Here is a 72,089-nt window from a genome sequence, read left to right on the forward strand (position 1 = left end):
TGTACTTCCATCCCATTCAATTTGGTCTTCGTGGTTGATTGTCGAACAAACGTCCAATTCTTAATACTGAATACGATCTAGAGTTGAGCTGAGTTGAATAATTCCAAAATTTATCATTGAGCCAAACTTGAGAAGACGAACACGAATTCAAGTAATATCTATGTCGTTCAGGTACTGACATATTATTAAGGTTGATCGGCTCACTTAAGTTATGTTCCATAACTTTTAAAGGTAGTCCAATACCTATGCTTATTTGGATTCCTTAATTAATCCAAGGCATTTACTTAATATAGGCCAAAGGGTATTTTGGTAATTTTGGTGTTCAGTTTTATTCAATTCCTTTCAGAGCTCGAGGATATCCAATCATTCTTGAGCTTGGTGATATTCTTGAGTTATTTCCATTACAGTGGTATTTTGGTCATTTTACAGATCTACGGTATTTCAATCTTTTCCTTCCATCCGATCTTATTATTTAATTCAATCTTATCATTTACTTCAGTCCTTTCGAACAATTCTGACAACAGAATACCCCCGATAAATTACTCTTCAAGTATTTACTCATTATTCGAATATTTTAGGTCAAGTGTCTTCTCAGACTTTACAAACGGAATATCATAAATTTTCTTGTACTAAGTCGGGATCTTAACAATTAAATCCGTACTTAATCGAGTTAAGTACGAATCCTCTAAGTATTTTCTCATTCAGAGTCAACTCAGACTATTCTACCTCTTAAGGGCATTCCCGTAATTTCTTAACCAGAAAATTTCGATATTAGCTCTTAACGAAAATAAGTATAATTTAGAGATCCTATGATTAATTGATTTCTTGAATACTCTCTGATCTTGAAATGATTCCCTTAACAGACTTCTAGTATCCTTCACAAACCCTCATAAGACTAAAAACCGGTTATCCGCATTTCCTAATCAAAACTAGCATTTCTTATGCACATCAATAGTTTTTACCAGATCAATATATCTTTTCAGAGTTATTAACCAACTTCCAGGGACAATTCTTATCATCTTACAACATAAGGGTATTTTCGTAATTTTACCCTACCAGATTATTCTCACAATTTCTCATCCAAGTACTTTTAACATTTAACCTTTGATGAAATAAATTATAAGTTGCAGATACAGGGCTGATTTCTTTATCACTAATCACAAACTTATAATTTAATCTAACAATTCCTCAATCTCTTATATTAGTCATTCGATCCGTATTCAGTTACAGAATTTCTACCACATTCATATCGAGTGAATAAATTATTCAACTCCACAAAAGTGACCAACATTATCTTATTCATGCATTTACCAATATCAACATGTTCCATAAAGCATAAAGAGGTAGTAAAGTATTACCTCGATTTCCGTGCAATACTGATCGACCATAAAAATTCCATTCGAACGCCTTTGATCTTCAATTCAACTTCCAATAATTCCTCAGATACATATCAACATAAATTATATCAGAAACAGAGCTTAATTACGATAAACGGATCGAATCGGGTGATAAATTAGTGAAAGACGGCTTACCGGGTTCGAATTTGGTGAAACGGACTTTGGATTCGGATTCAGGACGTCGAAAGCATAAAATATGACTTTTCAGAAATTTGGAATTTTCGGTCAAAATCAAAGTCAATGGGTTTGACTGACAATTTCGAGGCCTTCGGGTTCGAGTTTCGAAAAACGGACAGCGGAATCGGATTTGGAACGTCGAAAAATGTCAGGATAGGTATACTCGGTCGAATTCAAAGGTCGTTTAATGCCCGATCAAAGCCGGTCAAAGTTTTGGTCAACAGTGGTCAACTCCGGTCAACGGGTCAACGGGTCAACGGTCAACGGGTCGGGTCAACGGGTCGGGTAGGGTAAACGGGTCGGGTAAACGGGTCGGGTAAACGGGTTGTGACCGGTCAAACCGGTCAAAACAGTTCCAAAACCGGTCAAACCGGTCACTTTTCCCTTCCCCACGCGCAGTGGCGGCGCGTGGGGGCGCGTGAACAGTGATAAAATTCCGGAAAATTTCTAAAAATTATTTTGAGCGATTTCGAGATACTTACAAAGCTCGGTTCACAATTTTGAATGGCGGAGAGCTCGATTTCAACAAATCGGGAAGTTTGACCGGTTCACCTCTCAACGCGCCGCCGCCGCCGGAGAAAAAGGAGAACACCGGTGGACTCGGAACGGCACAAGGAACACGATGGTTCGGGAGGTGTCATAAACGGATGACCCGATCGTCGTGAATCGATGAAAAACCAACTAAAACCGAGTTATTACCGACGATACTTCCGACTGAAATTCACGACGAACGGCGATGATTCACGACGAAAGGTTTGAGGGGTTTTGTTCCTCGGTTGACAACGAATACGATGGTTGTTTCGGCTTGTCGTTTGGAAGTCGGACGGCGAGTAGATCGGAGTTGGAAGTAGGGAGAACGGGAGAGGAAAACTGGAAAATTTTCCAGAAACATACGGGAGTCTGGGTTTATAACATCTCATAATTAAAAATGGCTAAACCAAGAGTTTAGCCACTGAACTTCCTGCACTTCTTAAAACGGTATGTCAACTTTGAAATCTTACAATTTAATCCCTTATTTCTTTCAAAATACCAAATTAAATCCACCAATTTATATTTTCTTAAATTTAACCCCTAAATTGGGGTGTTACAAAAACGACCTCGGTTAGTATTCTCAACTGTTAGTTGGAGTGGGAAAATTCATAAATGTTATTCTTTTCAGTGATTTGAACGCCTGGCAAGATGTATGTGTTCTGATTTAAGTATCACTGTTTGGTTTTTACCTAAAAACCTCTTTGAAACATTACCACATAACATACGCCCACCACACTTCTAATCATCATTCCTTTTCCTCTATTATTCAAGCATCAATGTTAGCCTTCATTGTTATATTTCAAAAGGGAACCTTGGCCTAGATTTTGAAGGAGCAGCGTGCTAAGACAAATCCTGAAGATTTTGAAATAGACTATGGTATTGTCTCCAACACCCATATTATTATTATGCTAATTTTTAGTCTGCTGTTTCAAAAAAATTGAACTTGGACAGAGGATCTAGTCGATGTAGAAGAAACTGCTGACATTACTCCATTTGAAGAAGTGGATCCAAATGCATATGACTGATGCTACACAAACTGATAACATTGTTGATGTTGATGACGATCTAGAAGAAGAAACAATTAATACTAATCTTGGGGGTGGTTGGGGAAGGATGAAGGATCGTCTTCCCTCTTGTTCGAAGATGCGGGCAGGTTCACATGAATATTTGTTGATCAACCAATCCAGATGCCTCAAAAGGTTCATTTGATCGTCAGGTTATCACACAAACTAAGAATCCAACTTTGCACCTTCAAGCTCGAAAATCTTTCTGGGGTGACTTGTGGCCCTCAGGAAGGTATGTAACAAGTAACAACCAAGGCTTAATGATATATTACTGCTGGAACATTTTATATGAACTGGATCAATCTTTGCTTGTGAGCTGCCTCTTCTACCAACAACTTCACTTCAGACATGAAAGTAATGGCTGTCTTATCACAAGTTTCAAGCTTGGTTCATGCACCTAGCTCATTCCTTTCAAGGTTATATTGCCACTTTGATGTAAGTGAACAACAGCATTTGTCTTAGCTTAATTAAGATTGTCTCGTCTTAATTTGTAGTAAGACATAAAGAAAACTAGCTAGCTATAGTTGGCACATAAACTAGAAATGTCCATCGATCGGCAACCAATTTCACTGGTTCAATTTGGCTATTGCAGGATGAAATCTGGTAGTAGTTTTTGGGAGACTAGAACTCATCAGCGTTACGAAGACACTTCCTTTTGTCTCTCACCAGCAAAAGAGGAAAAAAGAGAAGTAAAATCTTCCCCAACCCCTAAGTCATTAGGGACGAGATGAGGAGGTTGTGTGATCATTCTTGAGAACAAGGTGATGTATAGGTTATATTTGTTCTATTTATTTTGGTTGGATTATCTTCGCTTCAAGTCATGGTAGTTAGATTAACATTGGCCATGGACCACCTCTACTTGTTATGGAATATTGCAGTACTCTGAAGCTTATAAACATTAATATCTACTAGTTCTGAGGACATATTTGATCAAACTTTAAACGCTGGCTTGGTTATATAACCTGATGTATAGAAAAGTATGAGTAGAGCAGGGTAATTTAAGGCAAAAGTAAAAATTTTGATGGCTTCGTTCATTATTGGTGCTTCTCGGATCTTGAAATTCTTGATTGTTGAGCATTGTAAGGTACTGTACTAGAAAGTAGAATTTCATGTGCAAGCAGTCTGGCGCAGAGCACCACTTTACAGTGAAGCTAAAGGGAGTTAAGGAAAATTGACATGATAGTGACTCTAAGTTAACTGGTGCCCCCCCAAGTTGAAATTATAACAATCCTTTTTTATCTATGCTAACTCCGCCCCGAAAAAGGAAACCAGTATTAATTTCAATCTAAAATCACTCCTTGAGAAGGAAGAAATTAGATTGAAACTAGAAGGGGTTTTGAAAATGAAAAGGCCTGGTGGTCCATCAGTTAGTTAGGGACAAGCGTGGGCTTCTTACAGGCTACAACGATATAGTGGAAACCAGGCCCTCCCTCGAGCCGACCAAACCAACCATGTGGTCTTCACTTTTTGACAACCCCCACCGCCTTTGCATTTTGTTTAAAATTACACACCCAACGTCTGTTAGGGGTTTTTCTCTTCCCCAGAGTCCACAATTATTGTTCCCTCTTTACACTTTAATTTAATAAAGTGGACTAAAAGAATATAATTTATTGAATGAGATATTTTTTTTTAGAGGATCGAGTTAGAGCAATTATATTTATAGAATATGTATATATTATTAATAAATTAAAAAGATTATACATAGATATAACTTTATAATAGCTCTATATTCTTATCTAATGTTAAAATCTCATATGAGCATATCGAATCAACGGTTAATATCCACAAAATATTTCTATATATTTCCTTCCCATTGACATACAACTAAGAACAAATATTTTAGTGGATAATCCATTGTATCCCAATCAAACGGCTCCAATAATCTACAGAGTTTGTCGTTGATTTTGAAACTTTGTATCACCAATTTTGACTAATATCCAATGATGTACACTTCAACTATGTAAATTATGGGGCAGAAAAAAAAACAGTGTAGCCATTGTATTTGTAATTGTATGACAAACAAACTTGAGTGTATAGTATTAACAGTTGCTGAATTGATTTTCTTCGTTTTTATTGATGACACGGGAAGCACTAGGTGAGGTCACATGCTGTCCACGTCTAAAGATGGGTCACTCACGTGACATGATGAGAATGGATGAATCACACGGCTGCGATTGGATTCCATGTGTGGCTTGATTTGGCTCTGCTGGGTAAGTTATAGTGATGGGAGAATGCGCGTGGGGAATGGGGTCCACCCACCAGCCTCCGCCTGCCTAACCCTTTTTGTTTTCCATCACATTCCAAACGCAGCTTGTGGACTTTTTATATTCGGGTTTCAAAATTCAAAATCAAATGGGTGGGAGAGGCGTTGCGCTGCGTTGGGTGGTCATATTCATGTTGTTTGCGTTGCGTATCATACCCCACAGTCTGACTGATTTAATTCACCGCCATACACTACCACTATTACTCTAGTGTATTGTAGTGTACAATACACACAGTACCACAAAATAGGTACTCTATATTTAATGTATTAATTAAACGAGCCCCTTAATTTGCAATGGTCCTCCATCTCTTTATGAATATTTAAATATTAATTTTAAATATATTTTAATTCCAAACATTACTCCTATTGTATAAAACAAATTATATACTTTTATTGACCTAACTGAAAAAAAATTAATAACTATTAATTAACCACTTAAAATTATAGTAGGCATAAATGTAAATTTTGTCTTGTTTAATTCCTTTTATGAAATTGGTCCTTCTTCTTTCTTTTGAATTAAATTGATCTCAACCTTTCAAAAGATAATTAAATTTACTTTTTAATAAAAATATTAATTGAAACATTTATTTTAAACGATATTTAAAGTAGTAACCACATAATAATTGTATGTATTTTGTACAAACGTATAACTATTTTGTATCATATATTGCATCAATAAACAATTTTTTTAATAAATTTAAGGTGAATACAATATAGTATATGTTTAAAGACATTCAATCATTTAATAATAAACATATGTATTCTTGACATACATAATACTCAAACCCAAAACCTCAACAGATAAACAACAAATCCTTTAGCCATAATCCAATTCATGCACATTAATAAATAATTTTAAAACTATAATGAATTTCAAAGAATATATTAAAAAAACTTGGTTCATGTATAAAGAATATTTAATTAAATCTTTAGGTAAAGTATACAAATAATCCTCGATTATAGATGTTATTTTGTTGAATTTTCTTATTATTAAAAGTTATAAAATGATCTCTTGTTTGTGAAACATTGTTTTATTGAGTTCTTTGACTATTAAAAGTGACAAAATTGTCACTTAACTATTCATATGTTTCAAACTCGTTTTTTCCGTTAAAAATTGACAATTGTTTGAGTTGGACTTTAAGTTGATGACTATAATATAATAAAATCATTTTTCAATGGTGTCTATTGGCACCGCAGTTGCTTTCAAGTATTGACTCGATGGTATAATGCTTCAAGAAAATCGTCTCATAGTCAAAAAACTATTTTAAAACTTATAATAGTTATGAGACTCAACAAAATAGTCCATATAATCAAGGATTATTTGTGTATTTATACTAAATATTTTGATGTTAAAAATAATAAAAATTACACTTAATTAATTACCATTTCTCTCTCTCTCTCGCGACAGAATCTCAAATCTCAGTATCTTCACTTGTAAACAACGTTAAGATAAATGTAATGAAGCCAGTGGATGTTAACCACGTGTACATGCAAGAATCAAAGCCCCAATTGAAGAAACTAAATAACTCACACAAAGGAATTGGGTTATAATTAGGTATGTAATCATGAGCACTGTTCAAGCAAAGAAAGCCTCGTTGCCAAACAACCCTCGATGGATGGAGGTCCCACGTTTAACCCAAAGGAATCGAGCTCAATCATGTCCCTCAAAGATTTCACCATTACTCTTAAATAACTAGTGAAATCATAAACACGCGTGTATCTAATGTGTTAAGGCAGCGTTTGGATTTCATTTTATTTTTATTGGAAATGTCAAACAGAGAGATTTGATTATGGTTAAAACTAAGTTAGTATTAGAAATCAGAATTCGTTGCATAATATCCAAAATCGTCTTGGATAAAAAAATAGAAACACAATCATATATTTTTTAATAGAGCTTATGTCTAAATAAAGATTAAAGATGAGCTAATAACTCATCTCATCAATACAATTACTACTAAGATTAGTAAATGTGGTTCGTGACTCAGTTTTACGTAGGCCTGTAAATGAACTGAACGTTCAGTGAACCGTTCGTGAACCGTGCGGCGGGAAGTTCGTTTATGTGCGTTTATTTATTAAATGAACGAACATGAACAAGATTTTGTGTTCGTTTAATTAAATGAACGAACATGAACATAGGTCTCGTTCGTTCATTTACGTTCATGAACGTTCAGTTATGTTCGTTCAGTTATGTTCGTTTATGTTTGTTCGGTTATGTTCGTTTATGTTCATTCATTTATGTTTAAGCCAATCTTCTTAAATCAGTTTTGGTGACTAATTTGTAAGTATCTTAAAAATATTAATTAATCTGATATTATGATGACCAACTCCATAATTAATCCAATTTTATTTGGAAAACCCAACAATATTAACATAGTTTAGTTCTTTTTGAACGATCCATAAGCTGCATACCCAGCAACGTCAACATCCACTGCGCCGGAACCCTATTTGACTGCGCCACCAATTGGTTATCCGATGAGCAAAGAGGAGTCCCAGAATCCGGTTGCTTTCGAAACCAAGTCCAAAGGTGATGGATTCCGGAAGGGATGTTAAGTATTCAGTACCGTTTCTTCTACTCAAATAATCTTCTTTTTTTTCATATATAATGGAGTATTCGAATTTACAAGTAAATAGTGATCATCCAGTAACTCAAGTCAGCTTACTTTGAACTCAAGAATCCAATAATCGAGCTCTTAATTTTTTTTTGAGTTCGAGCCTTTTCGAGTTCGAGTCGAGTTTCAATATTATATTTCGAGTTCGAGTCGAGCTTGATAATTTTAAGCTCGCGAGTTTTCGAGTCGAGTCAAGCTGACTTTGAAAGTTTTCGAGTTCGAGTCGAGCTCAGCAATACTCGAGCTCGACTCGACTCGTTTACACCCCTAGGTAGGGTCTCCAATGTTTATGTTCGTTTATGTTCGTGTTCATTTATGTTTGTGTTCGTTTATGTTTTTGTTCGTTTATGTTCGTTTATTTATTAAATGAACGAACATGAACAAGTTATATTCCTTAATAACGAACATGAACAAAAAACATTTTGTTCATTTATGTTCGTGTTCGTTTATGTTCGTTTATTTATTAAATGAACAAACATGAACATACCTCCGTTCGTGTACGTTCGGTTCGTTTACAGGCCTAGTTTTACGTGCATGCTATGAAAGGAACCCTTTATGTACATATTTAAGCTTAAAGTGTATGCGTTTGGTACACTTTCTCAACCAAAGTGGAGTCATAATTCGACATGCTTCCATGGACCAATGTCACCACCATCATTTTGTTTCTATGATATAAATTGTTGCCTCTTCCTTCACTCAAATCATTTCATTAATAGTAAGAGATATGAGAATTTGTAGTTGTAGGTGCTTTAACCTCAGTCTGTAATGAATTTATCAATTTTTTTTATTTCTCATTTTCCTTTCCCTACAATAATTTTTTTTTTATAAATATGGTGTATATAAGATAATATCTATTCAAAGACTATCAGTCATTTGAGAATAGACGTTTATACTCCTAATATATGCAATTTTTAAACTCGATATGTAAAGTTTTTAATCACTTAGATCACTTGATTCGTAATGTTCAATTATACTAATAAATACATGTTTTATTTAAATATAAAATTACCAGAAAAATCGAATGAATATTTTAGTACAAGGAAATGTAACACATAAAACCAACCACAATGTTTTATTTACAAACTATATATTACATACTTATAAGTATTGTATTTGAAGAAGCAAATATTCCCACTTGGTTCTTATTTATAAATAGTATTATATAAAACGTCCCATTTCTCTCTAGGAGTGTAAACGAGCCGAGTCGAGCTTAAGTATTGTTGAGCTCGACTCGAACTCAAAAACTTTAAACGTAGGCTCGACTCGACTCGAAAGCTCGCAAGCTAAAAATTATGAAACTCGAAATATATTATTGAAACTCGACTTAAACTCGAAAAGGATCGAACTCAAAAAAAATTCAGGAGCTCGATTGAAGCTCGAGACTCAAGCTCGAACTCAAACTCGAATTTGAACCTACAAAAATCTTATATTACATTTAAAATATATAAATAATTTTCCCTTTAATCAACCATCACCAATACATTATAATATGAATGTATGAACTATAAAAAATCTAAAAAATAAAAATACAATTACAAGAAATTTAGGATAATTAATATAAGCTTTAAAGGTTTTAAAACTTCAAATGTATTGAAAGTTTACAAAATATGACAACACATCTAAATTTATAAAAAGATGACAAATATGACAACATATCCAAATTTATACAAGGCGACACTATTTTCCTTACAAAAGATAACAATATCATGATAGCTGCATGTTTACTTAAAAATAATACAAAAAATGATATCAACCAATTAAGCTTACTTACAAAAGATGGCAACAACATGTCAAGTTTACTTATAAAAGATTGCAACATGTCAAATTAAGTTCTCACTCACAGTAGTATGTACCTAGTGCTCTGATTATAGCTTTACTCACATGTTTTCTTATTATCACAAATTGTTTAGACTTAAAAATCTCAAAAGGGAAAAAATGAAAACAATTATGTTTCTTACTTCAAAAGATACTTGAAATCATGCTTTCGTAGAACACGCAAATCATCACAAAGAGCTTTGACCTGTCAAGACACTAGCAAAGTAAGTAACGACAAGTTTCAAGGTAGGTAAGACTAGAAATAGTGAAAAGATAATCACCTCTTCTGAGGTAGAACTGTGACCCTTAATAGAAAATGAAATTGGATCCTCAAAGGTTATGGTAGTAACCGAACCAAGGATTTCAAGAGGAGAATCAGACCAAATGAAGTTAGCAGCAGTATACACCTTCTTCGAGATTGTCTCCCCATCTTAATACCTGTGGTCGGCATGTAGTTAGAAACAAAGTAAACACTTGAAAATATTTACAAAAATATGAACAAAGTAGTTGCAATGTTGTATGATAAAGGGAAAACTTACCCATCACGATGTCTCTTTTGTTTACTTACCCTAAGTAAATCAATCACCTACATCAAGCATGTGCAGAAAGAAAAAAAAGATGAGAATAGACACAATCAATGGGGTAAAGGAGAGAGTTCGAAACATAAAATGAAATAAAAACCTTCTTTTATGGTTATATTAATCCCTAAAATAGATGCTTGAAGTCAAGAAGACGTGGATCAATCTTTGCAGGGGCTTTATACCTTAGCCCCAAAACATAAATCTCAGCTGATGTTGAACAACTAGCAGTAGGTTTATCAACTTCAACCTTCTCAAACAACTGCAAACAAAAAATGTGTCAAATTAAAAACATAACTTTACAGGGAGTCTATATGGTTATGTTTACTGTTTATCACATGTTTGAGACAATAGAGAACGGAACTGTAATCTTGAGACCCAAATATGAATCAAGTTCAGACTTCACACGTGGTATAGATGTTTCTCCACTAAAAATGTCTTGCAAAAGCTCATACAAACCACTAGATGTAACATCACCTCCATGAACATCCATAGATAAAATACTTGTTTTTGTTCTCCGATGATGCAAGGGGATGGGAAAAGCAGGAAGATAAAAGCAACCAAGAAACAATAATCGATCATCAGCTATCATCGAGAGAAAAACCAGAAAACACACATCAAAGGAAACGAAAGACACAAAACTAAAAAAAAACAGTGACCAACCAGGAAAAACTAGAAACTAAGAACCATCAGGAACAACCAAGCAACAAGGTCAAAAACAAGAAAAATCAACAGGAATAATCCATCAACAACCAAAGAACCCACCATTGAGCAAAACAAAAAACTTACTTTTCTAACCCATAACCTATCATCGCCTTCGCTAGGAACCACGATCTCATCAAGGGGAAGGTAAACTTTTCATCTTTTACGGTTTTCCAGTCGTGCATGTGGGATTCAAACTGTGGGTTCTAGGGATTTGAGGGGTTTTCTAGGTTAGTTGTTGGGGTTTGTGGGGAGAGGAGAGGTTCAGTAAGTTTGGGTTTCTTCCCTAGGCCAGTGAGGAAAGAGTGGTATGTGCGTTAAGACTCTTCATCGGAGCCCGTTGGGACGACGAAGGTCGCGGTGGTCGTGGTTTGGCAGGACTACGGGGTGGTGAAGCTGGGTGTTTACGAGGGTATTATGGGTTTAAGTTTAAGGATTTGGGGATGTTTTTTATGAAGGTTGTCATCGGAATCTGTTTAGGTGAAGTTTAAGCTCCACATCAGAGCACTAGGCGGCTGAAGCCACGGAGGTTGTGAGTCTCTGTTAGGGTTGAGCAAGGAAAAATGATAGAAGGTAGGGAGATGAGAGAGTGGCGGGTTGTGTCTTGTTGAGGAGATATGAGGATGATTTAGGTTAAGTTTCACCCTCATCTTCCTATATATTCCAGCGACCAAAATGACGTAGCTTTAAGTAGTACCAAAACAGCAGCGCTTCGAGGACTAGGGGGTAGCCCGTGTTTTAGAAATGCAGTATTAGCATTTTAGGACCTGTTATATTTGTAATCTTCTGATTTCGTCATTAATCAAGGTTTACGTTTTTATATTCGGGTTATTAATTTATTTTTATTTTATGTTTTGATCACCATTTGTTTTGATAATGGACCTATTAATTGATTTGACCAAGTGTGATTTATTAGTTTATTTACATATAATTTGTAATCTTTTGATTTCGTCATTAATCAAGGTTTACGTTTTTATATTCGGGTTATTAATTTATTTTTATTTTATGTTTTGATCACCATTTGTTTTGATAATGGACCTATTGATTGATTTGACCAAGTGTGATTTATTAGTTTATTTACATATAAACCCTTGTTAATTTCATTAATTTCATTTTGCATAATTTGTATGTTACCTTCATGTGCATAACTTAACCCCTATCACATAATCTGATTAAGGGTTTATGGTTTAGGGCTTAGGGTTTAAGATTTAGTGTTTAAGTTTAGGGTTTAGGGTCTAGGGTTTAGGGTGTAATCTAACATGTGCTTAATTAAATGGTCTTTTATTTTTCTTTTAGTAATATACAATGGTATTTTATTTTTCTTTTAGTAATATACAATGTAACAATTGGACTTGGGTTGATTAATTAAAAAATTAAAATTTGAGGGTAGTTGTATTATAGAATTTTTAATATATTTTTAAAATTTTATAATTATTAATAATGTATTTTTAATAAATTTTTTATAATGTAATATTAAAAATCTAAAATTATAATATAATATTTTTTCGAGTTGCTCACGAGCTTTTCGAGTCGAATATCGAGTAGCTCGTTTCGGCTCGTTACGAACTCGAGTCGAGCTCGAGTCGAGTCGAGTCGAGTCTATTTGATCCGAGTATTTATCGAGCCTTGTTCAAGTCGATCTCGAGTAGCTCGCGATCTGTCTCGTCTCATTTAGAATCCTATTTCTCTCTCTTACACAACTAAGGCATGGTGATGCATTATACATATACATAGAACGAACTCCGAAGGCAGCAAACATTTCATTTTCCCTGCTTGTCAAACCCAGTTTCAAGACGAAAAAGATTGATTCTTTCTTTCTTTCTTTCTTTCTTTCTTATATTGAAGATATATAGTACTAGTGATTTTTCTTCTCTTGAGTTTCGTCTATGGGTACTGCTCAATGGCACCAGGTAGAGAGATCTATCACCTCTTCTTCTCTTTATCAAACTTTTTTTTAGCTTTTTTCAAAGAAATACTTTTAGAGTCAATTGTATGTTTATTGGGTGCTTTTCTTTTGCAAAAGATGACAGTACTCTTAATTGTGCAAAAGAAAAGAAAAAGATGTTTTTTATCGTGTTTTTCATTGTTTTTGTAGGAGATTGTGGTGAAACCAATACAAGAAATGAACATATGTCCAAAACCAGGAGGTTTAGAGAGGAAAATACGGCCTCAAAAGGAACAAGCTTTCAACTGTCCAAGGTGCAACTCAACCAACACCAAATTCTGCTATTACAACAACTACAGTCTCACTCAACCTAGGTACTTTTGCAAGACTTGTAGAAGGTACTGGACTGAAGGTGGTTCCCTCAGAAACATTCCCGTTGGTGGTGGTTCAAGAAAGAACAAAAGATCTTCTTCTTCTCCTTTATCATTATGCGAAAAGCTTCCTGCTCTGCTAGCACCACCAAGTTTGTCTCAGTGCTCTACTCAAAACCCTAAGATCCATGATGGGCAATATCTCAACCTAGCTTTCGCAGCAGCAGCAGCTAGTCAAGGTTATAGGAGTAACTCTGAATTGGTTCCAAATAGCTTAGAAAACAATAATAAGAACCAGATTCCTACTTCTTCTTCTTCTTCCTCCCCTACTACATCTACATCGCAACTCTCGGCTTTGGAGTTGCTAACTGGAGTCTCTTCCAGGGGATTGAATTCTTTCATTCCCATGCCGGTTCCAGATCCGAATTCAGTTTATGCATCTGGTTTTCCCATGCAAGACTTTAAACCTACGCTAAATTTCTCCCTGGATGGGCTTGAAAGTGGCTATGGGGGTCTCTACGGGGTTGAAGAGACAACCGGAAGGCTTTTGTTTCCATTCGAAGATCTAAAGCAAGTCTCGAGCACTACTGATATCGAGCAACATAAAGAGCAAGGTGATTCAGCTGGTTATTGGGCTGGAATGTTAAGTGGAGGATCATGGTAAAGAAGATAAAAAATAATATGGGTCTTTTCTTTTCTTTCATTTTCTTGGGTTTTCTTTTTTTATAACTTTTTTGTTGATTTCTTAAAGTGGGTGACTTGTTTGGATTTCTTCATTACTAACAGAAGATATACATGGGTTTCCTTGATCTCTCTCTCTCTCTCTCTCTATATATATGATGATGATCCTCCTTTTTCTTAATTATTTATCTTGTTTACTATTCAATTATGGTGGGAATTTGAAGCTTTTTTTAGGTTGGCTTCACTAAAGGTGACACAAGGGCATACTATGTTAAGGTAGAAGAAGATATCTATGAAGCTAAGCCAAGTTGTTTTTAAGGTAAAAGTGTAGGAGAGAAGAGGCATTCATCCTCTTAGCCATTTTTATCCTGTATCAAAACCCAGCAGAAGGGCAACCCCTATTGCAAGTACAAATAACAATAAATAATTTTATAATTTTCAAGTTTGTAAGGGATTCGTGGTTGGAAAAGAAGAAAAAGACTATGATTTGTTCATAAAGTCTTCAGTTTCGATTTTAGTAAACTAATAGTTGCTTGGTGTTAATAATGTTGCTGCAATGGGATTTTAAATTCTCTCTCCCATCCCTTGTTTTCTACATACATTCGTATTCGAATATGAATTCATTCCAGAAAAACAAGTGTTTTCCAGGTAAGAAATCTGATACTTCCACATGCCATTGTAAATTTGCATTAAAGAATCCTTCACCTAAATAAAGCTACGAACTCAATGTTTTCTTGTGTTATATATATTCTGGAAAGCTATATATACGGACATGTGTGTATATATTTTAGACATATTTCCATGAGAGTGATGATTGTTTCAATGTCACAACCAGCAACTCTCTTTTTCTTTTCTCTTTTCTTCTGCAATTGAAAGATCTGGCAAAGATTCCTTTGTTTGGGTGTTGAAAAAGGACCCACAAACATTCCCGTCGATAAGTGTGATGAAGAATAATACACCGCCAGTCCCGCTAAGGTTTTGCAGGATCAATCCAGATCTCTACACTTGCCCTTTTTATTATTATTATTATTATTATAGTGTATGTTATATCGATTTTTTTGTTTGCTGTAATCCACTTTGAAGTGTGTATAATATCTGACAAATGGACGACTCTTCTGAGTAGTGTCTCTCATTCATGCCCAAATTAAACCACATCTTCTCTCTCTCTCTCTCTCTCTCTCTCTCTCTCTCATGTTAAATAGCCTCTTTATCAGTTTATCATTCATTTGTTGCGTTTAAACTTAACTACATTTTATACGATACAAAAACTAATACCTTTGTTAAATCTAAAAGTGGCTTCTGTTTTTCATTATTCTATATCATATGTTTGAGTTTTCAATGTTATAGCATTACATAATCTAAACTACATGAGTTAGCAGTTGTTTATGCTTCTAGCAAAGTCTCTTTCTAAGACATGTATAAATTTGCAGCTATATTTTCTTATTTCATCACCACATCATCTGTATGAAAAACTTTTTTCACCCTTTTTAATGTTTCAATCTTACTCACATTATCATCTAACAACATATAAAATATCCTATTTTTCTTCATGTCATACATCACAAACAATTTCAACTATTTTATCATATATCTTCATTTTAATGATTTTAATAACAAAAATTTTGGAGGCATGATAATTACAATTGCACAAATATCCTCTTAAGATAGATTTATAGTAGTGAAATCATTCTTTTCTTGAGGTCATATAATTTGCAGCTCTCGAGTTATTAAGATATACCTTTAAAAATATCTTTTTGCGTCCATCACTATAGATGTTTCAGCACAGAGATCAACTTAAATTCTATTAATTGGTTATTAAATTAGATTTTATTATAATTTTAGCGATAAAAGATCATTTGATGAATGAGTTTATTTAAGTAAGAATTCGTGTGGACTAAGGATACTTAATGATCATATTTGTTTTATTTATAAATATAAGGTGGGTCCTTAACCTTTTATATTAAAATGATATGAGAGAATCATTTTGATAATATTTTTTATGATTTTTGCCTGAGATTTATATTGTAAAAATAAATTTTGTGTGATGTTGAAAGAGGGTTTGCAACACAATGAATTATGAAATATATATATATATATCAGACTGTTAGAAACAAGAAATTACATATATTTATGTTCTCTTTTATGATGTCAACATTTATAATAATTTTTTTCCCTTATCTATAAAATTAAATAAAATCAAACAATAGTAAACTTCAATGGGAACCAAAACGATGAAGATGTAGAAGTATGCATAGAAGGACACGTTCTCCCATCAAAGGATTGTTTCAAGTACCTAGGGTCTATGATACATAAAGATGGGAGTGTAGATGACGACGTTACACACCGTATAAAGGCGGGATGGCTAAAGTGGAGGGCCGCTACTGGAGTTTTGTGTGACAAGAAGGTGCCTCTAAAACTTAAGGGAAAATTTTATAGAATGGCAATAAGACCAGCGCTGTTGTATGGATCAGAATGTTGGGCAACCAAGAAGGATCACGTAAGGAGGATAGAGGCCGCAGAAATGAGAATGCTTCGATGGACATGTGGTAGGACTCTGTGGGATATGACGACAAACTCTGCTATTAGGATGTCCTTGGGGGTGGTGTCTGTTTCCAAAAAATTGAGGGAGGGAAGACTACGGTGGTTTGGGCATGTCCTTAGGCGACTACCGTCGGATGCGGTCAGAAGGGTAGAGTCGATTACAGTCGACGGTGCCAGAAGGAAAGGACGACCAAGGAGGAAGTGGGAAGACTGCTTGAGATCTGATTTGATGGAGTTAGCCCTTACCGAAGACATGACCTCTCATAGGAAAATATGGAGGCTAAACTAGGGTAGTCGAGTAGTGTGGGTCACATCTATAGGGTGTATCATCTCTGTCTTCTTTTAATGCCTTTGTAGTAATTTCCATGACTTCTACTTTTTATACGTTTCTGTTATTGGTATTTATGAAGGATTGGAACTGGGCTTGATATCGTTGACGTTTGTTTATCATTCTCTTCATGTTTCCTCTTTTAAATTTAGCTGGGTCTTATGTTTCTGTCTATATGCAGAGATTCTTTCGCAGGGATTATTTTACAGGGATTAATTCCCATTACAAACGCACATATGATTTTAATGACTGCATATGAATACTGTTTAGCTATGTATTTATTTATACATGCATTGCATTTTATCTATACTTTTAATTTTCTGACTGTCGGAGGTCTTTCACGGAAGCTACTCCCAACCTGGCGTTGGGGGCAGCCTACTACCCTACCTCCCCCTTACCCCATACATATGGGAATTGGGTTTTGTTGTTGTTGTATCTCTAATGCGAATTTTATTCTATTTCACCTTTAATTATCTTTCCACTTTCTAAATTATACAAAAAGGATGAACCATGAAAGGTAAAAAGCATCAAAGATACAAGTAGTCCAAAGTACCAGGTACATTAGCCATTCTGTATTCTTGTTCAGGTTTATCGTTGGCACCGCTCTTACGTATATCTTTCTACAACTTTTACTTTTTGTTTTTGTTTCTTTTTCTTCCCTTTATCCCTACAAGAAAACATCTACTGTTCTTTTCCCTTAATCAACAAACGGACGGTGATTAAGGATTTATTATTACAACTCCTTATTACAACTCTGGGTTAGAGTTGATTCAAGGACGATATGATGATATTATCTTTACTGGCGGCGGGTTTGAGTTTCACCTATTTGAAGTTCCCTCGATCAGAGATTTCCTCTCCTTGTATGTAAATAAAACAGGCAAGGTTTACGAAGATTCCACAGCAGCCATTTTGCAAGGAAAATTAATGTAACGAGTTTCCATTTTATAGGGCAAAGAAACATTATAAATGTACACTCGTTCATTGAAATGAAAGCACTGCCACTCGATGAATGCAACTCTTATTGGTTTTGAAGAAAATGCGATGCGGTTATTGACAAAATGAGATAATTCCCGACCACCGGCGAGGGAGCACGGTGTGTCGGACGATGCCGGTGGGTAATCGATAGTTAGCATTTGAACTTGAAACAAATTTTCTAAGAATAAAAGATATGTCACATGTTGGTTCATCTAAACTCAGACAACTAGGAACAAATGAGTCTTTATCAAAGGCTAATGGTGGTGTTGCCAGCTCTATCCAAGCCTTCCATCAATCTTCTCTTTGCTGACTTGGTTCTGTAGCACCATATCTCGAATGCCTCACTCAAGTCGGGGTACTTAATCTGTTCAGTTTCCATCCAATCCGATAGAATATTGATTTGATCGTTAGATGGCAATGCTAGTGGTAATGAAAAGATTGCCCCCTCGATACTCTGGCACAAGTCTTCATCCATCTTGTAAGGGAAATTTGTATCCTTGTCTCCCTCAGCAGCTAGGAGAGGTTTAATCTTCCTTATGTAGCGTATCCATGTCTTCAGCAATTGGACCCAACACGGTGCAGGAAGAATCATGTTTCCGTAACCAACGGCTTCGAGCACTTTCCCAGTCACTTCTATAAGCTTCAGCTTCAAACCCCACATGGCATTGTCAAGTTTATTGTCTTCAATAATCCCCAAAACCTTACCAGACATCTCACCCCAACGACAAACAAAGTCCTTCATTAAATCCATCTTGGGGAGTATGTTACACATCCACTCGAGATCTTACAGGCTCTGCAAAATTCTATTCTCAACGGTCTCAGACGTGATATCCAAAACAACGTGCAACGAAGACATTTCATTTTCAAATGACGAACAAACTCAGGTAAGACCCGATTTTATCACCGATTTTACTTCATCATCAGCTGTAACTAACAAGGTTTCTTCATCTCCTCCAAGCATGAAATCCACTTGTTCTTGCACAGATGTCTTAAGCTCATCTCCAAAAGGTGGACAAGATCCACCGATTTATGTGGCAAAGCGAACTGCTGAAATAAACACATTTTTGGTGGCACTTAAATCTACTGGTTGGATCCTTGCAAGTATGGGCATGGCTACAGTTTTGAAACCTCTTTTATAACTTGTTCCTCTTCCTTATTGTCCCAAGGAACAGCCTCCAAGTACTGGAGGCAGCAGTTTGTAACGGCTTCACAACGAAATGCGACTGCCAAGTGTAGAATACCAAGAACAGATTGCACCGAGTCCAGGGAGTCCAAAAGTGAATCAGTGGGGAGATGAAATGATTTCAAAAGGTTAACATGATGAACATAAGTAGTATCCAAGCACTGAATCTCAATGCAGGAGCGAAAGTCGGTATTAGAGAGCTGATCCACAAAGAAACTGCTTTTACTTGGGAGAACCGATGAGTGGGAATAAAAACACTCAGGTCTTCCTTCATCATTTACCATAAAATAACATCACTTGTACTCTTGTCGCCAAAACTGCAACGCTTGGCTGCTGCAGTTAGGTCCATGTGCAGAGAGAGTGAATTTGATATTCAAGCTTTACAGAACACAGACCTGAAAGTAATCTTCAAACGAAAATTAAGGCAGAATCGATATGATTTCCGAAAGTATGAAAATAGATCGATCATTCCTCTGTCAAAATATGCTTTCTTGCACCAAACAATACACACTACTAGTATACAAAAGTGCACAAGCAACAATAATTAAAGAAAATTATGAAAAAAGCTGCATTTTTTCGTTCAACGAGACTTTGAAGCAAGAATTAACCAGAGCTTAGAATGTCTCCAGTGTTAGAGTATAATAATGCAGCTGTCCTCAGCTGATGAGCAGTAACCGTTTCTGGTTAGTTAAGTTGTTATAACTGAACTCTGTTAGTTGGGCCAATTAGTTAAGCCCTGTGTTATATATAGTGGGCCTGTCCACTATACATGACCTAAGTATGAAGTACTCTTTCTGTAGCTTATGAACTTAGTATTCATTTTCATATATTCAGTAAAACTTCAGTTTACATCATTTTCTTTCTACAGCTTTAATTTTCCTCTTTTCTCTTCCAGTTTATCATAACAATTGTCTCATCTCTTTTCTATCATGGTATCATTCGCCTAAATTCCTGTGGCCTTTTTTGTCTTCCGATCTGCGTAATTTCTTTTTCCTTGCTTCCGCGTCGAGTTCTCTTCGGTTGCGTGTTGTCTGGATTCTTGAGTCGTTGCATCCTCTTCGGTTCTACCTTCTGATTCTGGTGAGATTGTTCTACTTATGCTCTCATTTGCATTCGGTTCTTGATTCGCCTAATTTTCTTCGACACTCGTTACTTCCGTTCTGCTGCAGTTGTGTTGTTGTGCCCTAGCTGGCTCTAATTTCACGGTCTGATGCAAATTGATTCAATTGTTCAGGTCTTTTGACAATTTGTTTTTCGTATGTGCTTGCTCTTCGGATTGATTTGTTGCATTTTCTCTAGTCTGGCTATTCTTCAGTTTCTGCTTATTTCGATGTGTTGTCTGTGTTCTTCGAAGGATCTTTGATACTGGTGAGATCGTTCTTACTCCTTAATTGTTAGCGTTCTGCGTTCAGCTCTTTGCTGTTTTTCTGGTTGCAAACCTGTTATTTGTCTTCTGTTTGTCTTCTGCTCTTCATGACAAATTCTGTTGATGAAACTGTTGTAAATGTCACTGCTAGTTCTACCTCTTCTGCTAGGTTGTTCTCTACTAAGAAGATCAATGTTACTTTAGATGACCACAATTATTTGATTTGGCATCAACAAGTTTTTCTCACTATTAAAACACATAGGCTTCAGAAATATATAGACTCAAATGTTTCCTGGCCTACACAGTATATTACTTCAGATGGTGTAGTTAGCTTGAATCCTGAATATGAACTGTATGAGGAACAAGATGGAGCTCTTGCCTCATGGTTGCTCTCTACTGTTAGTGAGGAAGTGTTGCCTCATCTCATAGGTCTTAATACTGCAGCTGAAATCTGGAGTACACTGCATAGGTTATATAGTGGCAAGACTACCTCTAGGTTAATGTCTTATAGGAGAATGCTTCATTCTCAGAGGAAGGGGGAGTTGAGTATGAGAGATTACTTGATGAAAATCAAGTCTGTTTGTGACAATCTAGCTAGTTGTGGTGAGATAATTTCAGAACATGAACATATCACTGCTATTTTAAATGGACTGCCACCTGAGTTTGAGTCTGTTATTACTGTGATAACTGCTACTTCTACCCCTCCTGACTTAAGGTCTGTTAGCACTATTTTACTGGATGCTGACACTAGACAGACACATTCCTTCAACCATGTCACTGCCTGTGCTCATGTTGCTACTCAAGCTGCAAATGATCTAGTGATCCCTAATAATTTGTCACAATCTGAATGTCTAAATAAGAGTGAATTTGTTGAGAATGCTGGTCAAAACTTTGATAATAATAGCAACAGTAATAGAGGTAGAGGCCGAGGACGGTTTTCATCCTCGAGGCCACAGTGTCAGTTGTGTGGCAGAATGGGGCACCTTGTTGAAAGGTGTTATTATAGGTTTGACATGAGTTACAAAAATGAATCATCTCGCCCCTCACAGAATAGTAATAACAGAGGCTATTCCACTGCTCAGGCCAATGTCAGTTCTTATAGTTCGAACAGTGGCACCTTCATCCCTTATAGTTCTATGTACTATGCCCCTTCACCTTTTATAACAGCCCCACAAGGTTCTGTTTTTCCAGCCCCACAAGGTGCAGTTTTTCCAGCCCCACAGTCATTTCCTTTTGCTGTTCATCAGCAGGCCTGCCCAAATCCTTACAATATGTCCTCTTTTCCCTCTGCAAATACACCTCAGTCCACAGCCCCTATTCAGTCTCATACTGCATCTCAAGCTTACATAGCTACACCAGAAATTGTGGATGATAATGCATGGTATCCTGATTCTGGAGCAACACACCATATCACTAAAGATTTTAACAACCTACAGGTTAAAGATACTCATTCTGGAACAGGTAGTGTGATTGTTGGTAATGGTAATTCTCTGCCAATACAGTACACTAGTAACTCATTTTTCTGTGCCAGGTCTAATAAGTTTCATTTAAATAGACTACTGTATGTGCCCAATATCACTAAAAATTTGTTATCTGTGTCTAAATTCACTCAGGACAATCAGGTTCTGCTTGAGTTTTATCCTGATTTTTGTCAAGTTCGTGACCTGCACACTCGGAAAATTCTGTTAAAAGGAAGTGAAGATGGAGGACTATACAAATTCAATATTGACATAAATAAACCTGTTGGTAGTGACTCTGGTGATAATAACAGTTGTCTGCCTACTAGTGATAGGCTTCATATTAATAATTCTGCTCATAATTCTGTGTCTTCAATAAGCTGCCATATTGTAAATACTAGAGTGTCTATGGATGTATGGCACAAAAGGCTAGGTCATCCTTCTAAAGAAGTTTTGTTTTTTGCATTAAAACACTACAATGTAATTCCTTTTGATATAAATAAAGATCAAATGTTGTGCAAAGCATGTCAGCTTGCTAAGTCACATAAACTGCCCTTTTATGAATCACTTACTGTTTACTCACAACCTTTAGAGCTTGTAGTTTCTTATGTATGGGGTCCTGCTCCTGTGTACTCTAATGGATTCAGATATTATGTTGCCTTCACTGATGCACATAGTAGGTATACTTGGATCTATTTTTTAAAACAAAAATCTGAAGTCAAAAACTGTTTTTCTTCAGTTTCATAAACAGGTAGAAAGGCAGTTTGGTGTCAAACTCAAGGTGTTTCAGTCAGATGGAGGGGGCGAGTTTGGTGTTCTTCAAGCCTATATGAAAGAGCAAGGCATTGTGCACAGGATGTCTTGTCCTCACACTTCAGAACAAAATGGCCTAGTAGAAAGGAAGCATCGACCAATAGTTGAGGTAGGTCTCTCTATGCTAGCTCAAGCCACAATGCCATTAAGTTTCTGGAATGATGCTTTTTCTAGTGCAGTGTTTCTTATTAATCGGTTACCTACTCGAGCATTGTCTGGCGTTTCACCATATGAAAAACTTTTTCACAAAACACCTGATTATAGTTTTTTAAGAGTTTTTGGTTGTGTGTGTTACCCGTTTCTAAGACCTTATAATCAACATAAATTTCAGTTTCGGTCCTCTGCTTGTGTCTTCTTGGGTTACTCTCCTACTCATAAGGGATACAAATGCTTAGATTCTAGTGGTCGAGTCTATGTGTCAAGACATGTTCGCTTTGAAGAAAATGAGTTTCCTTATCAACAACTTCAAAATCCTTCTAGTACCTCCACTCCATCTATGATATACAATCCTATTAAAACTGAACAAAAGTGTTCAAGTATCAAAAATATTAGCTCCCAAGGCAGTATGTTTTATCCTTTTTTTTCTTTCTTCCACTAACACACACATTCACAAGTTAGTCTTACCATCTTCCTCTTTACCACAACAAATGTCAGAGTTATCATCACCAATATCAACACCTCATCCTTTAAATCTACCACCTATCACACCTTCAACATCATCACATTCATTCACCTCATCACCATCCAATGCACCTTCATCACAACCATCCACATCATCTTCGTCTCATCCATTCACAACTACTACATCACTACCACCATCTCAATCATCTACATCACTACCATCATCTTCATCTCCATCACCATCACCACTTCTACCATCTCCATCTCCATCACCATCACCACCACTGTCACGGCAAGTTCAGAATACACATTCCATGGTTACTCGAGGGAAGGCTGGAATTTTCAAACCCAAAATATTGCTTGCTGAGACAAGTCCTCAAGAGCCAACTAGTGTCTATGAAGCACTGCAACATCCTCATTGGTGTGAAGCAGTTCACAGTGAGTATAATGCTCTTATGAAGAATGGTACGTGGGAGTTGAAACCTCTGCCACCTACACGCAAAGCAGTGGGCTGCAAGTGGCTTTTTAAAGTTAAAAAGAAGCCTGATGGGTCAGTTGACAGGTTTAAGGCTCGTCTGGTTGCCAAGGGCTATTCACAAGTGGTAGGGAGAGACTTCTCTGAGACATTTAGTCCAGTTGTTCGAGCAAGCACAATCAGGACCGTGTTGGCTGTTGGTGTCATGAAGAACTGGCCACTTAGACAAATTGATATTAACAATGCATTCCTCAATGGGAAGTTAACTGAGGAAATTTACATGAGTCAGCCTCCGGGGTTTGAGCAGAAGAGTAAAGATGGACAGGAACTGGTGTGTTGTTTAAAAAAGGCACTTTATGGGCTTAGACAAGCTCCTAGAGCATGGTTTGAGACCTTGAGGAAATTTTTGGTTAAAAGCCTTGGTTTCACTGTTTCAAAAGCTGATTCCTCCTTGTTTATCAGAAGTTCAGCATGCTCTCAAGTGATTTTAATGGTGTATGTTGATGATATAGTCATCACTGGAAGCCAGGAAATGGAAGTGGATGCCATAGTGCAAGCAATCAGTGAGGAGTTCTCTCTTAAAGACTTGGGTCAGTTAGAGCTCTTTCTTGGAATGCAAGTTGAGCATACTACAGAAGGTTTAATTTTAAATCAGAAGAAGTACATTTCTGATTTATTGAGAAGATCAAATCTAGATGAGTCAACACCTACACCTACTCCTATGGTCCTTACTCCCAAGCTTAAGGCAAATGATGGACAGTTGTTTGGAGATGTTCATCTTTATCGTAGCATTGTGGGAGGATTGCAATATGTGTGTTTAACAAGACCTGACATAGCGTTTGCTGTTAACAAAGTTAGTCAGTACATGAATAGCCCATGTGATACTCATTGGAGGGCAGTAAAGCGCATACTAAGGTATCTCAGTGGTACACTTGAGCATGGGTTGTTTTTCACTCAATCTGGAAATTTTAGTCTGGTCTGCTACACTGATGCAGACTGGGCAGCCTCAGTGGAAGATAGACGATCCACGACAGGCTACTGTGTTTATCTTGGAGGAAATCCAGTTGCATGGTGTTCTAAGAAGCAAAGTGTTGTATCTCGGTCAACATCAGAAGCAGAATATAGAAGCCTTGCTAATTCTGTTTCTGAATTGATTTGGATTGAACAACTACTTGACGAAATTGGGGTTAGTGTAGTTGGAAAACCAGTTGTGTGGTGTGATAACACTTCTGCAATCTCTATGGCAGCAAATCCAACACATCATGCTCGTATAAAACATGTAGAGATTGACATTCACTTTGTAAGGGAGAGAGTTCTAGCTGAACAACTCAGTGTCAACTTTGTTCCTTCTGCAGAACAAGTGGCTGATATACTCACTAAGCCTTTACCACCTGCAGTATTCAGTGATATGCGCTTTCGACTTGGTGTAAAGTCTTGGGCAGAAATTAGTGGGACCAGTCGTGAAAAGCAGGTCTGAAGAAGCCAAGAAAATGTTGAAATAGTAATTTAGATCATTAGAAAACCCGGAGAATGTTAGAGTATAATAATGCAGCTGTCCTCAGCTGATGAGCAGTAACCGTTTCTGGTTAGTTAAGTTGTTATAACTGAACTCTGTTAGTTGGGCCAATTAGTTAAGCCCTGTGCTATATATAGTGGGCCTGTCCACTATACATGACCTAAGTATGAAGTACTCTTTCTGTAGCTTATGAACTTAGTATTCATTTTCATATATTCAGTAAAACTTCAGTTTACATCATTTTCTTTCTACAGCTTTAATTTTCCTCTTTTCTCTTCCAGTTTATCATAACAATTGTCTCATCTCTTTTCTATCATCCAGCATTAAGAGAACACACACTCACACAGTTAGAAACCAAAGAATCATAGTTTCTTAATAACCTTTTTTATTTCAAAGTTACAACTTACAACTATAGCAACAATTTCAATCAAAATTAATCATTATTAGCACAAAACTGAATAACTGATTCAGGGTCCGAACCCGAAACCTAAAATTACTCCTTTGCCATTAAACCAATGTCACATTAGCAGCAGATAAAAATGATTGTAGATTTTTCATCAGGAACCATGGATTACTTTTTTTTTTATCCCCAACTCAATAGAACACATAACTATGACCTACACTACTTTGTTGAACAAGATCCAAAGACACAAACTTTTATAAGTTCCTAACATTACAAGATGAGTTAGCACCACCATAAATGCTACATTTTTAATTAAGCAAACTAAAAATAATTAATATTTCATTAATAGGGGAAAAGAAAAACTTCAGCAACGATAAATCTAAATTAAGGAATAGTAAAAAAAAAGACTGACCTTTTGAAAGATCCAGATTGCATTAAGATTTGAGATAAATATGTCCCGCATTTAAAATAACAAATCTGCTGAAGCGAAGAACACCGAACAGCGAGTTCCCTTTGGTTCTGGGAAACTAGTTTCGTTTCCAGTTTAGTGGAATGAAAACACAGACAAAGCCCAAAGGTCCTTTTTAAGGCAAGCATCCGAAATGACACTACTAGCCTTGATGCTTTGTTTGTATGTTAGAACTGGACATTGATGGGATACTGTGTAACGGGACAAGATGAAATTTTTGTCTGTTCGATTTTAATTTGATATGGTAAAAATATAATTCGATTTTTAATTTAATATATATTAATGTGTGTTAAACTTGATTTTTAAAATAAATAAAATGTTTAATTTAATTTGATAAAAAAATTTAATAAAAATAAATTACTATAAAATTTAACTTTTAAAAGATGAAATTTAATTAAATGTAATCAATCAAAATTCAACAGTTTTGTTTTCAAAGGAAGGCCTTAGCTATATAGACAGTGCCCTAGGAGTACCTCTTTCAATGGATTCAATTACTGCTTCCAAATCTAGGTTAGAATATGCTAAGGTTTGTATCGAGATAGGGACTAAAGACGAACTGCCTGAAACTGTTGAAGTAATGCTAACTAATGGTACTACAACTACTATCTTTGTTGATATTCCTTGGTTTCCTAGTAGATGTAGGAGATGCAATACGTTTGGTCACTCAGATAAAGGATGTTTAGCCAAAACATCCTCTGCCCCTACTACTACTAAAATCTGGAGGATAAAAAATAATCACAATGAAAACTTTGATCTTAATCCTCAAGAAAAATCATCCATGCCTATTCCTTTGCCTGATCCTTCCCTGCAAAATTCACTGCCAGATGCTATCCCTTTAAAAGATCATACTGTTTCAAATGGTAAAGAACAAGTTAATGAACCTGGAAATAACAATCCTATTCAAAAGGTTCAACTTTCTAAAAGTGACTTTCTTATTCCCATAGATTTGTCAATTGAGGATAATAAATAACAGTCTTTTGAACCTCCTTTTTCTAAAGTCTCAAAATAACCTGATCAGCCTCCATATTCTGCTCCCATAACAAATAACTCTATAATTAAGCCTAAAAGAGGTAGAGGTAGACCCCTTAAAAACACATCAAAATTTACTATAAGAGGTTCAACAAATAGATTTGAAATCCTCTCCACAGTAGATGAATCTTCTTCTTCTGAGATTCAACCCAGGAAAGCAAGAACTGCTACTGTTGGGGTTGCAAAACTCATCAAAGAACTCAAGTCTAAAAAGAAAGACCATATTAATGAGATCAAAAGTACCCCTGGAATAATTGTAGAAGGCTCTTCATCCTCTATTTCTCAATGATCTTTTCTTTCTGGAACATAAGAGGATTCAATAATCCTCAAAAACAGATTAAATTCCTGAATAGAGCTAATCTCTATAATGTTGATGTTCTATGTTTGTTTGAAACTCGGATCAAACCTGAAAATTCTGATAAAATCTTTCATAATATTTTAGGGAACTGGAATATCATTAATAACTATGATTCTGCTGTCAATGGTAGAATTTGGCTTCTCTGGAAAATAGGCATTGATCTCACTCATTGCTACTCCATTGATCAAAGTATCACTGTTAAATGCCTTAGTAATAACACTTATTTCATTATCACTGCCATTTATGGCAGTAATAGTGGTTCTCAAAGAAGATCTCTTTGGCAGCATCTCAAATTTCTTGATTCCATGTATGGTTCTCAACCTTGGATTCTGGGAGGTGATTTCAACACCTACCTCCATCATAAAGAAAGCTCTGACTCTCTCCTTCTTGGCCCCTACTCTACAACTGATATGATTGACTTTCAAGAAATAGTTCAAGACCTATCTCTCCAAGATCACCCCTTCTTTGGCCCCACCTTTTCTTGGAGCAACAAACAAAAAGAAACTTATCTTGCTAGAAAACTGGATAGGTTGTTAATCAATCCTCCTTGGGCTTCCTCCTTTCAAGGATCTTTTGTTGAATTTCTTGCCCCAGGTCCCTCTGATCACAGTATGGCCATGGTCTGGACTTCTAAAGAAACTCAAACTAATAGACCTAAGCCTTTCAAATTCTTCAATTTCTGGACCAAACACCCTAATTATCTTGAAGTTGTTCAATCCTCCTGGCAACTTCCTATCCATGGCAACCCGTTACAGAAACTTTTCCTCAAGCTTAAACGTTTAAAACCTTGCTTGAATAAGCTTAACAAGGATAATTATAATGATATTTCTGCAAGGGTAAGGCTTAAGAGAACTGAGCTGGAGCAAATTCAAATTTCTATTTTAAATTTGCATAATTCTATTGAAAAAGAGTTAACTGTTCAAAAGGAGCTTTTTGCCCTTGAAGATAATGAGTTCATGTTCCTTAAGCAAAAAGCTAAGGTGAGGTGGATTAAAGATGGTGACAAATGCACTAAACTTTTTCACACTGCTATTGCCTCTAAATTTAAAAGAGACACCATTAGGGTTCTTATTAACAATGAGGGTAAAAGACTTGAGTCCTATGATGAAATGGCTAATGAGGTCATTGATTTCTTCAAGAATTAATTAGGAACTTCTGACCCTAATGTTCTTCCTATTGATTCTGCCTTCTTAAAAAATCTGTTGCGTTTTTCTCTTCCTTCTGAGACTTCTTCTGAGTTTACCAAAACAGTTTCTGTTGAAGAGATTAAAGAAGCTTTGTTTATCCAAGGAAATGACAAAGCCCCTGGCCCTGATGGTTTCACTCCTATGTTCTTCAAAAACTCTTGGTCTGTGGTAGGGGAGGTTATTATCAATGTTGTTCTTTACTACTTTCAAGAGGCTAAAATTCCCCCTGCTTTCAACTCCACCATTATAGCCTTGATTCCTAAAATTCAAAACCCTAGTAAAGTCAAAGATTACAGACCCATCTCTTGTTGCGTAGTGATATACAAAATTATCAAAAAAATCCTTGTTAAAAGACTTTCTTTGCTGCTCCCTGATCTCATTACCCTCAACCAAACTGCTTTTGTGAAAGGAAGATCTATAATGGATAATACTCTTCTTGCTCAAGAATTGGTAAAAGGCTATGGTAGGAAAAACATTTCTCCAAGGGCATCAATAAAAATTGATCTTCAAAAAGCCTTTAATTCTCTCAATTGAGATTTCATTTCTTCTACCCTCTTTGCCATTAGTCTGCCTCCCACTTTCATAGGATGGATTGAAGCTTGTTATAGAGAAGCTATTTATTTCATATCCTTTAATGGAACTTTAATAGGTTTTTTCAAAGGTCAGAGAGGTATTAGGCAAGTGGGCCCTCTTTCTCCTATTCTTTTTGTGATGACTATGAACATTCTCTCTAAAATCCTCAATCTTGTTGCTGCTAGAGGTATCTTTGGATACCATCCTAAATGCAAGAAACTAGGTATCACTCATCTTTCTTTTGCTGATGATCTTTTGATTTTCTGCAAAGGTAATCTTGAGTCTAATGTTGGTGTTACCACTGTTCTTAATCACTTTTATACCTTGTCTGGTCTTAATCTCAATATCAATAAGACTGAATTCTTTGCTGTTGATATTTCTATTGGAACTCTTGATTCTATCAAATCTGCCACTGGTTTTAAACATGGTTTTCTTCCTATTAGATATCTTGGTGTCCCTCTGGTTACTAAAAAACTATCTGAAACTGATTGTATGCCTCTCCTTGATAACTTCAAAACAAGACTTCACAATTGGTCTGGAAAATTTTTAAGTTATGCATGACGCCTTGAGCTTATTAAAACTGTCCTTTATAGTGTTGTTAATTTTTGGTGTCAGCAGTTCCTTATTCCCAGAAGGTTATTAATCGACTTGAACAATCATGTGCTCGTTTTCTTCGGAAAGGATCAAATAAACCTGCCAAGGGTGCTAGAATTAGCTGGAATAGAATATTCTGCCCCAAATCTGAATGAGGTATGGGCTTGAAAGATCTTAGCTCTTGGAATAAGGCTTGTATGGTCCAACTCATTCGTAAAATCCTTGCAAGCAATGGTTCCCTGTGGGTTGCTTGGATTCACTGTTATGTTTTAAAAAACAGTGGATTAAGTGACATCAATATTAGTTCTTCTTTAAGCTGGAGCTTTAAAAGACTTCTTAAAACGTGAACTGATGCCCTCCCTATCATCTCTGCTGGAATCACTAAATCCTCTGCCATTTGGGACGAACTAAGTGAGCACAGAGATAAAGTTCCTTGGCAGAAAATACTCTGGTTTCCTCTCCATATTCCCAAACAAAGCATTATTTCTTGGATGATTATTCTTGATCGCCTCCCTACTCACGACAGGCTTTTCAAAATGGGAATCACTACTGATCAGATATGTATCCTTTGCAATGTTGAACCTGAATCCATAAATCATTTGGTTTTTGAATGTGCCTTTGCTTCTACTATCTGGAACTCTATCTTGTTTCTTACCAACTTACGAGATACTCACAGGACTTGGGATGCTAGAATTGAATGTGCTGCTCACAAATGGAAAGGAAAATCTTTACTTTCCATCATCATAAGAATTGCTTGGAACGCTTTTAACTATTTGATTTGGGAGGAAAGAAACAGGAGAATTTTCAAAGGTGGATCAAGAACTACTGACCAAATTCTTAAGCTAGTCCTAACCGCATACATTTCTAGTTCACATGCTTTGAACAGAAAGTAAAGCAGGAAATAAAATCAAAGCAGCCTAGGGTTTGGAATGAGGTTTCGGGGTGGGCTCTAGTTCTCTATAATCTCCCGATTTAGGTTCTAAAAAGGTACTCGGGTTCTCCTTGCTGGTGCCCCCTTGGGCTTGTCAGACCCTTAGTCATAAGCCCATTACAAGCTTGTGTGGACTAAGTTAAACTCGAGAGGAAACATTCCCTTATGCCCGCACGGTGAATAAATTCACACGAAGAAATAAGGTATATGAATCCCGAAGGCTACTTGCTAGGCATATGCGGTGAATAAATTCACACGAATGCGTCGCTTTTACCCCCACTTAAAAGGGTTTGGAGCTCGGGTATAGAGCCAAAGATGAAAATTTTGAAAAATCTGAAATCATTGAACAAACGTTAGTACAACTATTTATTTGAAAAATAATCAAAGGTAAATAATTGGAATCGAATAAATAAATTAAAATTTAAATTTACAATTTTCGCATAAAAAGACAACGGAAAATTAATTCTGGCCTGACTCACTTACCTGTCCCCAGCAGAGTCGCCAAGCTGTCGGAACCGTCTTTCGGTTGGGCCCCGAAATTGGGCTTCGACTTGAATTGATTGGGTTAGAGTCGCCACCGACCAGTTTAAAACGAATTTAGGTGGGTCGGACACCATCTTACCGGATCTGCGTTGTACCAAAAATGTGTCGGGTTCGGGAGTCAGTTACGGTCAAGGAAGGATTAGCACCCTTGAACCGCCCTTTCGATACCAATTAATTTATCGGTTATCTTTAATTGCGAAAATTTGAAATTTAAATTAAAATTTAAACTACCCGATTCAAATTGCTTACCTTTGATCGATTGAAATTACCAATGAAAATGTCAAAAAATGTTAGGGGGAAAAATAATAATTAAATATCAAATAGATAAATAAATAAAAAAACAAAACAATAGAAGAATAAGAAATAAAAAAAGGAAATTGAATATAAAAAGGTTTTAAGAAATAATAATAAAAAAATGGATGTTAATTAGTGACCAAAATAAAACCTGTATAAAATCTTGGGCCAAATTCAAAAATATATAACTTGGGGACTAAAATATAAGCATAATAAATTAAAATTCCAAATTAAAATACTGAAAAATGAAATTCAGTGACCAAAGTACAAATATGATAAAATCTGATGGCCGAGGACCGAGTTTACCCCTCACGAAATTACACCGAAGTCCCTCCTTGCAAAACGACGTAGTTTTGCTATCGTGATATATGCCCGTTTCCAAGGCCAAAATGGCCCAACCTTGGCCATTTCTCACTTTGTTCTCTCTCTCCTCAACGAGATAACCATCTGTTCTCTCGCCTCTCTCTAACCCGACCAAGATTCGGCCCCCACCACCGATGGTCAACCGCCGTCGCTCCGCCGCTCCGGCCGCCACCGCCGGCGGCCGGAAAGAACCCAAAACCATAAAAATGTTCCCCTCGTTACCCTTAGGTCAGATCCGAGCCCCGAATCACCGTAACCAAACCCAAATTGCGTAGATCTAAGGAAAACCCATTCGTCTTTTACCTTTTCCAGCGAGGCCCTTCGTCTTCCCGATGCTTGCTCTTTATTTTGCTTGGCTTTCGGTTTGTTTCTGTTTACTATTTTTGGTTTTTTGTGGTGTTGTATTCGGTTGTTTCAAAGCGTTTTGATGATTTTTGTTTTCGTTGGGTGTTTGGTTCTTTGGTTGTGATGATGTTCTGATGGTTCTCGGTTGTTTTGGTACCGTGTTTGTGGGTTCTGTGTTGTTGATACCCTTTGGTTTCTGTGGCTCGCTGTTGACGTGGGTCTTGTGTTTGGCTCGTTGGTGGTGTACTGTCGTTGATGGTTTTCCGTGGTGTATCTCGGTTCTGTTACCGATATCCCCCCCCACTGAGTACCGTGGCTTGGTGGGTATTTATACCCACCACTGATGCTATCTGTTCTGCCCTCCACGGGCTATTTCCGGTGATGACGGGGTCGTTCCCGTACCTTTCGGGCCTATCATTGCTTCACGTGGCCGGGAATCCCGGGATGGTGCAGTCCCGATTTTCCCGGCCAGCCGGTTCTCCTCTTTGACTGGGTAACTCCCCATGCGGCGCCTGTTGCTTGGATGTGTAAACCCTAATTTATAGGGTTTGAGCTGGTTCAGGCCCCAAACATATTGGACCCAAACAATGGACTTCTCTTAGACCCAATCTTGGACCTGGACCACAAAACAGAATAAAGGAAATTAAATGAATAAAATGAAAAGAAATAATAATAATAAAAATACTAATAATAATATAAACTATATAATATATATATCTCAAAAAATATTTTTTAAACTATATATTATATTTAAAAACGCTTTCAAAACTATATACCATATAGTTTTCAAAAATGATTTTAAAATATTATATAAGTTTTCCAAAATATTTTTAAAACTATATATTATATAAATTTTTCAAAAATGTTTTTTTTAAACTATACATTATATTTTAAAAATGATTTCAAAAATATATGTTATATAATTTTCAAAATGTTTTAAAACTTCTATATTGTATATAAGTTTTCAAAAACGTTTTAAAAAAACTATATTATATATATATTTTCGGAAACCGTTTTTTGAAAACTATATGTTATATTTTTCAAAAACACTTTCAAAAATTATACTATATTATCGTATATATGCCTATAATAAATAAAAATAAAAAACTCAAATTCGGGTGAAAATGAGTGTCTACAAACATATAACCAAGATTTTCATACTTGTGTCTGTTTTCAGAGACAATTTAAAATATTTTCCTATTTGTGCGTGTGTTTTTAGAAATGAAAATTCATGAACTCACATAATAAATATAAATATTTCAAATAAAATCATAAATATAAATTAAATTAAAAGTATCATTTAGATTATTACTTTCAATTGAAATAAAATACTTAATAACTTGATTAAAATCCTCAACTCAAAAAAAACCAAAGAAAAAAAGACATGTACTTTTTCTATCTTGAAATGAGAAATAATAAAAAAAATTCTTTCATTTAAAAATAAAAAAATAATAATAAAATATTTGATGTTTATCTTCTTAATAAATAATATTTAAGTAGTTTCTAAATTTTAAATAATGTTTCTCTTTAAAAAAAATCAAATTTAATTATTTATGATCTACATTTTTTTCGAAGACGTTAAATTTAATATAAAAATATATTCTATTTGTTTCTTATATTTGGGGGGCCATGGCTCCAACTAGTCCAAGGGACGTTCCGCCATTGATCCTCGTATATTTTATTGATCATTCATTCTGCGTATTTTCAAGAACTTAAAAAGGTTGTAATTAAATTATTATTTTTTTAATTCGACTTATATGCAAGGCTGAGTATTCAACTCGTGCATTGTGGTCTTTAGTATATATTGATTTCTACTATGCATGGTGTTTTTAGCGGTGTGGTTCACTTTTTAATGGCCTTTTAAGGTGTTCTATGGTGTTTTCAGAGTCAAATGACAGTCTTGAAAGTGTCGGCTCTTCAACAACGTCTAAACAAAATAATTTTTATTTATTTATGTGATGTTTTATAGCAATAGTTTACAGAAGAGGTGACTGAAAACAAAAATAATGGGTTTAGAAGAGTGTTTGTTTTCTCTGCGGCCATGCTGTATGATTGGTTTGAAAGAGCAAGTGGCAGGGATCCTTGAGGATGAAGGATAGTCCAAGTCGAATCCGGACATTTTTATTGTTTGGAGTTATGTATGTGTGGTGTTTTCTTTTGCCAAATACATCCCTCGGCCCCATTTTCTCTTCGTAGCAGTTCCCTCGTGCTTGGAGGTCTCAATCAACGATATACTTTTAACACCGTGGAAAAAGAAAACTTGTATTCTTCATTAAATATTTAGGTTATATAATATTTCTGCCCAAAGTCCAAACAAGAACGGGTAGGTTTGGAAAAATATTATATAACATTAGCTGTAAAGTGATTATAACTCGAAACTTATCTAAAACATGACATATATCATTACGTCAAAACCTTTTCTTCTCCTGCTATTCCTTGGCAGCTTAGCTAATCAAACTCGTTTTAAGTAGGTTTTAACCAGATTATACGGGATACGTGGACTAACGGTAAAGTTCCATTTGTATATATACATACATACATACGAATGTATGTATTATAAACCGAAGATCCTAATAATTACACGGTTCATGTATCCCAAAACAACAACAAAATGACAACAGCCTAAGGCACTTATATAGCTTTCAACCCTCAATATGTGTGATTTTCTTTTCCCCATATTTCTTACCCACCTTCATTTTCTAACAAGATTTATTCAATGAAAATGTGACAAATTGCCAGATCATCGTCCTATCAAGAAGATACCAAAATCGAAAAAGGACAAAAATTATACATATAAAAAAGAATATTTAATAAAACAATTTATATTTTAGTTATTTTCAATTAATTTATTTGGTTATCAGTAAACAATTACTTTTTTTTAACAAATTTCAAAAATAATATGTTGATCTAATACTTTATTATTTAGTTTAATCAATCTCATAAAAGTAATCTTTAAGAAAATTTTATAACACTTGACGAACATCGATGAGCACTACTAATAATGAGTATCATTAATTTAATTTATAAAAAATTAAAATTCGAAAGGGTATAATTATAAATTAGTTTAAAATTTAAGATAAATTATTTAAAATAAAGGGTAAACTTTACTAGTGACCACCTGATTATTGCCCATTTTCATTTTAACCACTATTTTTTAAATTTTGTCAATCAATTCACTCAACTATTTAGATGCACTCAATTAAACCAATTTTCGTTAATATTTAACGGAGAAACTGATGTGATAGTTAAAATATTTTGTATAATTACACATTTGATCATTATTACTTATATATTCTATCAATTTGGTCCTAATTTTGATAAATTAATATTAACCCTTGTGCTTAATTATACCAAATATTTTAGCTGCCACATCAACTTCTCCATTAAATATCAAACGACAAGTGACTTAATTGAATTCATTTATATAGTTGAGTGACTTGATTGACAAAATTTTAAAAATGATGACCAAAATAAAAAGTGACAATAGTTAGGTGTTCACTGATATAGTTTACCCTTTATTTTAAATAATTTATCTTTAAATTTTTAACTAATTTTCTTTTAAAATTTTAAATCTTTATAAATTAAATTATTTTCATTTTTCTTTCCGGAATTAAAATGCATTTAGAGGAAGATAATTTTCCTTAGACTGTGATAAAAAAAAAATAAAAAAAAAAAATCCGTAATTGGGCTGCATGAGAAAGTAAGTGCTGGAGCTTCCGGAGGAAATCGAGATTTTAGGGAAAATATTCTGGGGGAAAAAACTCATCTATAAAGTTGAATGTTTTATTTGTTAAAACAATCATTTATCATAATTTTTGGATATTTAACTTCATAATTATAACATGAATTTTTAAATAAATAAAAGGATGAAAATTTTAAGTTTTGTCTACAAATAATTTTAATTGATATTTAAATAAACATTTAATAGAAATCAATATTTTATGTGAGTTCAAACAGAAAACGATTAATCTGGATATGATGATAGAAATTTACTTCTTAATTGAAAGATTTTCAAAAATATATTACAGTAAAAAATTCCAATCTTTGACCCACGAAAATTCCGATATAATAGAGGAAAAGAAGAATGCTTGATTCCATACAAAGTGGGAAATAATTAAAAAGCGTCTGGATTCCTTGTAATTTTAGTTTGAGACAGGTAACGCCGCGTCAGATTAATACTAAAATTTATTAAATTTCTAACAAACCAGGCCACCTTGCTTTCAATTCTCTGGTTTTATATATACCTTAAAATCCCCCCCCCCAATATCTTCGCAAAACCCTTGGTTAATTCCCTCTCTCTCAAATAAAATCTTCGATTTTACTATTACCATTTGCCCCCAGAGAGGTCGGTTGGCTGGTTTCCCCTGCTGAATTAAACTATGGCAGAAACCCAGAGCCGTGGCCATGTTTTCGCCGGTAAGAAAAGAGGTACGGGTGCGGATGAATTTGAAGGCGATGATATTTTCGTGGCAAAGAAATCAATGTTGCCCACAATGGCAACGGAAAACGACCCTGCCGCAGCATTAGCCACCGCCCGCCACGAATTCGGTGAGCATGGCGGCGTTAACATGTCCATCGAAGCCTCCGCCACCTTTACCGTCATGGAACCTGAAACCATGCGCCGTATGTTCGCCGGTGAACTCGGCCCTGATCGTGATTTCTTCATCTATAGCCGTCATTTTAATCCCACCGTCTTAAATCTTGGCCGTCTAATGGCCGCCCTCGAAGGAACCGAAGCTGCATATTGCACCGCCAGCGGTAATTGAAAATTTTCCGTCCTATTTAAAAAAAATTGTGGTTAATAAATGATCTGATTTGGTGATGACAGGTATGTCTGCTATATCATCCGTGCTGTTGCAACTATGCAGCAGCGGCGGACACGTGGTGGCTTCAAGGACACTCTACGGCGGCACCCATGCACTTCTAACACATTTCTTGCCCCGAGCCTGTAACATCACGACCACGTTTGTCGACATATGCGATCTCGAAGCAGTCAGAAATGCCATCGTCGAAGGAAGGACCAAAGTCTTATACTTTGAGTCGATGTCGAATCCAACCCTCACCGTAGCGAATATCCCGGAACTTAGTAGAGTCGGACACGAGAAAGGAACCACGGTGGTAGTCGACAACACCTTCGCCCCAATGGTTCTTTCCCCGGCTCGGCTCGGTGCTGATGTAGTTCTCCATAGTATCTCCAAGTTCATCAGCGGTGGGGCCGATGTTATTGCAGGTTCGTCTGTCAATTTTTTACCTACACTCCTCAGATATTAATCTTCATTTGGTTAATAATTTGTTTAGATCAATTACGTGTTGTCTTGTGATTAATGGAGCTTTAATTGGAATCCTAGAATGTTAAACTCAGTTCAATGCACAGCCAAAGCTAAAGTTTGGCTTTTATGGTTGTGGGTGCCTACTTATCTCGTGAATGATGATAAGCTCTGACTGATCACTCGAAAGCAGCCAAGGCGATAATTACTATGGACAACACACACTCTTTTTCCTTTTTCATATATATATATATATATATATATATATATATATATTACTAAATGATTATAAGATAATATATTTATTTATTTTTAATTATTAATAATATATATCTCTTATAATAGAGTTACTTTATTTCGAATAATCTAAATATAATAGCGTATCTTTTACCATTTACTTATAGTTCAGCTTTTATGACGGATAAGGATCATTATCATGCATGTGAGTAGGTGTACCCAGCCATCATCCTCTTCTTGTCCTTGTCATGGATATGCTATCATGTGATTTGTTTTTGGTCTTTTTTGTTGCTTTTCTAATCAGATCTGTTCAGATAACTTACATTTTTAGTTGAAGATTAAAGCGTCTCTTCTCTAATTTTGATGTTTGTTTAACCCTACTAAAAATTATGTTTGTTTGCTTATTTAACTTGTGATGGATATAGGTTTCGTATCAAATGGGTTCAAGAATTTAAGAGGCCTACTCTTTTGTAGATATTGTTTTTGTTTGAGTTTAACCACTTTAAGATTCATAGGACGGATCAAATGGGTTTAATTACATTTTTTTCAAGTTTTTTTATTTTACAAGAATTTTCTAAACCCAAATAAGATCAATTGACCCTCAATTAATTACACGTCAATCCGCCCCTGCATCTAGCTTTGCCAAAGCTTTTAGTTTATTGATTTAGTAACCTTAATGGCAATTTTAAGGTGCTGTTTGTGGACCTGCAAGCCTGGTGAACTCGATGATGGATCTACATCAAGGTGCCTTAATGCTTCTAGGCCCGACTATGAACGCCAAAGTTGCCTTCGAACTGTCCGAAAGGATTCCTCACTTGGGCCTAAGAATGAAGGAGCATTGTCTCAGAGCCATGGAATACGCCATTAGAATGAAGAAACTAGGTTTCAAAGTCATATACCCAGGCCTGGAGGATCACCCACAGCACGAGCTATTGAAGTCCATGGCCAACAACGAATATGGGTTCGGTGGGCTTCTTTGTGTGGACATGGAAACAGAAGAAAGAGCCAACAGGCTGATGCACCACTTGCAGAACTACACGCAATTTGGCTTCATGGCTGTTAGTCTGGGTTACTACGAGACACTCATGTCCTGCTCCGGCAGCAGCACCAGTAGTGAAATGAATGCTGAAGAGAAGGCACTCGCCGGCATTTCGCCGGGGCTGGTGAGGATGTCGATCGGATACATTGGAACACTGGAGCAGAAGTGGAGCCAATTAGAAAAGGCACTCTCTAGGATGCAAGATTCCACCTTCAATAAAAACTAATGTTTCGCTGGTGCAAGGTATCGTTTTATGTTGTTTCTGTTGTTAAATATTGGTTTTTGCGTAATATAACGCTTTCTTTTAAGAAGTTTTCTTCTTCTTTAACCTTCCCAACTTCAAATGTTATCATTGTTTATATCGCATTTTTTTTTTACTTTTTATAAACTTATTTTATGTACTCTATGGCTTATGCATTATGGATTTCAATTGGAAAATTTTGGAAAGAAGTTGGGCCCAAATCAAAGAAAAATAGGCTTTTCAATTGGAGAAACCAGTGTTTAAGACTTATATGGCTTTGGTGGTTGAAGTTCAAAAACAATAAGGCAGAATGACTATGATGTGGTTAAAGTTCATGCTCACGTGCTTAGAATTGGATTAATGGATTTGGTTGTGGAAGTTTTCGACAAGATATCGGGGAAGAGTTATGTTTCTTATAATGCTGGTATGGTAAGATTTTGCAGAAATGGTTGACGTTTGGTCGGGGATGAAGAATATATCAGATAATTTGATCCAACTCAATAGAATTAGACTTTTTAAAAATAAATTCAGATTTTAAGTCGAGTGGAACAAAAATTAAACTCAAATCAAGTTTAAGGAGAGTTAACCTCACCCGAATTTGTGATAATCACAAAAATACCTATTTTTATATAGAAAATTTTTGTTGAAGTTTGAATTTAAATAATTTGATATAATATGTTAAAATTATTTTTATACTTAATTGAATAATTTCAAAATATTTCAAAATCTAAAAAAATGAAAATATTTTTTTAAACGATTTTTAATTTAACCGAACTTTTTAAAATCAATTATAATCATTTTCTTACATAAAAATCAAAATTCAAGTTTTACAAGAACAAAGACCGATCGCTAATAATACAATAGCGAAAAGGACTGATTTCTTCTAAAATGGTTGATTCCTAGCTGCCGCCTTTCCTTAAAAACATTTATGAAAGCCTAAATTTTCAAGAGAGTTAGGCGGCATTTGATTCGTATGAATATATTGGAATTAGGAGAATTGGAATCTAATTACACCATTTTTTCATATTTGGTTCAAGTTTTCAAAGGGAATTGGAATCCCACCTCAATTTTCCATCAATGATAGAATTCAATTACATTCATTCTATGACGGAATTCAATTCCATTATTAGAGGGAATTGAAATTTAACCATACTACCCTCATCAATCTTTTGGTAACTTATTCATATATTGAATAAAAATATTTTTTTATTATTTCGGGTCGGGTTTCTAATTCATATATTCGGGTCGGGTCGGGTCGGGTGAAACTTTATTTTAGTCGGGTCGGGTAGGTTTTTTAAAGTGTGATATTCGGGTCGAGTTCGGGTTTAGGGTGAAAAATACCCGACCCAATCCGACCCGAAAATATATATAATTTACCTTATATTTAGAAATAATTACAATATACCCTCTATATATAATTTTTTTCAATTAAGTCTTTTTATTGAATAATTTTTTTTATTTCGGTTCGGGTCGAGTCGGGTTTCTAATTCATATATTCGGGTCAGGTAGGGTGAAACTTTATTTTGGTCGGGTCGGGTCGGTTTTTTTAAGTATGATATTCGGGTCAGGTCGGGTTCGGGTTTAGGGTGAAAAATACCCGACCCAAAAAATATATAATTTTACCTTATATATTTATGAATAATTACAATAATACCCCTCTATATATAATTTTTTTCAATTAAGTCACTGTTTTTATTGAATAAAAATATTTTTTTATTATTTTGGGTCGGGTCGGGTTTCTAATTCATATATTCTGGTCGGGTGAAACTTTATTTTGGTCAAGTCGGGTCGGATGGAGGTTCCTTGTTCTTGGGTCGGGTTGGGTGGACCAAAAACCCGACCCAACCCAACCCCATGGCCATCTCTAATTGGAATGATTTTAAACTTATGATGTTTATTAGCATGATTTTTATAATTTATTGAAATGAATAATCAATCAATAAAATTAAAATTTAATATTTTTTAAATTTTTATAATATATTGCTACATGTAATTTATAAAACAAACTGAAATTAAGAAGAAAAAACAAGAAGAACAATCATGTCATTTTACATTATTGAAATCAAATTCATCTGACATGTCTGCGAACCAAACAAAATGTGGAATTGGATTCTAATTCAATTTCCTGTCAACCAAACAAAATATGGAATTGAATTCCAATTCCTGACAGATTCCAATTCCTTCACAGATTCCAATTCCCTCATAAAACATTCCAGCGAACCAAACGCCACCTTAGTGTCTCAACCCAATTATAGGTTAATTTTTTGTTTAAAATTTTTAAAGTGAAATTGAATGATATTTTTGTGAAATTTTGGTGCTTGATTCTGAGTCTTTAAGCATTTGAGGACTTGTTTTGTAAATAAACCCAAAGGTTGGGTATTTTAATACCCATTTTCTTTTCTTTCTTTCCCTCAATTCCTCCACCGTCAGATTGTGTCATTTTGTCAACACGTAGGTCGTCGTGAAGTGCACCGCCGACGTTCAGCCTGCTATTCCATTTTACTAGTGGCCTTGCTCTTCATATCGCCTTCGTTTGTGAGAGTGAGGGTAGGAAAGGTTCGGGTTTTGTTATACCCTCGTCTCCACCGCTCACTGCCATGATCAACCTCGGTAAAAGACTTCTTGCACCCTAAAATTTAATTCTGGAAAAATTTGGTGGAAAACCAACGACCATAGTCGCCACACGCACCCTATGTGTCGCCCCTGCGTATGGGCGTTGTCTACAGCCAGGAAAGAATTTTTTGAATTGGTTTAAACCGGTTTGGGTCGAACTGGGCTAGTCCAGTCGAGTGGACACCCTGATTGAATCATTGACTCGACCCGATGATTTGATATGAATCGTTGGCTTTAACAAACCTTTGACTGTGTTGACTGTAACCGTGACTTTGACTGTTGTCTTTGACTTTGACCGTTAATGTTTTTTTTCCTGAAAAACCTCTATCTTAACAATTTTTACTTCTTGGGCCTCTTTCTACAGTTTTTTGTCAAATTCTGACATGAAAGTCACGTTTTAGTATTTTACTGCTTTATAGTATGGTTGTATTAAGTAAATATGGAAATCTATGATCCCACACTCTTCGATATTATGTTCTGAAGGTGATCGCGTGTCTCTGTATCACTCTCTAGTAGGTATAAATCATCTCTGTTCAGCTCAGCTCCACTCTCCGTACGTTCGATTCAAGATAGGTGTTATAATTGAATTAGTAGTTAATTCTTTTTAATTATGTATTACATCAGTTCTTTTACAATAATAAACATTATCATTAGGTTTCTGTACGTAGGACTTAGTGCAATTGTTCGTGTCAAGAATAAGGCATAGCTGGTATAGATTAACTAGTATATGTGTGTTTTGACCATGATGCATTTAATAATTTTATTTGATTATATTGGTATGATGCTATTACAAATATGTTCATATTATCGTGATGTTTATCTCTAATATGTCCGATTGTAGTTGTTGTTGCATCTTTTTTTTATCTATGAAGTGATGTATTTATGTCTCTGCATGAGATTCTCTACGGAGGGCAACATCACCATCTTGTTTCTGCATGTGATCCTCTACGAAGGTCAAATCCCATTCTGTTTTGTTTGGGATTCTCTCCGGAGGGCATCCACATCCTGTTTCTGATTTCTGATGAGTTCCTTTGGAGGTAACTCATGTTCTCTTAGAAGGGTAACGTCCCTATTCTGATTTTTTTTTTTTGGATTCATCTTCAGATGTCTCTTGCTTCTCTTCATAAGGAAACATTCCTCATTCTATTTATCTGTGACGAAAGGTAAGTTTTGTGAGAAACTTTGTATGATTTTCAATGATAATTATTTATTTTACTAATGTCTAATATACTATTGTTTAATAAAAACATGGATTATCTGTATATTTATATTAAACTATTTGTAGTTAGAGGGTACATTGAGCTTTTAGCTCACTTTGTTTCAGTTTGCATTTTCAGATTATCTAAATGTATAATCGGTTTGGTTATCGGAGGAGCAGTCTCTATTTCATATGATGTGAGGTTAAATATTTTTTTTCAACCTCTTTTAACTGTGGAATTAGGTTATTTCTAATTTTAATTATAAATATTTTAAAAATGATTATTAAAATAATTTCGTCGTAAACGATATCTACGATCAACGATGCTCCTGATTCAGTTGTAACTCCTAGACCAGGTTTAGGAGGTTACATTTAGTAGTGTGAGAGGTCATATTAAAGTTCATATTGTGTAGCCCACTGTAATTTGAAAAATGATTTTTAGACAAATATGAAAATTTTTTCGAAAAAAATATGTCATAAGATTTCAAGTATTTTCTGAAACTCTCAAAACACCGATGTTATTCTAGATAATTACTACTTATATGTATCTTAGTCTGATACTTGATACGTCATAAAATTTGGTATAAAATATCTGATACCTTAATGCCTTAATTAATTACTCGGTTGTAAGATCTGAACTCTAGCAACTGGTCGGTAGTTAAACAATGATGGTTATTCAATGTTATGAAATTTTCTAAAATTGATTTAAGTGTAATAAAACTGTGTTAATTCAATTTTGTCTAATCTGAGATGATGATATCTTAGGTCAACTATTCTTCTTAGGAAGTTATTTCTCGTTTTCAAAGAAAATATTTCAAAAAGTTCACTTGCTTTTGTGAGAATATTTTTTTTCTTTTCGAAAAGTTACAATTTGCTCCAATCCTAAATTGTAGTTGTTTAAAAAATTTCAGTATCTGTCTGAACTGAAGTGGTTTAAATCAACTTTGAATTAGAAAAAAAGATATATGTGTTCCTGATTTGCTTTTAACACTCTTTAGTCTTCCTCGAATAAACATTATTAGGAATTTTGAATTTATTCATCATTTCCGTTTGTAAAGAAAATTTGTTCATGTTTGATTTTCAATATTATGTTCTGGAAAATTCTGACCGAAACCTTTAGATCTGTTATGAAATATTTCCTAAGATGTAATTCTTGGGGATCATATATATCATGTAATTGTGATATATTTCCGAGTTCATCTGAAATTGTGAGTTTTGACCAATTTTAGTTCTCCACGATAATCTGAGTACGTAAATGAACTCATGTAATAGTGATATGTATAGTTTTGATTGAATTCTCACTCAATCACATTGTGATTCACTCTAAAAAGAGTGATTTTGGTCAACATCATATTTATAACCCTATAACTGCTAAAGATTCTGGTAATATTTTACATTCCAGCATGGAATATTTTTTGGTCTAACTATTTGGTTTCCTTCAAACTCTCTATAAATCAATTGAATTTTTGTTCAAGGCTTTCTCATTCAGGTTAATGAATATGTTTTAAAAATAAAAAAGATATAATATTTGTACCATTCTGATTCAGTTTCTCTTGAGGGGAATAATACAATAATGTCATACCCTTCCCTTTGATGTAGTTAACTCTATATTTCATGCTAATTATTCAAAATTCATGTACAAAATTGGGCACTCTTTCCCCTTTCACTTTCGATCTTTAATCTCGATTAAAATCGATTAAAAAAGGGTTTTTTTGTGTAATTTATATTTATTACATTTACCGTTGAAGGAATTATAGATCTATTTGATGTGGCAGAGTACGCATTACAAGTATAAAATTCTAAAGGTATTTCTTATAAATCAAATCAGTTTCGAGTACTCCAGAAGTTTGAAAAATTGAAATGTACCTACCTAGTTACCTCAACCCATACGTATTTCAAAGTGGATATGTGAGTGAGTAACTATAGAACTTATTAGTGAATTATCTCTGTCTCTGTTCAAGAAACAATCATGATGGGCTAATGTTTGTTGTCTTGTCAAATTTGGCCACTTCATTTCAGTTCTAGAAGTGGTATAATCCCCAACCGGAGTCATGCCAGGAAGGCTCTATATGGGGCTCTAGGTACTCGATTAAACTTTAGTACAACTTACCATCTATAGTCTGATGATCAGTCAAAGCGAGTTATTCAAATTCTGAAAGATGTGTTAAGATGATGCATTATAAGTTTCTAAGGCATTTTGTAACACTCTAAACCCGAATGGGCCTAAAGTGTCACATTGGGCCGCCGAGATAACCCTCTATTTTCAAAACTTATTCATTTTATTTTCGAAACATACAATATTCATGACAGTTATAAAACATTTTATAAACCAGAGCTCCGTAACACATAATTTAAAACCAAATAGTACAAGCTAGAATTATAAATTTGAATACAATAATAAGGGTCCTATGAATATTGCCTACTAAAGCTAAAATACAGTACTCTATAAGAGGTGTCGGAAGTTCTGTTGTGACGGTGCTTCACGAACGCTTCAAGCTAATGGCCTATGAACAAAAAACATCCGAGTGTTAAGCTTACAAAGCCCAACAGTATATGCATTATGAGTCCCATAAACATAAGTATGATAAAGACATGGTACTAAGCAGTAAGTATATGCATGATCTTAAGCAAGTGCTGCCTACTTAAGGTTTAACTATTTTATCACTAAAGTATGGATCTCATGCTTCCCTTAATCCTCTACTAAGGACTTCGCCATGAGTACACCTCTATTCCGTCTCTACCCACACTAACTATAACTAATGTGGATTCTCTAAATATGACGCATGATATACTGATGTGTATTATTTAAATGCAACGCTGAAACTACTATGCATTATCTGAATACGACACTAATGTCGACATCGTTTTTCGCCCGGGCGGGAAAGACCGATACCGACTCGGGTGTTCTCTTTGAAAATTGTTTCGAAATGTGAGGAGTCGCCACCAATCATTTAAGGTGAGATTGGAACACTGTAAAAACCAGGTAATTTTAATAAAACATTTTATTTTAATAAAATAGCAAGTTTTAGGGTCTGTAAAAATCCAGAAATCAGGTTCGGGAGTTAGTTACGCGTGGGGAAGGATTAGCATCCCCACAAGCGCCCAAAAATTGGTACCTAGTTGATTACCCTATATTTAAAATCAAAAAATTTGAGTTCAATCTTTATTTAATTTAAAAATCATTAAGGATGTAAAGTTGAAAAGGGTATTCGTTTATCGAGACCGATAGCATTCGCCCCCGAGCGTAAATGCGGGAGATCAGTTATTATGCCTAATAATCGAACATTGCCTCGTTTTTTAAAACATGATGTGGTTTTGAAAAGGATGTCGACTTATTTAGGGAATTACTAGTAGTCACCCCTGAGCGTGATCGCGTGAGATATACTATTAATTCCTTAATAAGTGAACAATGCCTTAGATTTATAAAAATAATGCGATCAAGCAAAATTTTATTTAATCCTAATTATACTAAAAATTAATTAAGGCTCTTTTCTAACCTACGGTGTCAAATTATGAGAATTAAGGAACCTAGGGGGCTCAAATCTAAAAAAGTAGGCTCTAGTATTAATCCTATGTGATTTTAAATAATTATTAAATCAAATAACCGAGATGGTCCCTCGAGCGTTTATGCGAGGGCCAACTCGAATTATCCCCTAAATTAAAAGAATAGTTTAAAATCTAAGCTAAAATGGATGCTCTATTTAACCTATTTAATTATATCAATATTTAAAGTCTAATTGAAGTTCGAGAACTAAAAGTGTCAAGGAACTAAAATATCGAGCTCTAAAAAGACTTAAAAATCTAAGGACCTAAATGGAACATTTTTAAAGTTAAGGGACTAACCTAATTATTAAACTAAAATTTTTAGAAAATATTAATTAATTTTAATTGAACAATTGATTCGAGTATTCGGGCGTATAATGCGAAAACGCGACTCGAATTGTCCCCTAATTAAACTTACAATGTCATCCTAATTTCTAATTTTATTCGAATATTAATCTAATTTAAAGAACTAAATTTAGAATTAAAACTTTAAAACAAAACAATTAAAAATAAACTTAATTGAAATAATTAAAACAAAAGATAATAAAAACATTAAAAATATAAAATAAAAATAAAATAAAATAAAGACCTAATTGCATAAATATAAAATAATAATGATTAAAATACAATAAAATAAAAGTTAGTAACTCAATAAGAAATAAAAAGTGACCAAAATGCAAAAATTAAAATAATAGTATCTAAATCAAAAATTACAGTGACTAAATTAAAATAAAACAATATCAACATGCATAATCGGAATAAAAAAAGTGACCATAGTATAAATAAGCTGAAGATAGGGATTTATACGTGATTTACCCATTAATATATGAACCAAACAAAAGCACATTAGAACCCGAGGACCTAATGCCTAATTAGACCAAAAATCTTTAAAGTTTAATACTCTCCCCTTTCCAGATTTCGTTTCTGCGTGAATTACTCTCCTAATCTTCCTTTCCTCTTTTCTTCACTCATCCTTTAGAACTAAACTAACAACTCAAAAACCCCCATCATTTGCAAGCTCACCGCATCGGCACCAATCCACGGACCACCATAAGTGGTTGTCCTTTCACCTTAAATCGGCACCAGCTATTCCACCCTCCAACCGACGATATGATTATCCCGTCGAACACTCCGGAAGCAAGGTAAATCTAAAATCCCTAACTTATTTATTATTTTTTAGAAATTGATACTTACATGCACAACCGAAAAAAACAGGAAGAAACATAAGCTTATACCTTTGAGTTGTGATTTTCAGTTCTTTTTTATTACTAAAAAAATCTATGTATTTCGAAAATAAATTAAAATTGCTTTAGAAACTAAATGTTTTTGTATTTATTCTGAAAAACAAGAGAAGAAAACCTTACAGTTATTTCACTCTCCTTGTTGTTCCCCCCCTTCTTCATACATTTCGTTTGGCTTTTTATAGCCAAAAATTACAAATATTTCCTGCGCAAATTTCTGCAGTTAACAAGGACTGATGGGAGCAGATGTAGTGGGTGAGCTGCTTTAATTCTTGCGGTAAACACGGGATTGTGGGGGTTGGTGTTGAAAAAATGTGATGGTGGGTAGGATGTTGAAAAAAATGGGATGGTGGGGTTTGAATAATAAAAAATGGTGTTTACAACTAACAATGATCTGTATTATCTGAATGTGACGTTGGCACTGTTGTGCATTATATGAATGCGACACTAACAATGTTATACAAGTATCTAGTCTTATATAGCATAAGATACTAGCCTACAAGGAGGGGGTATCAATGTTACACATCATCGATAAAGTCCACTTTAAGCTGTTGAATAATCCCCTGTTATCACATAGCATCAGGTAGACCATAGAGGAGGAATTTTGGTATCAAATAGCATCGGTAATTCCCGCTCAACTAAAGCATTGGCTTGGTTTCATATAACATTAAGATGACCTTTTCTGATAACTACTATACTGGACTGATGCAACTACACATGTGTCAACACACCTTTTCTTCCTAATAGGATTCAAACTCCTAAAAATAGGATATAATTTTGCTAGGATTCAAACTCCTAAAAATAGGATAGAATTCTACTATTATTTAAACTCCTAAAGATAGGATCCACAAGCATTATAAATAGAAATTGTAACTCACTATTGTAACACATTCGGAAGAGGATATACGAAATACCAAGCAAAAAATTACAAGCAACTCGTAATCATTTTTCGAAGCATTTATATTTTGAAAGGTAAAGTTCATACCTTCGCATGTTATTTTTCCTTACCCTTGCTGCGTTTTGATTCGAAAAAAAACTGAGAGAAGTGTTTTTGGCCGATGAACGGGGGCGTTTCCGAGATCTATTTTTGTAGATCTAGTCCTCGAGGCTTGTGTTTTTGAAAAACTATTCGGATTTTTATAAACGGGTCGTGTGGATCCGCGTGTTTTATCGTTTTTTTTCTTCGATTGACTTTTAATTTTGACCCCTAATTCATTTTTTATTTAATTTAACCCTTATATTTATATGTATATATATATTAATTATATTTATTTATTTATTTAATTTTTTCTTTTTCTTTGCTTTATATTATATTATTTTCCTATTATTATATATATATTAATATTATTTTTATCTATGTTTACTTATTTACTATGTTTTTTTACTATATTTTCCTAACGTTATATATATATTCTTACTTCATTTTATTTATATTTCTATGATTACTATTTTTTTAGTTAATATTATATGTAAATTTATTTTCATTTATTTTATTATTATTACTATTAGTATTTTATTATATTATATATATATTTTTTTATATTTTATATATTTTTTTTTATTTTTTTATATACTATTTATTATTTCATCATGTTTTAGTTTCTTTGCTCTATTATTATTTTTCTTTTTTAAAAAACACTTTACCTTTTTATTCTTTTTGTATATATTTTTTCTTCATTTATTTTATTTTATTTTTTTTATTTGTTCATCCAATTATTTATGTTTATTATTATTGTTTCATTTATTTCCTTGGTTTACTTTTTAGTTTTGTACTTTCTTTTATTATTATTTTTCTTTTAACATCTTATTTAATTTTTAAGGGATTTCTGTAAACTCATTAAGGGTAAGTAATTTAGATCAAATTTTACCTTTTAATTTAACTTGCAATTTTCTTAATCAAAGACAATTGGAAATTAAGTAGTATCGAAAGGGCGGTTCAAGGGTGCTAATCCTTCCTTGACCGTAACCAACTCTCGAACCCGACACATCTTTGGAAAGACGCAGATCAGGTAAGAAATAGGGTATCCGATCAACCCATTTGTTTTAAATAAATGATCAGTGGCGACTCCCAATCCACATTTTTCAAGTCGAAACCCAATTCCGGGGCCCCAACCGAAAGACGGTTACGACAGCTTGGCGACTCCGCTGGGGACACAAGTAAGTGAGTCAGGCTAAGGTAATTTCCAGTTGTCTTTTAATGAAAAGGGTAAGTTTAAATTTTAAAGTAACATTTCGATCCTTATTACTTACTTTTGATTATATTTTCGAGTAAATAGTTGTACTAACCGTTTTTAATGATTTCAGCCCTTAAAGATTTTTCATCCAAAGGCTCTATACCCGAGCTCCGAACCCGTTTTAAGTGGGGGTGAAAGCGACGCCTTCGTGTGAATTTATTCATCGTATGGGCCTAGCAAGTAACCTTCGAGATTCATATACCTTATGCCTTCGTGTGAATTTATTCTCCGTATGGGCATAAGAGAATGTTTCCTCTCGAGTTTAACTTAGTCCACACAAGCCTGTGATGGGTTTAGGACTAAGGGTCTGGTAAGCCCAAGAGGGCACCAGTAAGGAGAACTCGAGTACCTTTTTTTAGAACCTAAACCCGGAGACTACAAGGAGTTAGGGCCCACCCCAAAACCTCGTTTTAAACCCTAGGATGCCAAAATTATTTTCTACTTTACTTTCTGTTCAAAACATGTGAACTAGAAATTTATGCGGTTATGACTTGTTCAAAATCAACTTGCGGGATAGAGATCATGTCCGGGTAGGAATAATAAGCATGTGGGGTAGATATCATGTGGGGTAGGACTTTTATTTTCATTATTGCTTTGATTATTATCTTTACCTTACTAACTCTTTTCATTTTTTTCCTCTCTTTTATTTTATTTCCATCATCTGTATCATTCAAAAGAGGTGTTGATCCACCAAAAAAACGTGTTCGTTAACCATAAATAATCTGCATTAATGGACAAAGGTGTTGTAATACAGGAGATTAAAAACCCCGAGGTACGACTATGGTATGAGAAGACTTAGAAAGAAAAGGGAGACAGTCTTCAAGGAAGTTATTTGTCAGAGCTTGTTAGCTATGCCTCTATCAGCCTAAAACAGAACAATGTACAAGAACTTCGAGACATCTGGGACAGTTGGAAGAATGATCAAAAAACAGAAGTTCAGTCAGCGGTATGGTGACATTGCACTTTTGCTTCATGTTAAGACCGGTGAGCCCTTAATCAGAGCCTTGGTTCAATTCTGGAACCCGGGATACAGTTGCTTTACTTTTAACCAAGAGGACATGACCATCGAGGAGTATACTACACTATTGCACTGTGAAAGCATTAAACTGGAGCAAGCCTACATCAAACACATCAAGAGTCAACCTTTCAAGAAAAGATTGGCTAAGATTGTAGGAGTTGATGAAAAGTGGGTGACTGACCAACTCCGAAACAAAGGTAACGGGCAAGGAATTCAGTGGATCCACAGAAGGAAACTAATGAATGACCACCCTGATGAATGGAAGACTATAGACCTTTTTTGCACTAGGTCTGTATGGCTTGATCATCTTTCCGAAGATTTTGGGATGCATTGACGCAGCCGTGGTGGAACTATTTGAGCAACTTCCGAAACGAGTCAACCCAGCACCAACCATCTTAGCCGAGACCTTTCGGTCTCTCAACCATTGCTCCAAACTATGTGGAGTGGCGAAGATTGAGGAAAAATGACAATATTCCGGTGCCAGACTGTGAGAACACACGGACCATAAAGGAATATCTCAGGCCCGTCCCTTCTGGACTTGAGATAGCCAAAACACAGTTTGAAGCTGTGAATAATGAGTTGGGGAAGAGGATAAAGGAACTTGAGGTTGAGCGCTATCACTGGAATCTAGATGCCGACTCTTAGAAAGATCGAGCAAACAAACTAGAAAGAGAACAAAAAAGAGTCTGTTTAGAGTTCGAAGACTTGAGAAAGGGGTATCAAGAAAAGTCAAGAATAACTCCAAGTTGAAAGTGGCTTATAAATACTGGAATGAGAAAGCTTGGAAGAAACAGATGAAGACTGCCCAGAGGCACTTAGCAGGCAGTCAGCATCAAAACCAATGCTTGAGAATCTGGATGGCTGATCTGGATAAACAACATGAGAGAGATGGCAAAACAATAGTTGAGTTAGAAGCTATTGTAGATGGGTGTTTACAGTGGCGTTTCTGTTGGGAGCAAGCACAACAAAGGGTGAAGGCCAGAGATGCAGTCATCCGAGACTTCCTGGATCAAGTACAGAAGGTAACTCGCCATCTACACGGCCTGGCAAGGGAAGCTGGAGTGGTCCAACAAGGCATACAACCAGTGACAGATGAAAACAGAAGACTTGTCAACCTGCTGAAAGCTGTTCGGGGTCTAGAGGATTTAGTCCGAATGTACCTTTGATTGTTTTTATGTCTCTTACAAGATAAAACATTTTTGTCGAAATAAGGAATATTTATAATAATGGACACTTTTCTGGATCAATGCCTTGAACATTTCATGCATTTTTTTCATTTTGCGTTGTGCATCTACATTTCATTTTTAAGCATTTTCATAAACATGAAATTTCTTCATGGAGGATTCAATGAAGTGGTTTTAACCACATGACACCACATGGAAGCAATATTGTAACATCAAAAGAAAAAAAACTGAAAACAATACAGTGGGAGCCTGATCAGCTGATTGTAGGACAAAGCCTGCCAGGATAATCTAAGAAAAGAATCCCCATATCCTAAGGGCTACAATGTTGAAGCTGTTAGCTCTTACCATATAAGAAGCCCCAAACATTCCTCTGAAAACTGTAAGGCGCTTGCCGAAGAAGGGGGAATGGCATATACCATTTGCACTTAGAGGATTATTTTGTTTGAACACGTCTTTGATCTTTCATATTTGCTTAATCTTTTAAATGATTGAATTTATGCTGCTTTCTAAGGTGGAGCAATTGAACAAATTTTAATATTTAGTTCTTCGAATATTAAATGAATTAATGATTCTTTTAATTCTTCAAGAATTATAGATTTTTGACATATGGAAAGATAAGACCTTTCTTACCCTGTTTCAAACCCCAGAATAAAATACCTTGATTCTTTGCCCAAAACAACTCGTGGTCATTACCAAAAGACAAAATTTTGACATTACCTCCTTTTGAAATTCTTAAACATTGGCTTTATCTTTTTGATACACTCATACGTTTCTTTGAGTCAATAAGATCACACCACTGTCTTTTTTAGACTCAAAAATAAACTTTCTTACCATTAAAACCCAAGGCATTGAGTTGTTCATTTTAACATGAGCATTCTTCTAAAGAACCAACTTGAGGCATCTCGCGGGGAGCCTGAACATTGAGACATCTGAGAAAAAAGAAGAAGAATTCATTCGAAATAATTCTATCATACATTAATTACACTGTTTTCATATAAATATAATTAATCTTGAAAATCTATCCCCCTGGGGATACCTCTTCTGTGAAGATTTATATGTATGAAATTATGAACGACTTTATTTCTTTATCCCTTCACAACAGGAGAAAAAATATATCCCTTGTGTCCCCTTTTGACCCTGTAGTATTTTTCTTCTGATTCAACCCTAACCAAGGATCACCCTCCACACTGGGGGGCAAGGTGGAAGAAATATGCTCACATGAGCGAAGACATTGATTCAGATGAGATACCAAAAGGTGAACCAAATTCCAAGTGTGAAGATTCAATCAGAACAAAAAGGGAAAAAACAAAAAAGAAAAGAAGCAAAAAAGAATAAAAGAAAAATGGACAAAAAAACACATGCAAAGATTCCCTAAAGACAACTGGTACATCAAGCTTCAAACTATGAGATTGATCAAGCACAATCATTCCTGAATCACTGAACACTTCACTCGAAGATCATAGAGCATCAAGAGAGAGAAACATTTTGAGCAAGATTGAAGGCATCAGAATGAATTGATCATTGGTTCAACACCTTGAAACACTTGTTTGGGCCTATTTATCATTTTCTTTCATAACCATGAACCCTGGCCTACATTACGTGCCTTAAAAGTCCATTCTAATCATACATGGATTTCTAAACAGAAGAGAATATCTTCAGATTTCATCCCGCCCATCAGGATTAATCTTTGTTTGTAAAAAACAATGTAATTAATGCATGGTAGAGAAAAATAACAAAGGGGGGTTCAAGACGTAAATCCTGAATAATGTCTTGAAACCAAAGGAGGATTCGAGTTGAAAACCTAAAAAGGCGGCTCGAATATAAAAATTGTGCAACTGAGGCAATCACACAAATTCCTTGATAAGGCATCGCACAATCCAAATGTGACTATGAAAGCTGGGAGTCAGAGAACACTTCCAGTAGAGGAGCATGCAAGCTACCCCATCAAACCTTTGAGCATCAAATGCCAAACCTTTGACCAAACACAATAACCTGAGACCTTTTTATCCTTTCCTTACTTAACCATTTCCCAAAGATAGCTTTGATCTTGGCACGTGTCAAATAGCTATAATTTATTGAAGGATTAACATTGTAATTAAACATTTGATATCCAATGAACTCTAGTTTTATGATTCGTCTCAATTGTAAAACCGTGAAAGAGACAATATTTTCAAAACTTTTGATTAAACATTTTTCGAAACTCTTTATTGATATTTTTAGAACTTTGAAAATAAAAAAGAAAGAAAAACATTTTTTTTCAAACAAGACAGTCTCTCTAGAGTGGATCTTGGTAAATGACATGTGACTCTTAGACACAAAACTCATGCTCAGAATCAATGCTGAAGCAAGAAATGAGGAACATTTGGGGCATCTTTGGAGATTCAACATCAAATATTGGGGCATTTTTGGATATTGGGGCACCATTTGGGGATTCAACATCCTAATGCAAATTATCATACCTTTTTCAGGAGATAAAATATAACCAATTCATGTTACATGCATCTTATGCATACATTTTAGAGCATCATATTTATCATTTTCCACATACATATTTTTTTGCAGCTTTTAGAGTCAAGTTTCAACTTCAAGACGAAGGATACTCGATTCAAAAGAACCTTTAAAGATTCATGTTGGTTGCTTAACTCAGCAGCAAGAAGCTACACTTCGACCAACTCGACAGATTGAAAGTTTCTCTCAAAACAACACAATTTGTTCGAGAGTGGATTTTAACTTCACGACGAAGGATATCTAGCTCGAAGTCAAACTTTACAATAAAGGGGTCTCCACGGTTTCAACTTCACAGCGAAGGGAATTGTGTCCACCCGCAACATACAATACTTGGATTTCAACTTCACGACGAAGGATATTCAAGTCAAGGCTCAACTTCACAACGAAGTGGCCATCTGTGATTTTAACTCCACGACGGAGGATATCGTGCCACTCGAGACAACACAAGTTCAACTTCACAACGAAGGGACGGCTGGTTGTCAACTAACAACTTCCCAATTTCAGAGCCAATTTCAACTTCACAGCGAAGGATATTGGACTCCAGACAACGTAAGTTCAACTTCACGACGAAGGGACCGCTGGTTGTCAACAAACAACTTCTCAATTTCAAAGCCAATTTCAACTTCACGACGAAGGATATTGGACTCCAGACAACGCAAGTTCAACTTCACGACGAAGGGACCGCTGGTTGTCAATAAACAATTTCCCAATTTTAGAGCCAATTTCAACTTCACAGCGAAGGATATTGGACTCAAGACAACGCAAGTTCAACTTCATGACGAAGGGACCGCTGGTTGTCAATAAATAACTTCCCAATTTCAGAGCCAATTTTAACTTCACAGCGAAGGATATTGGACTCCAGACAACGCAAGTTCAACTTCACGACGAAGGGACCGCTGGTTGTCAACAAACAACTTCTCAATTTCAGAGCCAATTTCAACTTCACAACGAAGGATATTGGACTCCAGATAACGCAAGTTCAAATTCACGACGAAGGGATCGCTGGTTGTCAACAAACAACTTCCCAATTTCAGAGCCATCTTCAACTTCATACCGAAGGATATTGGACTCGAGACAACGCAAGTTCAACTTCACGACGAAGGGACCGCTGGTTGTCAACAAATAATTTCCCAATTTTGGAGCCAATTTTAACTTCACAGCGAAAGATATTGTACTCCAGACAACGCAAGTTCAACTTCACGACAAAGGGACCGCTGGTTGTCAACAAACAATTTCCCAATTTCGGAGCCAATTTCAACTTCACAGCGAAGGATATTGGACTCCAGACAACGCAAGTTCAACTTTACAACGAAGGGACCGCTGGTTGTCAACAAACAACTTCTCAATTTCAGAGCCAATTTCAACTTCACAATGAAGGATATTGGACTCCAGACAACGCAAGTTCAACTTCACGACGAAGGGACCGCTGGTTGTCAACAAACAACTTCCCAATTTCAGAGCCAATTTCAACTTCACAACGAAGGATATTGGACTCGAGACAACGCAAGTTCAACTTCACGACGAAGGGACCGCTGGTTGTCAACAAATAATTTCCCAATTTCGGAGCCAATTTCAACTTCACAACAAAGGATATTAGACTAGAGACAACACATGTTCAACTTCACAACGAAGGGACGGCTGGTTGTCAACAAATAATTTCCTGATTCCAGAGCCAATTTCAACTTCATGACGGAGGATATTGGACTCGGAACAATGCTTCTTACTTGGATTTCAACTTCACGACGAAGGATATCCAATTCTAGGCTCAACTTCACGACGAAAGGGTCACCCGCGGTTTCAACTTCACGATGAAGGGAATCGTGCACACAAGCATCATCCATTTTTAGATTGGATTTCAACTTCACGACGAGGGATATCCAACTCAAAGAAGGATTATCTGTCAACAAAGACCTTCGAGTTTGACTACGCTCAGCTCCAAGGCACATCATTTACAACATAACTCAAGGCTAGAAGGGTTATCTGCCATCAAAATTGTCGAATTCGATTCCATTCAGCTCGATGACACATCAATCGCACTATTTTTCGGTTGCAGTCGAGGTTTTCAAGTCGAGAAGAGGACCTGTGTTAGCCGTGCCTGAGTGACAAGCAACCATTTTCAAGCAGCATAGCTTAAGTCAAGAAAAAGCTATCTGTCAATGAAGATTTTTGAGTTCGATTTCGATCCAAGGTCTTTAAACCGAGAAGAAGACCGAATGGCAACGGGAAGCCACGTGCTGATTCAAATTCCGAACTACAGCTTCAATTTCATATCATTTGAAGATGAACTCGACTTCACGATGGAGGAGTCATCCGTAACTCAATTCGACAGGGAGTTATTGAAACATCAGAGTCTATTTTCAACTCCACTGAACGAAAAGTGTATCTTTTAATCTTTGCCCTATCCCTGTTATATGACTATGGGCAAAGAGGGGCAGCTGTCAACACACCTTTTCGTCCTACTAGGATTCAAACTCCTAAAAATAGGATATAATTTTGCTAGGATTCAAACTCCTAAAAATAGGATAGAATTCTACTATTATTTAAACTCCTAAAGATAGGATCCACAAACATTATAAATAGTCATTGTAACTCACTATTGTAACACAATCGGAAGAGGATATACGAAATACCAAGCAAAAAATTACAAGCAACTCGTAGTCATTTTTCGAAGCATTTATATTTTGAAAGGTAAAGTTCATACCTTCGCATGTTATTTTTCCTTACCCTTGCTGCGTTTTGATTCGAAAGAAAACTGAGAGAAGTGTTTTTGCCCGATGAACGGGGGCATTTTCGAGATCTATTTTTGTAGATCTAGTCCCCGAGGCTTGTGTTCTTGAAAAACTATTCAGATTTTTATAAACGAGTCGTGTAGATCCGCGTGTTTTATTGTTTTTTTCTTCGATTGACTTTTAGTTTTGACCCCTAATTCATTTTTTATTTTAATTTAACCCTTATTATTTATATGTATATATATATATATATTTAATTATATTTTATTTATTTATTTATTATAATTTTTTTCATTTTTCTTTGCGTTATATTATATTATTTTCCTATTATATATATATATATATATATATATATATTATATTATTATTTTTTTATCTATGTTTACCTATTTACTATGTTTTTTACTATATTTTCCTAACGTTATATATATATATTCTTACTTCATTTTATTTTATATTTCTATGATTACTATTTTTTTAGTTAATATTATATGTAAATTTATTTTTCATTTATTTATTATTATTGTTACTATTTAGTATTTTATTATATTATACATATATTTTTATATTTTTATATATATTTTTATTTTATTATTTTATTTATACTATTTATTTATTTTCATTATGTTTTTAGTTTCTTTGCTCTTATTATTATTTTTCTTTTTTTAAAAAACACTTTACCTTTTTTATTATTTTTTGTATATATATATTTTTCTTCATTTATTTTATTTTATTCAATTTTATTTTTTTTATATTTGTTTCATCCAATTATTTTATGTTTATTATTATTGGTTTCATTTATTTCCTTGGTTTACTCTTTAGTTTTGTTACTTTCTTTTATTATTATTATTTTCTTTTAACATCTTATTTTAATTTTTTAAGGGTATTTGCGTAAACTCATTAAGGGTAAGTAATTCGGATCAAATTTTACCTTTTAATTTAACTTGGAATTTTCTTAATCAAAGACAACTGAAAATTACGTAGTACTGAAAGGGCGGTTCAATGGTGCTAATCCTTCCTTGACCGTAACCGACTCCCGAACCCGACACATCTTTGGAAAGACACAGATCATGTAAAAAATAGGGTATCCGATCAACCCATTTGTTTTAAATAAATGATCGATGGCGACTCCCAATCCACATTTTTCAAGTCGAAACCCAATTATGGGGCCCAACCGAAAGACGGTTACGACAACATGCATGACTGAGGGCCCTAAGGCCACATAACACTAACAATACCCCTATATGGCAACTAAGGTAACCTGAGTACACCCTAAAATAGTTGGACACACTAAAGTGAGATCATCCTCTTAGTAACTACTATCTTGCTCTTTTTTATTTAGATAGTTATGTAAGGGTTTATTTGTTTGTTACCTTTGTTAGTTTATTAATCTTTCATATTCTGGTCATCCATTATTTATGGGAATTTTAGTCACTTTGGTCTTTAAAGAGGTCTCTATGTGTTTCATAATTTTACGACAATTACTGCATTTGTTGATCACTAGCTGAAATATTAACTAGTCCAATACTTAACTCTGGTTTATTACTGGGTAGCGACACTCTATTCGCTCTTATCGCACTTCTCTTCAATACCACTTAAATTAGAGGAACGACTTATCCGTTCTCAGTTCATTGAAGTTCCTGAAGTACTCGATTTTCGCTATTACTTAATTTGACTTATTTATAGTACCACTTGTTGGTAAATCCTCTGCAATGATCCAAATTCTTAATTATTCGATATGTGCTCGACTAAAGATACTTGAACGTATTATGCTTGGTATGGTTACTTCAGTTGTAACCCACTTATACGAGTGCTTTTAGTCCCCCTTGGTCATTTATGTCAATCTTGGACTAAGTTCCACCATTTCAGATCATCCCTAACTCTTAGAGGCCATAACGAGGTCAAATTTAACCATATAATAATACCATATAGTCAAGTATTGGTACCCCCATGAGTATCAGTACCAAAAATAGCTTCTGTTTGTTAAACATTAACCCAAAATTGATATTAGAAACCCTCAATATCAATATTGTAGGGGCATTATCGATACTTTCCCTAATAGTAATGATACTCCCATCTAAAGTTACCCAAAATCCATCCTAGCAGTATCAATATTGTTCATCCAATATTGATACTCGAACCCAGAAATGTCTTATTTAGGCTCGTATAACACCAAAAAAAATCACCCTAAAGATCTTAGTTTAGTTTCTAATCATGTGCTAAAGCTTTAAGAAGTTACTTAGGGTCATAAAATGTCATTAAAACACATGCTTTACATAAAAAATTTCACCTACTCATAAAATCAAGCATAAACCCTAAAATACTCAAATACCCAAATCTTAACAAATCATCATGCTTATGAAAGCCTTAAAACCAAAAAAGTTTATAAATACACTATATTGATGTTAGAATCCCAAAATGAAGCTCCATTAGCCAACCAACACTCTCTTCTAGTGCTAGTTAGGATTATGGACAATTTTAAAGTATGAAAAAGGATCAATAACTTACCTTTGAGCTATGGAACCTGAAGAAGAAAAATGAGAGGGGAAATGAGAATGAAATGAATAGAAGAATGAAATGAAATAGATAAAAGCTTTCATCTTTTTAAAAATAGGGTAATTGTACTATAGGTCATCCCTTATCTTTCTATAGTTTAAAAACCTTCTTTTATAACTAATTGGGCTCAATTTCAACCCAATTAAGATAACACCCAGCCCAACGACTTTAATTATGAACTTCACGAGGTCAATAAATCTCTCAGGTAAACCTGAAACTACTAGCCCGAAATTTGGGGTGTTATACAGTTCGGATGATCATTTATTGTGGTTGAGGTTCATTAGACCTTGTGGAATTCTATAACTAGTAGGACTAGTTGCATATCAGTGTGAGATACCGCTAGAGCTTGAGTATTTTACTAATGTCGTTTGTGTCTTCATGATGAGGTGTTATTGTCCTGGTCCACCCTATGTTGTTTCTATAGAGAATATTGATTTAAGATCTAATTTGACTTAAGAGAAAAAGCTTATAGATTATTTCCTATGAGGATCAAGTTCTAGGAAGGAGATAGCCTTGCGAAGGCACTTGGGAGACTCAAGAGTCTGTGAGGATGTTGTTTCCTCATCTTTTTCTATCAATAAAAATCTCAAGGTCGAAATTTTCTTAAGAGGGAGATTTGTCACAACCCAATTTACAAGTTAATTTTTTTTAAAAAAAAATTAAAGTGAAATTGAATTGATATCTTTGTGAAATTTTGGTGCTTGATTCCAAGTCTTTAGGTATTTTAGGACTTATTTTGTAAATAACCCAGAAGTTTGGGTATTTGAATACCCATTTCTTTTCTTTCTTTTCCTCTCTTTCTCATGATAAACACCCCAATTGCTCTCTTTTTTTCTTTATTTTTCCTCTATCGTCGGTTTTGTGTCGTTTTATCAACGCCTAGGTTATCGTAAAGTGCACTGTCAACTCCAAGTTGTTCATTTCGCCATTTCTATCTTACCGGTGACTTTTTGCTCTTCACGTCCTCATCGTTTGCAAGAGTGAGAGTAGGAAAGGTTTGGGTTTTATTAAACCCTTGTCTCCACCGCTCACCGCCACAAATCAACCTTGGTAAGAGACTCCTTGCAACCTAAAATTTAATTATGGAAAATTTGGTGGAAAACCGATGACCGTAGTCGCCACATGCACCCTACGTGTTGCTCCCTAGGCGTGGGCGTTGTTTGTAGTCAATGGAGAATTTTTTTTGAACCGGTCTAAATCGATTTGAGTCGAACTAGTCCAGTCCAGCCGTGTCGACACCTATTTTTATCCAAGAATTTATTTCGATTTTATACTGGTATTTTATTATTTTAGATTATTTGTATATTATATATTATATTATATATAGTATAATATAATTTTGTTGTATATTATAGTATATATATAATATTTATTTTTTATGATATAGAACGAACCAAGTCGCCTCCGTGGTAAAGGAATTGTTTTTATTCCTTCAGGACATGAGTTTGAGTACCATAGATGCTAGGGGCATGAGCGTTCAAAATATCGAAAGGTTGAGTTTATCTTTGAATATATAGTGGCTTGTCCATACCCCATATTAATCATTTTTTAATGATATAGTATATATAAAGTATATAGTATATATTTGATAATATATTATATATATAATATTATATTGTATATTACACTTGAAAATATATAATATATTATATATATATATAATATTAAAATATGTTATAGTATTTAAATATATATATATATATATATATTGTTATAGCGATATGTGTTTATATTATTATTATTAAAATTATTTTTACTTTTTGTTTTGTTTTTAGGTCAGGTCAAAGTCTAAGGTCCAGTTCGAACGGTCCAAAGGAAATCCGGCAGCTAAGGTCCAACAATTCCAATAATTGAAGCCCATTAGAATAAACTTGCTTGAACTAACAATTAAATCTAATCGAAGCCCAACAGAGAAGCCTGCTCCAGTTAAGGTTTCATGCCAAAGGTTCCCAACACCGCACAACTTATAACCATTGGATTAGGCTTTGATTAGATGGTCCTTATCGTGTAAACACTTAGTGTTCTAAACCTTAAAATTTATAACACGCGTACAACTCATCACGGGCTATTGGATCTGGCCCCTTGATCGAACGGTCCATATTTCACCAGGAGAATTGAAGGTCACTGACTGGCCAGTCAACGAAGCGTGAAGGTCACGTGACAGTGAAATAGCCCCAAATGTGAAACACACCCTGGACAGAAAGCATTTTCAATCTATATTGGCCTTCAAATCGAAACATGAATAGAATCAAATAAATCTTTTCCCAAATCTTCGGCAACAAATCATTCAAAAATGGAAACATGACCGAATTGGTCAATATTCAAACACAAATCAAAATGGAAAAGAAATCAAATCCCAAAACAAATGAATCATGCATGGCACAAGTTGATTTAAAAGAAGAAACATAACTCCTTTTTTTAGGGAAATTACAACACATCGTCGAACAAAAAGGGAAGAAGATCCATTTGAATGGGGATTTGAAATTTCTAGGGAGAAAATTGGTCTCACCATTATAGCTATATGAGCCAGTAAAACACAAATAATGGGACATGAGTTATAGGATTTGAACTGAAAATAAAAAGAAATTGAGAAAAAGAAATGAGAGAACTTAGATTTTTTCATGGAAGGGATTTTTTACTCGAGGACGGTCATCAGAGTACAGAAACATCACTGACAACTCGAATGATCGTTGGAGAAAGGTAAGGGTCGTGAGTTTTTCATTTAGATATAGACGATCGGGACGATTTTAAGAGTTTTGGTTGTTGAAATTGGGATGAGGGATAAGATAAAGTTAGAATATGTTAACTTTTAGAATTTTAGCCAACGTGGGTGGTGCCCACAGCGACGAGCGACGAAATGCACGGTCAGATTTTGGAAATGGAGGGAAGCTCAATTGAGAGCATTTGGGAGAGTTTTTTTTTAAGGGTGGAAAGTTAAAATGAATTAGAAAAGGGAACTTTAGAGGTGTTTATAAGATGTAAATGTGTAATTAATAAATACTTAAATTATTTTTGTAGTTTCTATATTTTGACACGTAATTCATTTTGATCGTTAAACCCTAAATTAGACCCTAAATTTGTAATTAGGTCAATATAATTTTATTATTTTTATTCAATTAAATCCCTTATTCATGTTATTTGTTTTTTTATTCATACAATCATGTTTGATAATTAATTAATTTTATAATTTTTTTAAAATAGTAGGTATATTCTTAATTGTGTGATTTTCATTAATCAATTTGGTGACATAGATTAACAAGAATGATTAATTAACTTTGGTTTTTAATTATAACATTGTTAATTAATTCAATTTTTAATTAAATCATCATGTATTATTTTATGGAATTCTTCTGATTGCATGTCATTATATTTCGATAAGCATGATAGTCTCATCCACATTACTAAAAATTTTCAATAATGAATTAAAAGTTAATGCACATTTACTTAAAATTATCGAAAAGAGTTATCATAATCTACTTGGGTAGTTTTATTCGATAATTAAAATGAGTGGGTATCCTCCAATGAAATCATAAAAAATATAAATTTTAAAATTGATGAGGAGGGTACAAAGGGATATGTTTCTATATTTAGACTTATTGAAAATGAATCTATTGACCCTATTCGGAGATTTAGCTTCAGTACTTTTAATTATTCGAACATCCCCTAGCTATCTTAAAGGCCCGATAATTTCCATTAATAAAACTTTTTTTGGTCGCATAACTTTAGATAAATGAATAAAATGATTATAATATTTCTTGTTTCCTTCTCAATAAGGGAAAATCTCCACTCCACTCTACCTTATATTAGGTGGTGTTTTCCTTCGGTTTGAAACGTTGAAATGTTAACAATTTAACTTAAAATTTTTGATAAAAAATTGGGGATTTACTGCTTTAGTTGGAAATGATAGGGATGTCACTCTACCTTATATTAGGTGATTAACTTTCTCTAGTTAAATACAAGAATTGTTAATTGTTTCTCTAATATTTTAATAGGTTAAATAACATTGTATTTATTTAACTAAAGGGGATCATTAATTAAATCAAGCCTGAATATATAAATTACATTGCAAAGACAATAATTAATTGATTAGGTACTCATTTTTTAGCGTTGTGGGGCGTGCTAATCTTTCCCCTCACGTAATTCACTACCGAACTCATTTTTTGAAAAACCGAACTCATTTTAAAATTAAGATTTTATTAAAATAATAGAACATTCTTGGGTGATCCAATCACATCCTAAACAAATATTGGTGACGACTCCTTCAAACCATATTTTTTTATTGTTAAAAGAAAAACCTAATTTTAGTTAAAATGAACTCTTGAAATTAATTTCTCAATTTTTCGGGACGTTTTGAAAGCTAGGCGACTTCGCTGGGGATTTTACTAAGTCGTCCCATTATTCGATTAATTATTGTCTTTGCAATGGAAACTATGGATTAAACTTAATTTAATTTCTGATCCCTTTGATTGTGCTTGTTTGTTTACATTCATTTTTAAAAGCATAATGGCTTATGCATACTTTTGATTGTTCATACTGATGTGTGTATTCATGATCTTTCAGATTATTAATTGGATTGGTTTTTGTTCAAGATTTGCATGTAAGTGTTTGCTAAAGGTTGGTAGATTTCTCTTCACACACTCACTACATTTGCACAACATAAACCTTATTTTTGGGTTGTCCCTTTTAACTGAGGGTGAAAGAAATGCCTTTGTAGGAAATGTTTCATTCTGTCATGCTTAGCAAGTAACATTAAGGGTCCACACCTTATGTTTTTGTGGGATATGTTTCTCCATGTTTGGCATAACAATGTGTATCTTCTCGAATTTAACTTGATCCATATATGTCTGTGATAGGTTTAGGATCTAGGGTCTCGTAAGCCCAAAGGGGGGCCAATGAGGATAATTCGAGTACCTTTGACCTTAGAGCTGAAACCATACGTGTAATATACCCTAGAAATCTACCCGAATCGAAATAATGTCGAACCTATAGGAATTCTCAAATAGGTGTACACAAAGAAGAAATCGGCCTATATTCTTTTTCCTTTATTTTTGGGATCGATGTCTTAAAGCTGAGCTTGGTCCCATACCTAATCCTTCCCCCTAAGTTCAAAGTCCCAGACTTTTAAAATTTGATGGGAATAGATGTACCTCCGTTCATATCATAATGTTCTGTCGGAAAATGACAAGGCATATAGGGAATGATCAACTCATGATTCATTGCTTCTAGGAGAGTTTGATGGGCTCAATGATCTGTTGGTATAATCAACTGAATTGAGTCCACATTAGGTTGTGGAGGGATCTTGTTAGGTTTTTCCTAGAATAATACAAACACGTGAATAATATGAGACCTAACCAAGTGATACTAAAGGGAATGAAAAAGAAGCCTAACGAGATCTTCAAGCAATATGCACAACGATGGAAAGTCATCGCCGTACAAGTTCATCCCACCTTGAATGAGAAAGCAACAAGGAAACCCTTTGTGCACACTCACAAAGCTCATTTCTTTGGACACTTGGTCAAGTGTCAATCACTTCCGGGAGCTTCACTGATATCACGATGGCGGGAGAGATGGTTGAGATGGCCTTTAAACAAGGAGAGATTAAAGGAGGCAAATCCCATAGGAGGCAAACCCCAAAGAATAAAGAAGGGGAAGTCAACAATGTGAGCACCTATGGTTTTGGAAAAGCCATCACTATTTTACGACCAAAGTCAACGACAACTATATTATCAAAACATCCAAGGCAAATTTAACCTTATTTCAATGATGTATTAGGAGTTGTTTCAACAACTCTTTGATACACATTTGGTATCGCCTTATCTAGTGGATCCCCTAAAACCAACTCTTTGTAAATGTGTTATGTGTTACACTTTTTTATTTTATTCACATACACCGATATAAGTATGTGTCAAGTACAGTTACAAAAGGTTAGAAATATTACATTATGTTTTACATCAATAAAGCACCACAAAAAGTTTTCATGCATAAAAATTACAATATGATTCCATACATAATAATTTCAAAAAACTTCACAAAAAAATTCAAAGTTTATACACTAATTTGTATTAAAGAGGAAGTTACAATAGGATTTTTGCTTTTTCTTGTTATATTTTTTATGTGTTTGAAATTAGGTAAACTTTGAATATTTTTGTGGACTTTTGTTAAATTACGTTGCACTTACAATCAACATAAAATTATTATGTATGGAATTAGATTGTAACTTTTATGTATGGAAACTATTTGTGGTACTTTATTGATGTAAAACAGAATGTGATCATTTCGAGTTTTTGTAATTGCATTTAACACATAATTTTACCGATGTAAGTGAATAAAATAAAATAAAAAGTATAACACTTACACTAGTGTAAGGAAGTACATCTCCTAATATTTTGTCTGAAAAATTGTGAGCATTTTTAGCAAGTCAGCAGCTTAATGTTGTCGAACAAAAGAAAAAGAGTTGCATTCAAAATGGTTAGCAAAAAATGCAGTAAATGAGTCTCAACGATGGCACTCTCCAAAAGCTAGTGCTTTGAAGCTTTGAAGCTTGTTGATTACTCATTATATGTGCATCTCTACGACCAGGAGAGAGGGGAAGTTATAAGTAGTGTTGCATCGATGAGGGAGAAGCAAGTTTTAAAGGGACAATGCGATTTTAATAAGTTTCTTTTTTGGGGTTTTAAGGAGAAGAAAAGAGAGGAAAGTTGGGTTTTGGAAAAGAAGATGAAGCGGAGAAGAATTGCATGCTTTTTTTTGTAAGGTATTTTTTTATTTGTATTTAGTTTTTCATGGAGAATGTTGGGCGGGCACCGGAGAAGAAGAGTTGCTAAGGACTATTTTGCATGTATAGTGATGATTTTGAAAATAAAATGATAATTGGGTGACCAAAATAGTTAGGTGAGCAAAACGAAACCATGACAATAGTTAAATGATTAAATATGTAATTTACCCTTATTTTTTAACGGAGTTAACTGTTTAGGACAAATAAAGTAACGATTTAAATTTTAGGAGATAAAACGTCCAAAAAAATACTTTGAGAGACAATTCGATACAAATGATATAATAAAGGGAGTAATGGTACATTTAAGCCAAAAATAAAAAGATTGGGTAATTGTTTACATGGACACAGTGTTTGATCATCTTATAGAACTTCATATGGTTACAATTAATTAAGTATTTTTACAACCCGAAAAAACATAGACTGACTTCACATGTCTTGAGGATTTAATGTTAAACGCACTTCGCACAAAGCGATTTCACTTTCCTTCCCCTTTAATTTGGTCCCAATCGAAGAAAATACTCCAAGCTAATTAAAGGGTCTTTAATTACTTGTTGATGATGTATTCCAAATCTCCTCGAGTTCCCTGGCAAACGTCTTTTGTCTGCCGACAACAATCGTAATGTGGTCTTTATTTTCAGCAACCTTAACTCGAGCACGAGGGATTTTTCTTTGGACATCGTAGCTACACTTGACTGGGATTACTTGGTCGTCTTCTCCGTGGAATATGGTGATATTGCAATCCAGTCGGTTGCGAACGACGTCCAAGTAACGGTCGAGCTTAGTGGCTGTGCCACAAATAATGTTGTGAAGTGTATGCCAGGCAGCGTTATGTGTGTGGCAAAAGAAACCTTCCATCAGGTATGTCCTCACCCTACATAAAAGAAATGCATTGAAATTGAAGGCACATATGGTAGATGAAGGTCAATTATCAATAAACATAGACAGACATTGACTGAAATAGATTGAAATATAATAATGGGCAAAAATTTTGACTAAAATAAAATTTAAAATATATAATACAATTTAAGACCGAAACAGTAAGTGTCGGCTGTTTTAGTGTATAGAATTGTTGTTAAGGTTGTTTGGGTGGACAGGACTCGAGTTTGAGGTGTTAGGAATGATTAGGATTGACGGAATTCAGGTTAACTGTTTCTGGTGACAAGTTTGGTGAGAAATTCCCAAAGCCGATGATTCTTGCATATGACAAGACAAATCGTCCTGCTGATGTGCTCGTACCAGCAAGCCAGAGATGCACAAAACGCCATAACCGGCCACACTCGTCGTGGCGCTAATTTTCTCATAACATATTGTGTTGTTGCTTCACCCTTTGGTACCGGATAGTATGGCTGCCGATTTGCATGTATGACATTTCCTATTAATTGGTAACCCTTTTATGTACAATTGGTAAAACGAAAAGAAATTTACCGGTGTGAGTAGTGTTAGAGACTTGACTGATCCAGGGTGTTTAACAGCTATAGCAAGGGCTAAGATGCAGCCTAAGGAATGAGCCACAATGTGGAAAGATTTAACTTTGTAATCTTCAAGCACGGATTTTTCAATCATGTCCACATGCTCACTTAAGGTGTAAAGAGAATCGGCTGGCTTAGGACTTCTCCCAAAACCCAGCAGATCAACTGCCAAGAACCTGTAAGTTGATTTAGCAGTGCTTGAAAAGTTGGGGAATAAAGTTTCAGTCCAAAATGCTGATGATGAAATGAAGCCATGGATGAATATCACATCTTCACGTGCTTTATTATCTGAAACCACAACAAATCCAATAGCAAGTTAACAGTAATATGATGAATTTAGCAGTGTCGACCATAAGCATTTTACCCTTTGGTCCTTGAGCATTGACGAAGAGGGTGTCTTTACTAGAAGACGTCCAAGAATTGCAGAATTTACAATCGCAATCAGACCACGTAGGGATATGACCAACCATCTTGCCCTGAAGCGTTTCCACAACGATGGAGTTGACGGTGAAGGTTGATCTCGCCGACCGTTTCTTGATCTTCTTGCAAGTTTTCGTGGTGGTACCATCCAACTTGAGTTTCTTTAGCCCATCGACGGTGAGCTTCGAGACCTCGGTCACTAGTGAAGGACGTGAATAAAGGGTATCCGAAATGTCCTGGAGCTGCAACTTGCTCGAATTGAGGCTAACAATCTTGGACTCCCCTTGTTCGGAGACTAATATCTTGTTGCCGCCGCTGCTAGTGATGGCTTCTTTAGTGGGGTAGCGGTAACAAGGCCTCCACTCGGCTTCAATGCAAAAATCAGCCACTTTGTAAGCAAAACACAGAATGAAATCAACAAGGTCGAGTACAGAGAAGACAACGAAGCTCAGAGTCTTAATTACAACTCCTCCCATGAACTTTAGGACCGATCTGGGTTTACACATTACATCCATTTCATAGTTTCCAGGACAATGTCGAGGAATTGATCAGGTTTTTTAGAGCTAAAATATCTGGGAAACAATTGCAAGGCCTCAACCCTAATCTATATCATCGTTTCTTCTCTGTATGATATACAAATTACACCAACATAAATAGGAAAGCAAATGCCGATACCTGTTGGTACAAGGGGTAAGGTTTAAGAAATTTAACCTCGTAAGGTCAAATTCAAATCTTATTATCCTCGCTCTTAATAAATAATCTATAAATTCTTATATAAATCTCAACTGGATCTAAGTATGCCTCACTAAACTTTTGTAATACCAAAAAAGAATAAGAAAACAAATTGTAGAACATATATGCGTTTTAAGTCTCGAAAAGTGGGCAGCGGAAATACAATGTGCAAATACCATATAAAAAGACTTAATCGACAAATAAATGTATAAATTATATATATATATATATATTTTATGTTAGAGATCTATTTCCTTTTATCAAAATATCTATTGAAATTTTATTTTATTCTTATTTTCAGATAATCGTTGACCAATGCATGATAGGTTCCTAATTTATATAAAAATAATTAGTAATACATCAAAAGTTTAAATAAATATATAATATTTTACAAAATTATAATACAAAAAAAGTACATAATATACCAAATAGTCAGGAGTAGGCTTGTAAATGAACTGAACGTTCAGCGAATCGTTCATGAACCGTGCGGCGGAAAGTTCGTTTATGTGCGTTTATTTATTAAATGAACGAACATGAACAAGATTTTGTGTTCGTTTAATTAAATGAACGAACACGAACATAGGTCTCGTTCGTTCATTTACGTTCGTAAACATTCGATTATGCTCGTTTATGTTCGTTCGGTTATGTTGGTTCATTTATGTTTAACCCAATCTTCTTAAATCAATTTTGGTGACCAATTTGTAAGTATCTTAAAAATATTAATTAATCTGATATTCATATAATCAACTCCATAATTAACCTAATTTTATTTGGAGATTAAATCTAATATGTTAACATGGGACGCACCTCGCACCTATATTCATTTTCCCCCTTTTTTCCCCTTTTTTTCCCAAACCCTAGTGTTCACTGGAGAGTAGAGACGATCGGTGAAAGCTTCAAAACAAGTTATATTATAGTGCAATATGAAGTTTTACAGGTCTGTTTTCATCTCTTTCTCTATTTTATTTGGCTTAATAGTTGATATGTAAAGTTATTGCGAGTATCTTTACATCTAAAACTTAAGAAAATATCATACTTCTTTCTAGAAATAGATAGGAAGATAAATGTAACAATCGGAAGTATATGAGCATCAGTAAAGAGAAAAATATATAGAATTTGTCAGAAAACAAAATAAAAGTTTCTATGCAATTTCTGAAAAAGAGTGTAGTAGCGGAAGTAATGGATTTTCCTGGAATAACCCATTAATAAGTAGAAAATATACTTTGACATTGAACTTTTGTTTTTATAGTTCTTGTGTGACCTTTAGTTGCTGAGTAGACTTTAGTTACATTAAAATTTTGAATGGTGGTTTAGCAATAATATCAGTTACGATATGTAGCATTGGAGGGATTTCGGATCTAAGTTATTGCCTTGTAGTCCAATTTGTACCGTTCGAAATCTTCATGCTGTTAAATTTTCTACTCTACCAACGGAAAGGACCATTATTAACAAATCTCACTAAACTCTGATATTGATGTCACAAAACTTTTAGCCGGCGAATTTATTAGAATAACATAGTGGAAAATGATTGTTCATATGTAATCATGGACCACTAAGATAAATGTTATAGCGTTAAATTAAAGTCCTGTGAATCATTTAATATCTTTAAAAGATCGATCGAAATATCTGATATCTTCAAACATTTCATCACTGCTAATCAGCTCTTACGCTATTTATCACTGTAGATTTGGTTGATTTGCATTGTCGACTATTTTTCATGAAAGAACAATGGAAGGTAGGGTCTCCAACGTTTATGTTCGTGTTCGTTTATGTTTGTGTTCGTTTATGTTCGTTTATTTATTAAATGAACGAACATGAACAAACTATATTCCTTAATGAACGAACATGAACAAAAAAATTGTGTTCGTTTATGTTCGTGTTCTTTTATTTATTAAATGAACGAACATGGACATATCTCCGTTCGTGTGCATTTGATTCGCTTACAGGCCTAGTCAGGAGATGGATGTAAGTAGGTGGCGGGACAGTTGCCCCCAAATTTTTTATCACATATATATATATATATATATTTCAATCTTCCATATAATTTCATTTGGATTTCGTCTCCATTTTTAGTTCTAATTATAATTTACCTTGAGACACTTTTACATTTAGTAACACACATTTCCATTTTAAAATTCATTTTATTAATTACACTTATTCTAAAATTTATTTATTTTTATCTCACGTACAAAAATTTAATCTTATTTGTATATATATTTACTTTCAAAACTATTTTTAAATTCGTTAATGTATAAATCCACATCTGAGTGCGGGAGAGCTTCTATTAAAGGATAATAAGAGAAGAGAGGCTGCCCAAATATTGTTACAACAATTTGGCCAAGGAAGAAGACTGTTGGTGGTGGTTGAAGCTCCGAAGAAAGAATTAATGTTATACTTGCTCCATTCTCCCAAATGTTGATCCTTTATTTACATTCCCTAAAACCCTAAACAAAAAAAAAACAATACATATTTCACCCAAATTTCTATCCTATCATTACCTTAAAACTTTATGAAAAAACTTCCTCTTTTTTCCATCCTTGTGGAAAAGATTGTTTTATTCTTTCGTTTCCCAATAAAATGTTACAAAACAGTTATGAATGTGGCTATGTTCTTTTTTTCTTTTCTTATATTAAGCACGACAATAATAA

The 72,089-nt window shown here is 34.7% G+C and overlaps 4 protein-coding genes and 1 pseudogene across 5 annotated transcripts; 3 read left to right on the forward strand and 2 right to left on the reverse strand.

Moving 5' to 3' along the window:
* The first annotated feature begins 12,846 nt into the window (after nt 1-12,846).
* Nucleotides 12,847-21,991, forward strand: LOC120120798 (dof zinc finger protein DOF4.6-like). 2 transcript variants are annotated; one of them, XM_039140331.1, is made up of 4 exons: nt 12,847-13,046; nt 13,232-14,093; nt 14,915-14,936; nt 21,981-21,991. In XM_039140331.1, the coding sequence occupies exons 1-2, from the start codon at nt 13,023-13,025 to the stop codon at nt 14,054-14,056; spliced, it is 849 nt and encodes a 282-aa protein (XP_038996262.1). In that variant the 5' UTR covers nt 12,847-13,022; the 3' UTR covers nt 14,057-14,093; nt 14,915-14,936; nt 21,981-21,991. The 2 variants fall into 2 exon arrangements, with proteins under 2 accessions (XP_038996262.1, XP_038996261.1); XM_039140330.1 differs by lacking the exons at nt 14,915-14,936; nt 21,981-21,991 and adding an exon at nt 14,308-14,652 and having other exon boundaries at nt 12,848-12,983; nt 13,015-13,046; nt 13,232-14,052.
* Nucleotides 18,018-26,312, reverse strand: LOC120120797 (annotated as a pseudogene).
* Nucleotides 26,313-26,701: 389 nt separating this feature from the next.
* On the forward strand, nt 26,702-30,116 carry LOC120120892. The gene is made up of 7 exons (XM_039140403.1): nt 26,702-27,127; nt 27,239-27,488; nt 27,692-28,728; nt 28,834-29,257; nt 29,444-29,554; nt 29,639-29,857; nt 29,986-30,116. Exons 1-7 carry the CDS (start codon nt 26,702-26,704, stop codon nt 30,114-30,116), a joined length of 2,598 nt encoding a protein of 865 aa, XP_038996334.1.
* A 6,591-nt stretch (nt 30,117-36,707) lies between these two features.
* LOC120120837 (methionine gamma-lyase-like) lies at nt 36,708-39,317 on the forward strand. Its single transcript, XM_039140367.1, has 3 exons — nt 36,708-37,195; nt 37,266-37,667; nt 38,632-39,317. The coding sequence occupies exons 1-3, from the start codon at nt 36,817-36,819 to the stop codon at nt 39,204-39,206; spliced, it is 1,356 nt and encodes a 451-aa protein (XP_038996298.1). The 5' UTR covers nt 36,708-36,816; the 3' UTR covers nt 39,207-39,317.
* Nucleotides 39,318-67,345: 28,028 nt separating this feature from the next.
* Nucleotides 67,346-69,239, reverse strand: LOC120120870 (probable lysophospholipase BODYGUARD 1). Its single transcript, XM_039140391.1, has 4 exons — nt 68,654-69,239; nt 68,246-68,577; nt 67,967-68,166; nt 67,346-67,691 (listed from the first exon to the last, which is right to left on the reverse strand). Exons 1-4 carry the CDS (start codon nt 69,222-69,224, stop codon nt 67,361-67,363), a joined length of 1,434 nt encoding a protein of 477 aa, XP_038996322.1. The 5' UTR covers nt 69,225-69,239; the 3' UTR covers nt 67,346-67,360.
* Nucleotides 69,240-72,089: the final 2,850 nt, after the last annotated feature.

This window comes from Hibiscus syriacus, unplaced genomic scaffold (genome assembly GCF_006381635.1).
Source record: "Hibiscus syriacus cultivar Baekdansim isolate YM2019G1 unplaced genomic scaffold, ASM638163v2 tig00110348_pilon, whole genome shotgun sequence".
Lineage (NCBI taxonomy): Eukaryota > Viridiplantae > Streptophyta > Magnoliopsida > Malvales > Malvaceae > Hibiscus > Hibiscus syriacus.

Excerpts from the sequence above, each read along its gene's own strand:
- LOC120120798 (XM_039140330.1), top strand. The coding sequence starts at position 13,023 with ATGGGTACTGCTCAATGGCACCAG. Across the intron at positions 13,047-13,231 it reads GTACTGCTCAATGGCACCAG|GAGATTGTGGTGAAACCAAT; the intron begins GTAGAGAGATCT and ends TTGTTTTTGTAG. Across the intron at positions 14,053-14,307 it reads ATGTTAAGTGGAGGATCATG|GTTGGCTTCACTAAAGGTGA; the intron begins GTAAAGAAGATA and ends AGCTTTTTTTAG.
- LOC120120837 (XM_039140367.1), top strand. The coding sequence starts at position 36,817 with ATGGCAGAAACCCAGAGCCGTGGCCATGTTTTCGCCGGTAAGAAAAGA. Across the intron at positions 37,196-37,265 it reads TGCATATTGCACCGCCAGCG|GTATGTCTGCTATATCATCC; the intron begins GTAATTGAAAAT and ends TGGTGATGACAG. Across the intron at positions 37,668-38,631 it reads TGGGGCCGATGTTATTGCAG|GTGCTGTTTGTGGACCTGCA; the intron begins GTTCGTCTGTCA and ends GGCAATTTTAAG.
- LOC120120892 (XM_039140403.1), top strand. The coding sequence starts at position 26,702 with ATGGATTCAATTACTGCTTCCAAATCTAGGTTAGAATATGCTAAGGTT. Across the intron at positions 27,128-27,238 it reads ATAACAATCCTATTCAAAAG|CCTCCATATTCTGCTCCCAT; the intron begins GTTCAACTTTCT and ends TAACCTGATCAG. Across the intron at positions 28,729-28,833 it reads ATGATGAAATGGCTAATGAG|ACTTCTTCTGAGTTTACCAA; the intron begins GTCATTGATTTC and ends CTTCCTTCTGAG.
- LOC120120870 (XM_039140391.1), bottom strand. The coding sequence starts at position 69,224 with ATGGATGTAATGTGTAAACCCAGATCGGTCCTAAAGTTCATGGGAGGA. Across the intron at positions 68,578-68,653 it reads CAATGCTCAAGGACCAAAGG|ATAATAAAGCACGTGAAGAT; the intron begins GTAAAATGCTTA and ends TTGTGGTTTCAG. Across the intron at positions 68,167-68,245 it reads CTCTAACACTACTCACACCG|CCATACTATCCGGTACCAAA; the intron begins GTAAATTTCTTT and ends GCAAATCGGCAG.